At 45.6% G+C, this 72,089-nt stretch overlaps 1 long non-coding RNA gene across 1 annotated transcript; it reads right to left on the bottom strand.

The window, feature by feature from the left end:
* Positions 1-43,975: 43,975 nt before the first annotated feature.
* LOC123082991 (uncharacterized) lies at positions 43,976-45,819 on the bottom strand. The gene is made up of 3 exons (XR_006439179.1): positions 45,353-45,819; positions 45,022-45,179; positions 43,976-44,755 (listed from the first exon to the last, which is right to left on the bottom strand). It is a non-coding gene; the product is annotated as an uncharacterized lncRNA (long non-coding RNA).
* Positions 45,820-72,089: the final 26,270 nt, after the last annotated feature.

Below are 72,089 nucleotides of genomic sequence, written 5' to 3'. Positions count from 1 at the left end.
GAAATAGTTATTGGGCTGCCCAAAATAGACTAAATTCCAGCAATCCCCCACCAGATCCCAGAGGCACACAGAAATTTGCCTTTGGTTCCAAAACACTGTTTTATATACCAGTACTGCAGTGGAGACTGTTAAGTTGAACTTCCACCTAGAACTCTATGCTACACTAGTAAGCAACTTGAACAGTGGACTGGCCCTTGAACTGCAAGTTTTCTGCGAATCTAGCTTCACATAAAGCCTTGACCGATACGTGGCTACCGTGGGTCTTCCCGCGGGTGGAGCTTATGCGTCATACTCCGTGACCTTTCATGAGTTTACTAGAGAGAACCCTACTCTCATAGATTGTGACGTTTGACAACCAGACTCATATAGGTGTGTTCTTCAAAAGATGTTCTGCAGGATAACATCTCTGCTTAAATAAGCCACTTAGAACACATTAAGATATACATCAACCTGCCATGCAGATTAGGAGAGTATTGCATCTTCATGGAGTGGTATTGTGAATAGTAGGGATACTCTCCTCTCAGTTGACCAACAGCTTGTCTTCCACATCTAATTCACGGGATCTCCGATCACAAAGAATAGGTTACCACTGTGAACAACTCATATTGTGGGTCTCATACCCATCTCCCTTGATGCATTATCTATCACATTACGTGATAGACCCTTAGTAAAAGGATCTGCCAGATTTTTAGACGTTTGGACATAATCCAATGCAATAACTCCGGAGTTTTTCATTTTCCTGACAGACTTTAACCTTCTCTGAACGTGTCTTGATGACTTCATGTTATCCTTTGAGCTGCTCACTTTCGTGATCACAGTTTGATTGTCGCAGTTCAGAAGGACACCCGGTACAGGTTTCTCAACAACCGGCAAGTCATTCAAGAGTCGGCGAAGCCAATCTGCTTCGACCGTAGCTGTATCTAGTGCTGTGAGTTCTGCTTCCATAGTTGACCTCGTTAAGATGGTCTGCTTGCAAGACTTCCAAGAAACAGCGCCACCTCCATGAGTGATACATAACCGCTTGTGGCCTTTATCTCACCAGCATCTGAGATCCAGTTTGAGTCACTATACCCTTCAAGCACCTTTGGATGCCCAGTGTAGTGAATTCCATAATTCGCAGTGCCTTTCAAATAACACAAAACTCTCTCTAGAGCTTTCCAATGCACATCTCCTGGTTTTGAAACAAACCGACTCAGTTTGCTAACAGCAAAAGAGATGTCAGGTCTTGTAGCACTTGCTAAGTACATAAGCGAGCCAATAATCTGAGAATACTTCAATTGATCTCTAGCAATTCTTCGATTCTTTCGAAGCAGCACGCTAGCATCATATGGTGTTGGAGAGGCTTGCAGTCACTATAGCCAAAGCGACTCAAGATCTTTTCCACCTAGTGAGATTGAAGCAATGTAATCCCACCATCATCATCTCTCAACAACTTGATGTTCAAAATGCCATCAGCCACTCCTAAATCCTTCATCTCAAAACAGTGAGATAGGAAATCCTTGACCTCCTTAATAACATTCAGCCAGTAGTCACGCAGAGCACTCGCCAAAAACCTGATCACCCTTCTCCCGTACAGGACTCAAAGAGTGCGGTTTCGGAGGCCTACTGTCCCGACCTGCGGTGCATGCCGCAAGCCAGGATGGAGAAGATCGTAGCAGCAGCGCAGTGCTCAGGAACCGATGGCGAGAGGAAGAAGTAGTTCTGGTGCGTCTTGCTGAGAGGAGCGACCTCCCTTTTATAGGCGCAAGAGAAGGAGGCGAGATGGTAGCGCCGAGAGCTGAAGGGACCGAGGGAGATGAAACGAACAGACAGCAGCCGAAGGGTGCAGCGTTCGCATTTAATCTCCACTGCAGCAAAAACTTTCCATCTCCCGAGTGACCTTTCGTATACCCGTAGTGCATGGCAAAAATTTAGACATCGGCTCGGCTCATTCCCGCAACCCGCGGCGCGTCGTGACGAGGCGTGGCGTGGCGAGGCGGGCGGCGGAGGAGGAGCGCGCGTGGATGTCCCTCTTGTTCTCATGCTCATACAAGTGGGGAAAGAACCCCCCTTATAAGGAGGTCCAACTCCCACTAAACTAGCAATGTGGGACTAAACTTTTAGTAGTATCCCTTGCCTTGCACAAATTGGCTAAGTGGGCCTCTAGGATTTATTAGGAATTTCTGAAATAGTTATTGGGCTGCCCAAAATAGACTAAATTCCAGCAATCCCCCACCAGATCCCAGAGGCACACAGAAATTTGCCTTTGGTTCCAAAACACTGTTTTATATACCAGTACTGCAGTGGAGACTGTTAAGTTGAACTTCCACCTAGAACTCTATGCTACACTAGTAAGCAACTTGAACAGTGGACTGGGCCTTGAACTGCAAGTTTTCTGCGAATCTAGCTTCACATAAAGCCTTGACCGATACGTGGCTACCGTGGGTCTTCCCGCGGGTGGAGCTTATGCGTCATACTCCATGACCTTTCATGAGTTTACTAGAGAGAACCCTACTCTCATAGATTGTGACGTTTGACAACCAGACTCATATAGGTGTGTTCTTCAAAAGATGTTCTGCAGGATAACATCTCTGCTTAAATAAGCCACTTAGAACACATTAAGATATACATCAACCTGCCATGCAGATTAGGAGAGTATTGCATCTTCATGGAGTGGTATTGTGAATAGTAGGGATACTCTCCTCTCAGTTGACCAACAGCTTGTCTTCCACATCTAATTCACGGGATCTCCGATCACAAAGAATAGGTTACCACTGTGAACAACTCATATTGTGGGTATCATACCCATCTCCCTTGATGCATTATCTATCACATTACGTGATAGACCCTTAGTAAAAGGATCTGCCAGATTTTTAGACGTTTGGACATAATCCAATGCAATAACTCCGGAGTTTTTCATTTTCCTGACAGACTTTAACCTTCTCTGAACGTGTCTTGATGACTTCATGTTATCCTTTGAGCTGCTCACTTTCGTGATCACAGTTTGATTGTCACAGTTCAGAAGGACACCCGGTACAGGTTTCTCAACAACCGGCAAGTCATTCAAGAGTCGGCGAAGCCAATCTGCTTCGATCGTAGCTGTATCTAGTGCTGTGAGTTCTGCTTCCATAGTTGACCTCGTTAAGATGGTCTGCTTGCAAGACTTCCAAGAAACAGCGCCACCTCCATGAGTGAATACATAACCGCTTGTGGCCTTTATCTCACCAGCATCTGAGATCCAGTTTGAGTCACTATACCCTTCAAGCACCTTTGGATGCCCAGTGTAGTGAATTCCATAATTCGCAGTGCCTTTCAAATAACGCAAAACTCTCTCTAGAGCTTTCCAATGCACATCTCCTGGTTTTGAAACAAACCGACTCAGTTTGCTAACAGCAAAAGAGATGTCAGGTCTTGTAGCACTTGCTAAGTATATAAGCGAGCCAATAATCTGAGAATACTTCAATTGATCTCTAGCAATTCTTCGATTCTTTCGAAGCAGCACGCTAGCATCATATGGTGTTGGAGAGGGCTTGCAGTCACTATAGCCAAAGCGACTCAAGATCTTTTCCACATAGTGAGATTGAAGCAATGTAATCCCACCATCATCATCTCTCAACAACTTGATGTTCAAAATGCCATCAGCCACTCCTAAATCCTTCATCTCAAAACAGTGAGATAGGAAATCCTTGACCTCCTTAATAACATTCAGCCAGTAGTCACGCAGAGCACTCGCCAAAAACCTGATCACCCTTCTCCCGTACAGGACTCAAAGAGTGCGGTTTCGGAGGCCTACTGTCCCGACCTGCGGTGCATGCCGCAAGCCAGGATGGAGAAGATCGTAGCAGCAGCGCAGTGCTCAGGAACCGATGGCGAGAGGAAGAAGTAGTTCTGGTGCGTCTTGCTGAGAGGAGCGACCTCCCTTTTATAGGCGCAAGAGAAGGAGGCGAGAGGGTAGCGCCGAGAGCTGAAGGGACCGAGGGAGATGAAACGAACAGACAGCAGCCGAAGGGTGCAGCGTTCGCATTTAATCTCCACTGCAGCAAAAACTTTCCATCTCCCGAGTGACCTTTCGTATACCCGTAGTGCGTGGCAAAAATTTAGACATCGGCTCGGCTCATTCCCGCAACCCGCGGCGCGTCGTGACGAGGCGTGGCGTGGCGAGGCGGGCGGCGGAGGAGGAGCGCGCGTGGATGTCCCTCTTGTTCTCATGCTCATACAAGTGGGGAAAGAACCCCCCTTATAAGGAGGTCCAACTCCCACTAAACTAGCAATGTGGGACTAAACTTTTAGTAGTATCCCTTGCCTTGCACAAATTGGCTAAGTGGGCCTCTAGGATTTATTAGGAATTTCTGAAATAGTTATTGGGCTGCCCAAAATAGACTAAATTCCAGCAATCCCCCACCAGATCCCAGAGGCACACAGAAATTTGCCTTTGGTTCCAAAACACTGTTTTATATACCGGTACTGCAGTGGAGACTGTTAAGTTGAACTTCCACCTAGAACTCTATGCTACACTAGTAAGCAACTTGAACAGTGGACTGGGCCTTGAACTGCAAGTTTTCTGCGAATCTAGCTTCACATAAAGCCTTGACCGATACGTGGCTACCGTGGGTCTTCCCCGCGGGTGGAGCTTATGCGTCATACTCCGTGACCTTTCATGAGTTTACTAGAGAGAACCCTACTCTCATAGATTGCGACGTTTGACAATCAGACTCATATAGGTGTGTTCTTCAAAAGATGTTCTGCAGGATAACATCTCTGCTTAAATAAGCCACTTAGAACACATTAAGATATACATCAACCTGCCATGCAGATTAGGAGAGTATTGCATCTTCATGGAGTGGTATTGTGAATAGTAGGGATACTCTCCTCTCAGTTGACCAACAGCTTGTCTTCCACATCTAATTCACGGGATCTCCGATCACAAAGAATAGGTTACCACTGTGAACAACTCATATTGTGGGTCTCATACCCATCTCCCTTGATGCATTATCTATCACATTACGTGATAGACCCTTAGTAAAAGGATCTGCCAGATTTTTAGACGTTTGGACATAATCCAATGCAATAACTCCGGAGTTTTTCATTTTCCTGACAGACTTTAACCTTCTCTGAACGTGTCTTGATGACTTCATGTTATCCTTTGAGCTGCTCACTTTCGTGATCACAGTTTGATTGTCGCAGTTCAGAAGGACACCCGGTACAGGTTTCTCAACAACCGGCAAGTCATTCAAGAGTCGGCGAAGCCAATCTGCTTCGACCGTAGCTGTATCTAGTGCTGTGAGTTCTGCTTCCATAGTTGACCTCGTTAAGATGGTCTGCTTGCAAGACTTCCAAGAAACAGCGCCACCTCCATGAGTGATACATAACCGCTTGTGGCCTTTATCTCACCAGCATCTGAGATCCAGTTTGAGTCACTATACCCTTCAAGCACCTTTGGATGCCCAGTGTAGTGAATTCCATAATTCGCAGTGCCTTTCAAATAACACAAAACTCTCTCTAGAGCTTTCCAATGCACATCTCCTGGTTTTGAAACAAACCGACTCAGTTTGCTAACAGCAAAAGAGATGTCAGGTCTTGTAGCACTTGCTAAGTATATAAGCGAGCCAATAATCTGAGAATACTTCAATTGATCTCTAGCAATTCTTCAATTCTTTCGAAGCAGCACGCTAGCATCATATGGTGTTGGAGAGGGCTTGCAGTCACTATAGCCAAAGCGACTCAAGATCTTTTCCACATAGTGAGATTGAAGCAATGTAATCCCACCATCATCATCTCTCAACAACTTGATGTTCAAAATGCCATCAGCCACTCCTAAATCCTTCATCTCAAAACAGTGAGATAGGAAATCCTTGACCTCCTTAATAACATTCAGCCAGTAGTCGCGCAGAGCACTCGCCAAAAACCCGATCACCCTTCTCCCGTACAGGACTCAAAGAGTGCGGTTTCGGAGGCCTACTGTCCCGACCTGCGGTGCATGCCGCAAGCCAGGATGGAGAAGATCGTAGCAGCAGCGCAGTGCTCAGGAACCGATGGCGAGAGGAAGAAGTAGTTCTGGTGCGTCTTGCTGAGAGGAGCGACCTCCCTTTTATAGGCGCAAGAGAAGGAGGCGAGAGGGTAGCGCCGAGAGCTGAAGGGACCGAGGGAGATGAAACGAACAGACAGCAGCCGAAGGGTGCAGCGTTCGCATTTAATCTCCACTGCAGCAAAAACTTTCCATCTCCCGAGTGACCTTTCGTATACCCGTAGTGCGTGGCAAAAATTTAGACATCGGCTCGGCTCATTCCCGCAACCCGCGGCGCGTCGTGACGAGGCGTGGCGTGGCGAGGCGGGCGGCGGAGGAGGAGCGCGCGTGGATGTCCCTCTTGTTCTCATGCTCATACAAGTGGGGAAAGAACCCCCCTTATAAGGAGGTCCAACTCCCACTAAACTAGCAATGTGGGACTAAACTTTTAGTAGTATCCCTTGCCTTGCACAAATTGGCTAAGTGGGCCTCTAGGATTTATTAGGAATTTCTGAAATAGTTATTGGGCTGCCCAAAATAGACTAAATTCCAGCAATCCCCCACCAGATCCCAGAGGCACACAGAAATTTGCCTTTGGTTCCAAAACACTGTTTTATATACCAGTACTGCAGTGGAGACTGTTAAGTTGAACTTCAAGCTAGAACTCTATGCTACACTAGTAAGCAACTTGAACAGTGGACTGGCCCTTGAACTGCAAGTTTTCTGCGAATCTAGCTTCACATAAAGCCTTGACCGATACGTGGCTACCGTGGGTCTTCCCGCGGGTGGAGCTTATGCGTCATACTCCGTGACCTTTCATGAGTTTACTAGAGAGAACCCTACTCTCATAGATTGTGACGTTTGACAACCAGACTCATATAGGTGTGTTCTTCAAAAGATGTTCTGCAGGATAACATCTCTGCTTAAATAAGCCACTTAGAACACATTAAGATATACATCAACCTGCCATGCAGATTAGGAGAGTATTGCATCTTCATGGAGTGGTATTGTGAATAGTAGAGATACTCTCCTCTCAGTTGACCAACAGCTTGTCTTCCACATCTAATTCACGGGATCTCCGATCACAAAGAATAGGTTACCACTGTGAACAACTCATATTGTGGGTCTCATACCCATCTCCCTTGATGCATTATCTATCACATTACGTGATAGACCCTTAGTAAAAGGATCTGCCAGATTTTTAGACGTTTGGACATAATCCAATGCAATAACTCCGGAGTTTTTCATTTTCCTGACAGACTTTAACCTTCTCTGAACGTGTCTTGATGACTTCATGTTATCCTTTGAGCTGCTCACTTTCGTGATCACAGTTTGATTGTCGCAGTTCAGAAGGACACCCGGTACAGGTTTCTCAACAACCGGCAAGTCATTCAAGAGTCGGCGAAGCCAATCTGCTTCGACCGTAGCTGTATCTAGTGCTGTGAGTTCTGCTTCCATAGTTGACCTCGTTAAGATGGTCTGCTTGCAAGACTTCCAAGAAACAGCGCCACCTCCATGAGTGATACATAACCGCTTGTGGCCTTTATCTCACCAGCATCTGAGATCCAGTTTGAGTCACTATACCCTTCAAGCACCTTTGGATGCCCAGTGTAGTGAATTCCATAATTCGCAGTGCCTTTCAAATAACACAAAACTCTCTCTAGAGCTTTCCAATGCACATCTCCTGGTTTTGAAACAAACCGACTCAGTTTGCTAACAGCAAAAGAGATGTCAGGTCTTGTAGCACTTGCTAAGTACATAAGCGAGCCAATAATCTGAGAATACTTCAATTGATCTCTAGCAATTCTTCGATTCTTTCGAAGCAGCACGCTAGCATCATATGGTGTTGGAGAGGCTTGCAGTCACTATAGCCAAAGCGACTCAAGATCTTTTCCACCTAGTGAGATTGAAGCAATGTAATCCCACCATCATCATCTCTCAACAACTTGATGTTCAAAATGCCATCAGCCACTCCTAAATCCTTCATCTCAAAACAGTGAGATAGGAAATCCTTGACCTCCTTAATAACATTCAGCCAGTAGTCACGCAGAGCACTCGCCAAAAACCTGATCACCCTTCTCCCGTACAGGACTCAAAGAGTGCGGTTTCGGAGGCCTACTGTCCCGACCTGCGGTGCATGCCGCAAGCCAGGATGGAGAAGATCGTAGCAGCAGCGCAGTGCTCAGGAACCGATGGCGAGAGGAAGAAGTAGTTCTGGTGCGTCTTGCTGAGAGGAGCGACCTCCCTTTTATAGGCGCAAGAGAAGGAGGCGAGAGGGTAGCGCCGAGAGCTGAAGGGACCGAGGGAGATGAAACGAACAGACAGCAGCCGAAGGGTGCAGCGTTCGCATTTAATCTCCACTGCAGCAAAAACTTTCCATCTCCCGAGTGACCTTTCGTATACCCGTAGTGCGTGGCAAAAATTTAGACATCGGCTCGGCTCATTCCCGCAACCCGCGGCGCGTCGTGACGAGGCGTGGCGTGGCGAGGCGGGCGGCGGAGGAGGAGCGCGCGTGGATGTCCCTCTTGTTCTCATGCTCATACAAGTGGGGAAAGAACCCCCCTTATAAGGAGGTCCAACTCCCACTAAACTAGCAATGTGGGACTAAACTTTTAGTAGTATCCCTTGCCTTGCACAAATTGGCTAAGTGGGCCTCTAGGATTTATTAGGAATTTCTGAAATAGTTATTGGGCTGCCCAAAATAGACTAAATTCCAGCAATCCCCCACCAGATCCCAGAGGCACACAGAAATTTGCCTTTGGTTCCAAAACACTGTTTTATATACCAGTACTGCAGTGGAGACTGTTAAGTTGAACTTCCACCTAGAACTCTATGCTACACTAGTAAGCAACTTGAACAGTGGACTGGGCCTTGAACTGCAAGTTTTCTGCGAATCTAGCTTCACATAAAGCCTTGACCGATACGTGGCTACCGTGGGTCTTCCCGCGGGTGGAGCTTATGCGTCATACTCCATGACCTTTCATGAGTTTACTAGAGAGAACCCTACTCTCATAGATTGTGACGTTTGACAACCAGACTCATATAGGTGTGTTCTTCAAAAGATGTTCTGCAGGATAACATCTCTGCTTAAATAAGCCACTTAGAACACATTAAGATATACATCAACCTGCCATGCAGATTAGGAGAGTATTGCATCTTCATGGAGTGGTATTGTGAATAGTAGGGATACTCTCCTCTCAGTTGACCAACAGCTTGTCTTCCACATCTAATTCACGGGATCTCCGATCACAAAGAATAGGTTACCACTGTGAACAACTCATATTGTGGGTATCATACCCATCTCCCTTGATGCATTATCTATCACATTACGTGATAGACCCTTAGTAAAAGGATCTGCCAGATTTTTAGACGTTTGGACATAATCCAATGCAATAACTCCGGAGTTTTTCATTTTCCTGACAGACTTTAACCTTCTCTGAACGTGTCTTGATGACTTCATGTTATCCTTTGAGCTGCTCACTTTCGTGATCACAGTTTGATTGTCACAGTTCAGAAGGACACCCGGTACAGGTTTCTCAACAACCGGCAAGTCATTCAAGAGTCGGCGAAGCCAATCTGCTTCGATCGTAGCTGTATCTAGTGCTGTGAGTTCTGCTTCCATAGTTGACCTCGTTAAGATGGTCTGCTTGCAAGACTTCCAAGAAACAGCGCCACCTCCATGAGTGAATACATAACCGCTTGTGGCCTTTATCTCACCAGCATCTGAGATCCAGTTTGAGTCACTATACCCTTCAAGCACCTTTGGATGCCCAGTGTAGTGAATTCCATAATTCGCAGTGCCTTTCAAATAACGCAAAACTCTCTCTAGAGCTTTCCAATGCACATCTCCTGGTTTTGAAACAAACCGACTCAGTTTGCTAACAGCAAAAGAGATGTCAGGTCTTGTAGCACTTGCTAAGTATATAAGCGAGCCAATAATCTGAGAATACTTCAATTGATCTCTAGCAATTCTTCGATTCTTTCGAAGCAGCACGCTAGCATCATATGGTGTTGGAGAGGGCTTGCAGTCACTATAGCCAAAGCGACTCAAGATCTTTTCCACATAGTGAGATTGAAGCAATGTAATCCCACCATCATCATCTCTCAACAACTTGATGTTCAAAATGCCATCAGCCACTCCTAAATCCTTCATCTCAAAACAGTGAGATAGGAAATCCTTGACCTCCTTAATAACATTCAGCCAGTAGTCACGCAGAGCACTCGCCAAAAACCTGATCACCCTTCTCCCGTACAGGACTCAAAGAGTGCGGTTTCGGAGGCCTACTGTCCCGACCTGCGGTGCATGCCGCAAGCCAGGATGGAGAAGATCGTAGCAGCAGCGCAGTGCTCAGGAACCGATGGCGAGAGGAAGAAGTAGTTCTGGTGCGTCTTGCTGAGAGGAGCGACCTCCCTTTTATAGGCGCAAGAGAAGGAGGCGAGAGGGTAGCGCCGAGAGCTGAAGGGACCGAGGGAGATGAAACGAACAGACAGCAGCCGAAGGGTGCAGCGTTCGCATTTAATCTCCACTGCAGCAAAAACTTTCCATCTCCCGAGTGACCTTTCGTATACCCGTAGTGCGTGGCAAAAATTTAGACATCGGCTCGGCTCATTCCCGCAACCCGCGGCGCGTCGTGACGAGGCGTGGCGTGGCGAGGCGGGCGGCGGAGGAGGAGCGCGCGTGGATGTCCCTCTTGTTCTCATGCTCATACAAGTGGGGAAAGAACCCCCCTTATAAGGAGGTCCAACTCCCACTAAACTAGCAATGTGGGACTAAACTTTTAGTAGTATCCCTTGCCTTGCACAAATTGGCTAAGTGGGCCTCTAGGATTTATTAGGAATTTCTGAAATAGTTATTGGGCTGCCCAAAATAGACTAAATTCCAGCAATCCCCCACCAGATCCCAGAGGCACACAGAAATTTGCCTTTGGTTCCAAAACACTGTTTTATATACCAGTACTGCAGTGGAGACTGTTAAGTTGAACTTCCACCTAGAACTCTATGCTACACTAGTAAGCAACTTGAACAGTGGACTGGGCCTTGAACTGCAAGTTTTCTGCGAATCTAGCTTCACATAAAGCCTTGACCGATACGTGGCTACCGTGGGTCTTCCCGCGGGTGGAGCTTATGCGTCATACTCCGTGACCTTTCATGAGTTTACTAGAGAGAACCCTACTCTCATAGATTGTGACGTTTGACAACCAGACTCATATAGGTGTGTTCTTCAAAAGATGTTCTGCAGGATAACATCTCTGCTTAAATAAGCCACTTAGAACACATTAAGATATACTTCAACCTGCCATGCAGATTAGGAGAGTATTGCATCTTCATGGAGTGGTATTGTGAATAGTAGGGATACTCTCCTCTCAGTTGACCAACAGCTTGTCTTCCACATCTAATTCACGGGATCTCCGATCACAAAGAATAGGTTACCACTGTGAACAACTCATATTGTGGGTCTCATACCCATCTCCCTTGATGCATTATCTATCACATTACGTGATAGACCCTTAGTAAAAGGATCTGCCAGATTTTTAGACGTTTGGACATAATCCAATGCAATAACTCCGGAGTTTTTCATTTTCCTGACAGACTTTAACCTTCTCTGAACGTGTCTTGATGACTTCATGTTATCCTTTGAGCTGCTCACTTTCGTGATCACAGTTTGATTGTCGCAGTTCAGAAGGACACCCGGTACAGGTTTCTCAACAACCGGCAAGTCATTCAAGAGTCGGCGAAGCCAATCTGCTTCGACCGTAGCTGTATCTAGTGCTGTGAGTTCTGCTTCCATAGTTGACCTCGTTAAGATGGTCTGCTTGCAAGACTTCCAAGAAACAGCGCCACCTCCATGAGTGAATGCATAACCGCTTGTGGCCTTTATCTCACCAGTATCTGAGATCCAGTTTGAGTCACTATACCCTTCAAGCACCTTTGGATGCCCAGTGTAGTGAATTCCATAATTCGCAGTGCCTTTCAAATAACGCAAAACTCTCTCTAGAGCTTTCCAATGCACATCTCCTGGTTTTGAAACAAACTGACTCAGTTTGCTAACAGCAAAAGAGATGTCAGGTCTTGTAGCACTTGCTAAGTATATAAGCGAGCCAATAATCTGAGAATACTTCAATTGATCTCTAGCAATTCTTCGATTCTTTCGAAGCAGCACGCTAGCATCATATGGTGTTGGAGAGGGCTTGCAGTCACTATAGCCAAAGCGACTCAAGATCTTTTCCACATAGTGAGATTGAAGCAATGTAATCCCACCATCATCATCTCTCAACAACTTGATGTTCAAAATGCCATCAGCCACTCCTAAATCCTTCATCTCAAAACAGTGAGATAGGAAATCCTTGACCTCCTTAATAACATTCAGCCAGTAGTCGCGCAGAGCACTCCCCAAAAACCTTATCACCCTTCTCCCGTACAGGACTCAAAGAGTGCGGTTTCGGAGGCCTACTGTCCCGACCTGCGGTGCACGCCGCAAGCCGGGATGGAGAAGATCGTAGCAGCAGCGCAGTGCTCAGGAACCGGTGGCGAGAGGAAGAAGTAGTTCTGGTGCGTCTTGCTGAGAGGAGCGACCTCCCTTTTATAGGCGCAAGAGAAGGAGGCGAGAGGGTAGCGCCGAGAGCTGAAGGGACCGAGGGAGATGAAACGAACAGACAGCAGCCGAAGGGTGCAGCGTTCGCATTTAATCTCCACTGCAGCAAAAACTTTCCATCTCCCGAGTGACCTTTCGTATACCCGTAGTGCGTGGCAAAAATTTAGACATCGGCTCGGCTCATTCCCGCAACCCGCGGCGCGTCGTGACGAGGCGTGGCGTGGCGAGGCGGGCGGCGGAGGAGGAGCGCGCGTGGATGTCCCTCTTGTTCTCATGCTCATACAAGTGGGGAAAGAACCCCCCTTATAAGGAGGTCCAACTCCCACTAAACTAGCAATGTGGGACTAAACTTTTAGTAGTATCCCTTGCCTTGCACAAATTGGCTAAGTGGGCCTCTAGGATTTATTAGGAATTTCTGAAATAGTTATTGGGCTGCCCAAAATAGACTAAATTCCAGCAATCCCCCACCAGATCCCAGAGGCACACAGAAATTTGCCTTTGGTTCCAAAACACTGTTTTATATACCGGTACTGCAGTGGAGACTGTTAAGTTGAACTTCCACCTAGAACTCTATGCTACACTAGTAAGCAACTTGAACAGTGGACTAGGCCTTGAACTGCAAGTTTTCTGCGAATCTAGCTTCACATAAAGCCTTGTCCGATACGTGGCTACCGTGGGTCTTCCCGCGGGTGGAGCTTATGCGTCATATTCCGTGACCTTTCATGAGTTTACTACAGAGAACCCTACTCTCATAGATTGCGACGTATGACAATCAGACTCATATAGGTGTGTTCTTCAAAAGATGTTCTGCAGGATAACATCTCTGCTTAAATAAGCCACTTAGAACACATTAAGATATACATCAACCTGCCATGCAGATTAGGAGAGTATTGCATCTTCATGGAGTGGTATTGTGATTAGTAGGGATACTCTCCTCTCAGTTGACCAACAGCTTGTCTTCGACATCTAATTCACGGGATCTCCGATCACAAAGAATAGGTTACCACTGTGAACAACTCATATTGTGGGTCTCATACCCATCTCCCTTGATGCACTATCTATCACATTACGTGATAGACCCTTAGTAAAAGGATCTGCCAGATTTTTAGACGTTTGGACATAATCCAATGCAATAACTCCAGAGTTTTTCATTTTCCTGACAGACTTTAACCTTCTCTGAACGTGTCTTGATGACTTCATGTTATCCTTTGAGCTGCTCACTTTCGTGATCACAGTTTGATTGTCGCAGTTCATAAGGACACCCGGTACAGGTTTCTCAACAACCGGCAAGTCATTCAAGAGTCGGCGAAGCCAATCTGCTTCGACCGTACCTGTATCTAGTGCTGTGAGTTCTGCTTCCATAGTTGACCTCGTTAAGATGGTCTGCTTGCAAGACTTCCAAGAAACATCGCCACCTCCATGAGTGAATACATAACCGCTTGTGGCCTTTATCTCATCAGCATCTGAGATCCAGTTTGAGTCACTATACCCTTCAAGCACCTTTGGATGCCCAGTGTAGTGAATTCCATAATTCGCAGTGCCTTTCAAATAACGCAAAACTCTCTCTAGAGCTTTCCAATGCACATCTCCTGGTTTTGAAACAAATCGACTCAGTTTGCTAACAGCAAAAGAGATGTCAGGTCTTGTAGCACTTGCTAAGTACATAAGCGAGCCAATAATCTGAGAATACTTCAATTGATCTCTAGCAATTCTTCGATTCTTTCGAAGCAGCACGCTAGCATCATATGGTGTTGGAGAGGGCTTGCAGTCACTATAGCCAAAGCGACTCAAGATCTTTTCCACATAGTGACATTGAAGCAATGTAATCCCACCATCATCATCTCTCAACAACTTGATGTTCAGAATGACATCAACCACTCCTAAATCCTTCATCTCAAAACAATGAGATAGGAAATACTTGACCTCCATAATAACATTCGCCAGTACTCGCACAGAGCACTCCCCAAAAACCTTATCACCCTTCTCCCGTACAGGACTCGAAGAGTGCGGTTTTGGAGGCCTACTGTCCCGACCTGCGGTGCACGCCGTAAGCCGGGATCGAGAAGATCGTAGCAGCAGCGCAGTGCTCAGAAACCGGTGGCGAGAGGAAGAAGTAGTTCTGGTGCGTCTTGCTGAGAGGAGCGACCTCCCTTTTATAGGCGCAAGAGAAGGAGGCGAGAGGGTAGCGTCGAGAGCTGAAGGGACCGAGGGAGATGAAACGAACAGACAGCAGCCGAAGGGTGCAGCGTTCGCATTTAATCTCCACTGCAGCAAAAACTTTCCATCTCCCGAGTGACCTTTCGTATACCCGTAGTGCGTGGCAAAAATTTAGACATCGGCTCGGCTCATTCCCGCAACCCACGACGCGTCGTGACGAGGCGTGGCGTGGCGTGGCGAGGCGGGCGGCGGAGGAGGAGCGCGCGTGGATGTCCCTCTTGTTCTCATGCTCATACAAGTGGGGAAAGAAACCCCCTTATAAGGAGGTCCAACTCCCACTAAACTAGCAATGTGGGACTAAACTTTTAGTAGTATCCCTTGCCTTGCACAAATTGGCTAAGTGGGCCTCTAGGATTTATTAGGAATTTCTGAAATAGTTATTGGGCTGCCCAAAATAGACTAAATTCCAGCAATCCCCCACCAGATCCCAGAGGCACACAGAAATTTGCCTTTGGTTCCAAAACACTGTTTTATATACCGGTACTGCAGTGGAGACTGTTAAGTTGAACTTCCACCTAGAACTCTATGCTACACTAGTAAGCAACTTGAACAGTGGACTGGGCCTTGAACTGCAAGTTTTCTGCGAATCTAGCTTCACATAAAGCCTTGACCGATACGTGGCTACCGTGGGTCTTCCCGCGGGTGGAGCTTATGCGTCATACTACGTGACCTTTCATGAGTTTACTAGAGAGAACCCTACTCTCATAGATTGCGACGTTTGACAATCAGACTCATATAGGTGTGTTCTTCAAAAGATGTTCTGCAGGATAACATCTCTGCTTAAATAAGCCACTTAGAACACATTAAGATATACATCAACCTGCCATGCAGATTAGGAGAGTATTGCATCTTCATGGAGTGGTATTGTGATTAGTAGGGATACTCTCCTCTCAGTTGACCAACAGCTTGTCTTCCACATCTAATTCACGGGATCTCCGATCACAAAGAATAGGTTACCACTGTGAACAACTCATATTGTGGGTCTCATACCCATCTCCCTTGATGCACTATCTATCACATTACGTGATAGACCCTTAGTAAAAGGATCTGCCAGATTTTTAGACGTTTGGACATAATCCAATGCAATAAATCCAGAGTTTTTCATTTTCCTGACAGACTTTAACCTTCTCTGAACGTGTCTTGATGACTTCATGTTATCCTTTGAGCTGCTCACTTTCGTGATCACAGTTTGATTGTCGCAGTTCATAAGGACACCCGGTACAGGTTTCTCAACAACCGGTAAGTCATTCAAGAGTCGGCGAAGCCAATCTGCTTCGACCGTACCTGTATCTAGTGCTGTGAGTTCTGCTTCCATAGTTGACCTCATTAAGATGGTCTGCTTGCAAGACTTCCAATAAACAGCGCCACCTCCATGAGTGAATACATAACCGCTTGTGGCCTTTATCTCATCAGCATCTGAGATCCAGTTTGAGTCACTATACCCTTCAAGCACCTTTGGATGCCCAGTGTAGTGAATTCCATAATTCGCAGTGCCTTTCAAATAACGCAAAACTCTCTCTAGAGCTTTCCAATGCACATCTCCTGGTTTTGAAACAAACCGACTCAGTTTGCTAACAGCAAAAGAGATGTCAGGTCTTGTAGCACTTGCTAAGTACATAAGCGAGCCAATAATCTGAGAATACTTCAATTGATCTCTAGCAATTCTTCGATTCTTTCGAAGCAGCACGCTAGCATGATATGGTGTTGGAGAGGGCTTGCAGTCACTATAGCCAAAGCGACTCAAGATCTTTTCCACATAGTGAGATTGAAGCAATGTAATCCGACCATCATCATCTCTCAACAACTTGATGTTCAGAATGACATCAACCACTCCTAAATCCTTCATCTCAAAATAGTGAGATAGGAAATACTTGACCTCCATAATAAGATTCAGCCAGTAGTCGCGCAGAGCACTCCCCAAAAACCTTATCACCCTTCTCCCGTACAGGACTCAAAGAGTGCGGTTTCGGAGGCCTACTGTCCCGACCTCCGGTGCACGCCGCAAGCCGGGATGGAGAAGATCGTAGCAGCAGCGCAGTGCTCAGGAACCGGTGGCGAGAGGAAGAAGTAGTTCTGGTGCGTCTTGCTGAGAGGAGCGACCTCCCTTTTATAGGCGCAAGAGAAGGAGGCGAGAGGGTAGCGTCGAGAGCTGAAGGGACCGAGGGAGATGAAACGAACAGACAGCAGCCGAAGGGTGCAGCGTTCGCATTTAATCTCCACTACAGCAAAAACTTTCCATCTCCCGAGTGACCTTTCGTATACCCGTAGTGCGTGGCAAAAATTTAGACATCGGCTCGGCTCATTCCCGCAACCCACGGCGCGTCATGACGAGGCGTGGCGTGGCGTGGCGAGGTGGGCGGCGGAGGAGGAGCGCGCGTGGATGTCCCTCTTGTTCTCATGCTCATACAAGTGGGGAAAGAACCCCCCTTATAAGGAGGTCCAACTCCCACTAAACTAGCAATGTGGGACTAAACTTTTAGTAGTATCCCTTGCCTTGCACAAATGGGCTAAGTGGGCCTCTAGGATTTATTAGGAATTTCTGAAATAGTTATTGGGCTGCCCAAAATAGACTAAATTCCAGCAATCCCCCACCAGATCCCAGAGGCACATAGAAATTTGCCTTTGGTTCCAAAACACTGTTTTATATACCGGTACTGCAGTGGAGACTGTTAAGTTGAACTTCCACCTAGAACTCTATGCTACACTAGTAAGCAACTTGAACAGTGGACTGGGCCTTGAACTGCAAGTTTTCTGCGAATCTAGCTTCACATAAAGCCTTGACCGATACGTGGCTACCGTGGGTCTTCCCGCGGGTGGAGCTTATGCGTCATACTCCGTGACCTTTCATGAGTTTACTAGAGAGAACCCTACTCTCATAGATTGCGACGTTTGACAATCAGACTCATATAGGTGTGTTCTTCAAAAGATGTTCTGCAGGATAACATCTCTGCTTAAATAAGCCACTTAGAACACATTAAGATATACATCAACCTGCCATGCAGATTAGGAGAGTATTGCATCTTCATGGATTGGTATTGTGAATAGTAGGGATACTCTCCTCTCAGTTGACCAACAGCTTGTCTTCCACATCTAATTCACGGGATCTTCGATCACAAAGAATAGGTTACCACTGTGAACAACTCATATTGTGGGTCTCATACCCATCTCCCTTGATGCATTATCTATCACATTACGTGATAGACCGTTAGTAAAAGGATCTGCCAGATTTTTAGACGTTTGGACATAATCCAATGCAATAACTCCGGAGTTTTTCATTTTCCTGACAGACTTTAACCTTCTCTGAACGTGTCTTGATGACTTCATGTTATCCTTTGAGCTGCTCACTTTCGTGATCACAGTTTGATTGTCGCAGTTCATAAGGACACCCGGTACAGGTTTCTCAACAACCGGCAAGTCATTCAAGAGTCGGCAAAGCCAATCTGCTTCGACCGTAGCTGTATCTAGTGTTGTGAGTTCTGCTTCCATAGTTGACCTCGTTAAGATGGTCTGCTTGCAAGACTTCCAAGAAACAGCGCCACCTCCATGAGTGCATACATATATAACCGCTTGTGGCCTTTATCTCATCAGCATCTGAGATCCAGTTTGAGTCACTATACCCTTCAAGCACCTTTGGATGCCCAGTGTAGTGAATTCCATAATTCGCAGTGCCTTTCAAATAACGCAAAATTCTCTCTAGAGCTTTCCAGTGCACATCTCCTGGTTTTGAAACAAACCGACTCAGTTTGCTAACAGCAAAAGAGATGTCAGGTCTTGTAGCACTTGCTAAGTACATAAGCGAGCCAATAATCTGAGAATACTTCAATTGATCTCTAGCAATTCTTCGATTCTTTCGAAGCAGCACGCTAGCATCATATGGTGTTGGAGAGGGCTTGCAGTCACTATAGCCAAAGCGACTCAAGATCTTTTCCACATAGTGAGATTGAAGCAATGTAATCCCACCATCATCATCTCTCAACAACTTGATGTTCAGAATGACATCAGCCACTCCTAAATCCTTCATCTCAAAACAGTGAGATAGGAAATCCTTGACCTCCTTAATAACATTCAGCCAGTAGTCGCGCAGAGCACTCGCCAAAAACCTGATCACCCTTCTCCCGTACAGGACTCAAAGAGTGCGGTTTCGGAGGCCTACTGTCCCGACCTGCGGTGCATGCCGCAAGCCAGGATGGAGAAGATCGTAGCAGCAGCGCAGTGCTCAGGAACCGATGGCGAGAGGAAGAAGTAGTTCTGGTGCGTCTTGCTGAGAGGAGCGACCTCCCTTTTATAGGCGCAAGAGAAGGAGGCGAGAGGGTAGCACCGAGAGCTAAAGGGACCGAGGGAGATGAAACGAACAGACGGCAGCCGAAGGGTGCAGCGTTCGCATTTAATCTCCACTGCAGCAAAAACTTTCCATCTGCCGAGTGACCTTTCGTATACCCGTAGTGCGTGGCAAAAATTTAGACATCGGCTCGGCTCATTCTCGCAACCCGCGGCGCGTCGTGATGAGGCGTGGTGTGGCGAGGCGGGCGGCGGAGGAGGAGCGCGCGTGGATGTCCCTCTTGTTCTCATGCTCATACAGGTGGGGAAAGAACCCCCCTTATAAGGAGGTCCAACTCCCACTAAACTAGCAATGTGGGACTAAACTTTTAGTAGTATCCCTTGCCTTGCACAAATGGGCTAAGTGGGCCTCTAGGATTTATTAGGAATTTCTGAAATAGTTATTGGGCTGCCCAAAATAGACTAAATTCCAGCAACCCCCCACCAGATCCCAGAGGCACACAAAAATTTGCCTTTGGTTCCAAAACACTGTTTTATATACCGGTACTGCAATGGAGACTGTTAAGTTGAACTTCCACCTAGAACTCTATGCTACACTAGTAAGCAACTTGAACGGTGGACTAGGCCTTGAACTGCAAGTTTTCTGCGAATCTAGCTTCACATAAAGCCTTGACCGATACGTGGCTACCGTGGGTCTTCCCGCGGGTGGAGCTTATGCGTCATACTCCGTGACCTTTCATGAGTTTACTAGAGAGAACCCTACTCTCATAGATTGCGACGTTTGACAATCAGAATCATATAGGTGTGTTCTTCAAAAGATGTTCTGCAGGATAACATCTCTGCTTAAATAAGCCACTTAGAACACATTAAGATCAACCTGCCATGCAGATTAGGAGAGTATTGCATCTTCATGGAGTGGTATTGTGAATAGTAGGGATACTCTCCTCTCAGTTGACCAACAGCTTGTCTTCCACATCTAATTCACGGGATCTCCGATCACAAAGAATAGGTTACCACTGTGAACAACTCATATTGTGGGTCTCATACCCATCTCCCTTGATGCACTATCTATCACATTACGTGATAGACCCTTAGTAAAATTATCTGCCAGATTTTTAGGCGTTTGGACATAATCCAATGCAATAACTTTAACCTTCTCTGAATGTGTCTTGATGACTTCATGTTATCCTTTGAGCTGCTCACTTTCGTGATCACAATTTGATTGTCGCAGTTCATAAGGACACCCGGTACAGGTTTCTCAACTACCGGCAAATCATTCAAGAGTCGGCGAAGCCAATCTGCTTCGACCGTAGCTATATCTAGTGCTGTGAGTTCTGCTTCCATAGTTGACCTCGTTAAGATGGTCTGCTTGCAAGACTTCCAAGAAACAGCGCCACCTCAATGAGTGAATACATAACCGCTTGTGGCCTTTATCTCATCAGCATCTGAGATCCAATTTGAGTCACTATACCCTTCAAGCACCTTTGGATGCCAAGTGTAGTGAATTCCATAATTCACAGTGCCTTTCAAATAACGCAAAACTCTCTCTAGAGCTTTCCAATGCACATCTCCTGGTTTTGAAACAAACCGACTCAGTTTGCTAACAGCAAAAGAGATGTCAGGTCTTGTAGCACTTGCTAAGTACATAAGCGAGCCAATAATCTGAGAATACTTCAATTGATCTCTAGCAATTCTTCGATTCTTTCGAAGCAGCACGCTAGCATCATATGGTGTTGGAGAGGGCTTGCAGTCACTATAGCCAAAGCGACTCAAGATCTTTTCCACATAGTGAGATTGAAGCAATGTAATCCTACCATAATCATCTCTCAACAACTTGATGTTCAGAATGACATCAGCCACTCCTAAATTCTTCATCTCAAAACAGTGAGATAGGAAATCCTTGACCTCCTTAATAACATTCAGCCAGTAGTTGCGCAGAGCACTCCCCAAAAACCTTATCACCCTTCTCCCGTACAGGACTCAAAGAGTGCGGTTTCGGAGGCCTACTATCCCGACCTGCGGTGCACGCCGCAAGCCGGGATGGAGAAGATCGTAGCAGCAGCGCAGTGCTCAGGAACCGGTGGCGAGAGGAAGAAGTAGTTCTGGTGCGTCTTGCTGAGAGGAGCGACCTCCCTCTTATAGGTGCAAGAGAAGGAGGCGAGAGGGTAGCGCCGAGAGCTGAAGGGACCGAGGGAGATGAAACGAACAGAGAGCAGCCGAAGGGTGCAGCGTTCGCATTTAATCTCCACTACAACAAAAACTTTCCATCTCCCGAGTGACCTTTCGTATACCCGTAGTGCGTGGCAAAAATTTAGACATCGGCTCGGCTCATTCCCGCAACCCGCGGCGCGTCGTGACGTGGCGAGGCGGGCGGCGGACGAGGAGCGCGCGTGGATGTCCCTCTTGTTCTCATGCTCATACAAGTGGGGAAAGAACCCCCCTTATAAGGAGGTCTTACTCCCACTAAACTAGCAATGTGGGACTAAACTTTTAGTAGTATCCCTTGCCTTGCACAAATGGGCTAAGTGGGCCTCTAGGATTTATTAGGAATTTCTGAAATAGTTATTGGGCTGCCCAAAATAGACTAAATTCCAGCAACCCCCCACCAGATCCCAGAGGCACACAGAAATTTGCCCTTGGTTCCAAAACACTGTTTTATATACCGGTACTGCAGTGGAGACTGTTAAGTTGAACTTCCACCTAGAACTCCATGCTACACTAGTAAGCAACTTGAACACTGGACTGGGCCTTGAACTGCAAGTTTTCTACGAATCTAGCTTCACATAAAGCCTTGACCGATACGTGGCTACCGTGGGTCTTCCCGCGGGTGGAGCTTATGCATCATACTCCGTGACCTTTCATGAGTTTACTAGAGAGAACCCTACTCTCATAGATTGCGACGTTTGACAATCAGACTCATATAGGTGTGTTCTTCAAAAGATGTTCTGCAGGATAACATCTCTCCTTACATAAGCCACTTAGAACACATTAAGATATACCTCAACCTGCCATGCAGATTAGGAGAGTATTGCATCTTCATGGAGTGGTATTGTGAATAGTAGGGATACTCTCCTCTCAGTTGACCAACAGCTTGTCTTCCACATCTAATTCACAGGATCTCCGATCACAAAGAATAGGTTACCACTATGAACAACTCATATTGTGGGTCTCATACCCATCTCCCTTGATGCATTATCTATCACATTACGTGATAGACCCTTAGTAAAAAGATCTGCCAGATTTTTGGACGTTTGCACATAATCCAATGCAATAACTCTGGAGTTTTTCATTTTTCTGACAGACTTTAACCTTCTCTGAACGTGTCTTGATGACTTCATGTTATCCTTTGAGCTTCTCACTTTCGTGATCACAGTTTGATTGTCGCAGTTCATAAGGACACCTGGTACAGGTTTCTCAACAACCGGCAAGTCATTCAAGAGTCGGCGAAGCCAATTTGCTTCGACCGTAGCTGTATCTAGTGCTGTGAGTTTTGCTTCCATAGTTGACCTCGTTAAGATGGTCTGCTTGCAAGACTTCCAAGAAACAGCGCCACCTCCATGAGTGAATACATAACCGCTTATGGCCTTTATCTCATCAGCATCTGAGATCCAGTTTGAGTCACTATACCCTTCAAGCACCTTTGGATGCCCAGTGTAGTGAATTCCATAATTCGCAGTGCCTTTCAAATAACGCAAAACTCTCTCTAGAGCTTTCCAATGCACATCTCCTGGTTTTGAAACAAACTGACTCAGTTTGCTAACAGCAAAAAAGATGTCAGGTCTTGTAGCACTTGCTAAGTACATAAGCGAGCCAATAATCTGAGAATACTTTAATTGATCTCTAGCAATTCTTCGATTCTTTCGAAGCAGCACGCTAGCATCATATGGTGTTGGAGAGGGCTTGCAGTCACTATAGCCAAAGCGACTCAAGATCTTTTCCACGTAGTGAGATTGAAGCAATGTAATCCCACCATCATCAACTCTCAACAACTTGATGTTCAGAATGACATCAGCCACTCCTAAATCCTTCATCTCAAAACAGTGAGATAGGAAATCCTTGACCTCCTTAATAACATTCAGCCAGTAGTCGCGCAGAGCACTCCCCAAAAATATTATCACCCTTCTCCCGTACAGGACTCAAAGAGTGCGGTTTCAGAGGCCTACTGTCCCGACCTGCGGTGCAAGCCGCAAGACGGGATGGAGAAGATCGTAGAAGCAGCGCAGTGCTCAGGAACCGGTGGCGAGAGGAAGAAGTAGTTTTGGTGCGTCTTGCTAAGAGGAGCGACCTCCCTTTAATAGGCGCAAGAGAAGGAGGCTAGAGGGTAGCGCCGAGAGCTGAACAAGGGAGATGAAACGAACAGACAGCGGCCGAAGGGTGCAGCGTTCGCAATTAATCTCCACTACAGCAAAAACTTTCCATCTCCCGAGTGACCTTTCGTATACCCGTAGTGCGTGGCAAAAATTTAGACATCGGCTCGGCTCATTCCTGCAACCCGCGTCACGTCGTGACGAGGCGTGGCGTGGCGAGGCGGGTGGCGGAGGAGGAGCGCGCGTGGATGTCCCTCTTGTTCTCATGCTCATACAAGTGGGGAAAGAACCCCCTTATAAGGAGGTCCAACTCCCACTAAACTAGCAATGTGGGACTAAACTTTTAGTAGTATCCCTTGCCTTGCACAAATGGGCTAAGTGGGCCTCTAGGATTTATTAGGAATTTCTGAAATAGTTATTGGGCTGCCCAAAATAGACTAAATTCCAGCAATCCCCCACCAGATCCCAGAGGCACACAGATATTTACCTTTGGTTCCAAAACACTGTTTTATATACCGGTACTGCAGTGGAGACTGTTAAGTTGAACTTCCACCTAGAACTCTATGCTACACTAGTAACCAACTTGAACACTGGACTGGGCCTTGAACTGCAAGTTTTTTGCGAATCTAGCTTCACATAAAGCCTTGACCGATACGTGGCTACCGTGGGTCTTCCCGCGGGTGGAGCTTATGCGTCATACTCCGTGACCTTTCATGAGTTTACTAGAGAGAACCCTACTCTCATAGATTGCAACGTTTGACAATCAGACTCATATAGGTGTGTTCTTCAAAAGATGTTCTGTAGGATAACATCTCTGCTTAAATAAGCCACTTAGAACACATTAAGATATACATCAACCTGCCATGCAGATTAGGAGAGTATTGCATCTTCATGGAGTGGTATTGTGAATAGTAGGGATACTCTCCTCTCAGTTGACCAACAGCTTGTCTTCCACATCTAATTCACGGGATCTCCGATCACAAAGAATAGGTTAGCACTGTGAACAACTCATATTGTGGGTCTCATACCCATCTCCCTTGATGCATTATCTATCACATTACGTGATAGACCGTTAGTAAAAGGATCTGCCAGATTTTTAGACGTTTGGACATAATCCAATGCAATAACTCCGGAGTTTTTCATTTTCCTGACAGACTTTAACCTTCTCTGAACGTGTCTTGATGACTTCATGTTATCCTTTGAGCTGCTCACTTTCGTGATCACAGTTTGATTGTCGCAGTTCATAAGGACACCCGGTACAGGTTTCTCAACAACCGGCAAGTCATTCAAGAGTCGGCGAAGCCAATCTGCTTCGACCGTAGCTGTATCTGTGCTGGGAGTTCTGCTTCCATAGTTGACCTCGGTAAGATGGTCTGCTTGCAAGACTTCCAAGAAACAGCGCCACCTCCATGAGTGAATACATAACCGCTTGTGGCCTTTATCTCATCAGCATCTGAGATCCAGTTTGAGTCACTATACCCTTCAAGCACCTTTGGATGCCCAGTGTAGTGAATTCCATAATTCGCGGCCTTTCAAATAATGCAAAACTCTCTCTAGAGCTTTCCAATGCACATCTCCTGGTTTTGAAACAAACCGACTTAGTTTGCTAACAGCAAAAAAGATGTCAGGTCTTGTAGCACTTGCTAAGTACATAAGCGAGCCAATAATCTGAGAATACTTCAGTTGATCTCTAGCAATTCTTCGATTCTTTCGAAGCAGCACACTAGCATCATATGGTGTTGGAGAGGGCTTGCAGTCACTATAGCCAAAGCGACTCAAGATCTTTTCCACGTAGTGAGATTGAAGCAATGTAATCCCACCATCATCAACTCTCAACAACTTGATGTTCAGAATGACATCAGCCACTCCTAAATCCTTCATCTCAAAACAGTGAGATAGGAAATCCTTGACCTCCTTAATAACATTCAGCCAGTAGTCGCGCAGAGCACTCCCCAAAAACCTTATCACCCTTCTCCCGTACAGGACTCAAAGAGTGCGGTTTCGGAGGCCTACTGTCCCGACCTGCGGTGCACGCCGCAAGCCGGGATGGAGAAGATCGTAGCAGCAGCGCAGTGCTCAGGAACCGGTGGCGAGAGGAAGAAGTAGTTCTGGTGCATCTTGCTGAGAGGAGCGACCTCCCTTTAATAGGCGCAAGAGAAGGAGGCGAGAGGGTAGCGCCGAGAGCTGAAGGGACCGAGGGAGATGAAACGAACAGACAGCGGCCGAAGGGTGCAGCATTCGCATTTAATCTCCACTACAACAAAAAGTTTCCATCTCCCGAGTGACCTTTCGTATACCCGTAGTGCGTGGCAAAAATTTAGACATCGGCTCGGCTCATTCCCGCAACCCGCGTCGCGTCGTGACGAGGCGTGGCGTGGCGAGGCGGGTGGCGGAGGAGGAGCGCGCGTGGATGTCCCTCTTGTTCTCACGCTCATACAAGTGGGGGAAGAACCCCCCTTATAAGGAGGTCCAACTCCCACTAAACTAACAATGTGGGACTAAACTTTTAGTAGTATCCCTTGCCTTGCACAAATGGGCTAAGTGGGCCTCTAGGATTTATTAGGAATTTCTGACATAGTTATTGGGCTGCCCAAAATAGACTAAATTCCAGCAATCCCCCACCAGATCCCAGAGGCACACAGAAATTTTCCTTTGGTTCCAAAACACTGTTTTATATACCGGTACTGCAGTGGAGACTGTTAAGTTGAACATCCAACTAGAACTCTATGCTACACTAGTAACCAACTTGAACACTGGACTGGGCCTTGAACTGCAAGTTTTCTGCGAATCTAGCTTCACATAAAGCCTTGACCGATACGTGGCTACCGTGGGTCTTCCCGCGGGTGGAGCTTATGCGTCATACTCCGTGACCTTTCATGAGTTTACTAGAGAGAACCCTACTCTCATAGATTGCGACGTTTGACAATCAGACTCATATAGGTGTGTTCTTCAAAAGATGTTCTGTAGGATAACATCTCTGCTTAAATAAGCCACTTAGAACACATTAAGATATACATCAACCTGCCATGCAGATTAGGAGAGTATTGCATCTTCATGGAGTGGTATTATGAATAGTAGGGATACTCTCCTCTCAGTTGACCAACAGCTTGTCTTCCACATCTAATTCACGAGATCTCCGATCACAAAGAATAGGTGAGCACTGTGAACAACTCATATTGTGGGTCTCATACCCATCTGCCTTGATGCATTATCTATCACATTATGTGATAGACCGTTAGTAAAAGGATTTGCCAGATTTTTAGACGTTTGGACATAATCCAATGCAATAACTCCAGAGTTTTTCATTTTCCTGACAGACTTTAACCTTCTCTGAACGTGTCATGATGACTTCATGTTATCCTTTGAGCTGCTCACTTTCGTGATCACAGTTTGATTGTCGCAGTTCATAAGGACACCCGGTACAGGTTTCTCAACAACCGGCAAGTCATTCAAGAGTCGGCGAAGCCAATCTGCTTCGACCGTAGCTGTATCTGTGCTGGGAGTTCGGCTTCCATAGTTGACCTCGGTAAGATGGTCTGCTTGCAAGACTTCCAAGAAACAGTGCCACCTCCATGAGTGAATAAATAACCGCTTGTGGCCTTTATCTCATCAGCATCTGAGATCTAGTTTGAGTCACTATACCCTTCAAGCACCTTTGGATGCCCAGTGTAGTGAATTCCATAATTCGCAGTGCCTTTCAAATAACGCAAAACTCTCTCTAGAGCTTTCCAATGCACATCTCCTGGTTTTGAAACAAACCGACTTAGTTTGCTAACAGCAAAAAAGATGTCAGGTCTTGTAGCACTTGCTAAGTACATAAGCGAGCCAATAATCTGAGAATACTTCAATTGATCTCTAGCAATTCTTCGATTCTTTCGAAGCAGCACGCTAGCATCATATGGTGTTGGAGAGGGCTTGCAGTCACTATAGCCAAAGCGACTCAAGATCTTTTCCACGTAGTGAGATTGAAGCAATGTAATCCCACCATCATTATCTCTCAAAAACTTGTTGTTCAGAATGACATCAGCCACTCCTAAATCCTTCATCTCAAAACAGTGAGATAGGAAATCCTTGACCTCCTTAATAACATTCAGCTAGTAGTCGCGCAGAGCACTCCCCAAAAACCTTATCACCCTTCTCCCGTACAGGACTCAAAGAGTGCGGTTTCGGAGACCTACTGTCCCGACCTGCGGTGCACGCCGCAAGCCGGGATGGAGAAGATCGTAGCAGCAGCGCAGTGCTCAGGAACCGGTGGCGAGAGGAAGAAGTAGTTCTGGTGCGTCTTGCTGAGAGGAGCGACCTCCCTTTTATAGGTGCAAGAGAAGGAGGCGAGAGGGTAGCGCCGAGAGCTGAAGGGACCAAGGGAGATGAAACAAACAGACATCAGCCGAAGGGTGCAGCGTTCGCATTTAATCTCCACTACAGCAAAAACGTTCCATCTCCCGAGTGACCTTTCGTATACCCGTAGTGCGTGGCAAAAATTTAGACATCAGCTCGGCTCATTCCCGCAACCCGCGGCGCGTCGTGACGAGGCGTGGCGTGGCGAGGCGGGTGGCGGAGGAGGAGCGCGCGTGGATGTCCCTCTTGTTCTCATGCTCATACAAGTGGGGAAAGAACCCCCCTTATAAGGAGGTCCAACTCCCACTAAACTAACAATGTGGGACTAAACTTTTAGTAGTATCCCTTGCCTTGCACAAATGGGCTAAGTGGGCCTCTAGGATTTATTAGGAATTTCTGACATAGTTATTGGGCTGCCCAAAATAGACTAAATTCCAGCAATCCCCCACCAGATCCCAGAGGCACACAGAAATTTGCCTTTGGTTCCAAAACACTGTTTTATATACCGGTACTGCAGTGGAGACTGTTAAGTTGAACATCCACCTAGAACTCTATGCTACACTAGTAAGCAACTTGAACAGTGGACTGGGCCTTGAACTGCAAGTTTGCTGCGAATCTAGCTTCACATAAAGCCTTGACCGATACGTGGCTACCGTGGGTCTTCCCGCGGGTGGAGCTTATGCGTCATACTCCGTGACCTTTCATGAGTTTACTAGAGAGAACCCTACTCTCATAGATTGCGACGTTTGACAATCAGACTCATATAGGTGTGTTCTTCAAAAGATGTTCTGTAGGATAACATCTCTGCTTAAATAAGCCACTTAGAACACATTAAGATATACATCAACCTGCCATGCAGATTAGGAGAGTATTGCATCTTCATGGAGTGGTATTGTGAATAGTAGGGATACTCTCCTCTCAGTTGACCAACAGCTTGTCTTCCACATCTAATTCACGGGATCTCCGATCACAAAGAATAGGTTAGCACTGTGAACAACTCATACTGTGGGTCTCATACCCATCTCCCTTGATGCATTATCTATCACATTACGTGATAGACCGTTAGTAAAAGGATCTGCCAGATTTTTAGACGTTTGGACATAATCCAATGCAATAACTCCGGAGTTTTTCATTTTCCTGACAGACTTTAACCTTCTCTGAACGAGTCTTGATGACTTCATGTTATCCTTTGAGCTGCTCACTTTCGTGATCACAGTTTGATTGTCGCAGTTCATAAGGACACCCGGTACAGGTTTCTCAACAACCGGCAAGTCATTCAAGAGTCGGCGAAGCCAATCTGCTTCGACCGTAGCTGTATCTAATGCTGTGAGTTCTGCTTCCATAGTTGACCTCGCTAAGATGGTCTGCTTGCAAGACTTCCAAGAAACAGCGCCACCTCCATGAGTGAATACATAACCGCTTGTGGCCTTTATCTCATCAGCATCTGAGATCCAGTTTGAGTCACTATACCCTTCAAGCACCTTTGGATGCCCAGTGTAGTGAATTCCATAATTCGCAGTGCCTTTCAAATAACGCAAAACTCTCTCTAGAGCTTTCCAATGCACATCTCCTGGTTTTGAAACAAACCGACTCAGTTTGCTAATAGCAAAAAAGATGTCAGGTCTTGTAGCACTTGCTAAGTACATAAGCGGGCCAATAATCTGAGAATACTTCAATTGATCTCTAGCAATTCTTTGATTCTTTCGAAGCAGCACGCTAGCATCATATGGTGTTGGAGAGGGCTTGCATTCACTATAGCCAAAGCGACTCAAGATCTTTTCCACGTAGTGAGATTGAAGCAATGTAATCCCACCATCATCAACTCTCAACAACTTGATGTTCAGAATGACATCAGCCACTCCTAAATCCTTCATCTCAAAACAGTGAGATAGGAAATCGTTGACCTCCTTAATAACATTCAGCCAGTAGTCGTGCAGAGCACTCCCCAAAAACCTTATCACCCTTCTCCCGTACAGGACTCAAAGATTGCGGTTTCGGAGGCCTACTGTCCCAACCTGCGGTGCACGCCGCAAGCCGGGATGGAGAAGATCGTATCAGCAGCGCAGTGCTCAGGAACCGGTGGCTAGAGGAAGAAGTAGTTCTGGTGCGTCTTGCTGAGAGGAGCGACCTCCCTTTAATAGGCGCAAGAGAAGGAGGCGAGAGGGTAGCGCCGAGAGCTGAAGGGACCGAGAGAGATGAAACAAATAGACAGCGGCCGAAGGGTGCAGCGTTCGCATTTAATCTCCACTCCAGCAAAAACTTTCCATCTCTCGAGTGACCTTTCGTATACCCGTAGTGCGTGGCAAAAATTTAGACATCGGCTCGGCTCATTCCCGCAACCCGCGTCGCGTCATGACGAGGCGTGGCGTGGCGAGGCGGGCGGCGGAGGAGGAGCGCGCGTGGATGTCGCTCTTGTTCTCATGCTCATACAAGTGGGGAAAGAACCCCCCTTATAAGGAGGTCCAACTCCCACTAAACTAGCAATGTGGGACTAAACTTTTAGTAGTATCCCTTGCCTTGCACAAATGGGCTAAGTGGGCCTCTAGGATTTATTAGGAATTTCTGAAATAGTTCTTGGGCTGCCCAAAATAGACTAAATTCCAGCAATCCCCCACCAGATCCCAGAGGCACACAGAAATTTGCCTTTGGTTCCAAAACACTGTTTTATATACCGGTACTGCAGTGGAGACTGTTAAGTTGAACTTCCACCTAGAACTCTATGCTACACTAGTAAGCAACTTGAAAAGTGGACTGGGCCTTGAACTGCAAGTTTTCTGCGAATCTAGCTTCACATAAAGCCTTGACCGATACGTGGCTACCGTGGGTCTTCCCGCGGGTGGAGCTTATGCGTCATACTCCGTGACCTTTCATGAGTTTACTAGAGAGAACCCTACTCTCATAGATTGCGACGTTTGACAATCAGACTCATATAGGTGTGTTCTTCAAAAGATGTTCTGTAGGATAACATCTCTGCTTAAATAAGCCACTTAGAACACATTAAGATATACATCAACCTGCCATGCAGATTAGGAGAGTATTGCATCTTCATGGAGTGGTATTATGAATAGTAGGGATACTCTCCTCTCAGTTGACCAACAGCTTGTCTTCCACATCTAATTCACGGGATCTCCGATCACAAAGAATAGGTTAGCACTGTGAACAACTCATACTGTGGGTCTCATACCCATCTCCCTTGATGCATTATCTATCACATTACGTGATAGACCATTAGTAAAAGGATCTGCCAGATTTTTAGACGTTTGGACATAATCCAATGCAATAACTCCGGAGTTTTTCATTTTCCTGACAGACTTTAACCTTCTCTGAACGTGTCTTGATGACTTCATGTTATCCTTTGAGCTGCTCACTTTCGTGATCACAGTTTGATTGTCGCAGTTCATAAGGACACCCGGTACAGGTTTCTCAACAACCGGCAAGTCATTCAAGAGTCGGCGAAGCCAATCTGCTTCGACCGTAGCTGTATCTAGTGCTGTGAGTTCTGCTTCCATAGTTGACCTCGTTAAGATGGTCTGCTTGCAAGACTTCCAGGAAACAGCGCCACCTCCATGAGTGAATACATAACCGCTTGTGGCCTTTATCTCATCAGCATCTGAGATCCAGTTTGAGTCACTATACCCTTCAAGCACCTTTGGATGCCCAGTGTAGTGAATTCCATAAATCGCAGTGCCTTTCAAATAACGCAAAACTCTCTCTAGAGCTTTCCAATGCACATCTCCTGGTTTTGAAACAAACCGACTCAGTTTGCTAACAGCAAAAAAGATGTCAGGTCTTGTAGCACTTGCTAAGTACATAAGCGAGCCAATAATCTAAGAATACTTCAATTGATCTCTAGCAATTCTTTGATTCTTTCGAAGCAGCACGCTAGCATCATATGGTGTTGGAGAGGGCTTGCAGTCACTATAGCCAAAGCGACTCAAGATCTTTTCCACGTAGTGAGATTGAAGCAATGTAATCCCACCATCATCAACTCTCAACAACTTGATGTTCAGAATGACATCAGCCACTCCTAAATCCTTCATCTCAAAACAGTGAGATAGGAAATCGTTGAACTCCTTAATAACATTCAGCCAGTAGTCGCGCAGAGCACTCCCCAAAAACCTTATCACCCTTCTCCCGTACATGACTCAAAGAGTGCGGTTTCGGAGGCCTACTGTCCCAACCTGCGGTGCACGCCGCAAGCCGGGATGGAGAAGATCGTATCAGCAGCGCAGTGCTCAGGAACCGGTGGCTAGAGGAAGAAGTAGTTCTGGTGCGTCTTGCTGAGAGGAGCGACCTCCCTTTTATAGGCGCAAGAGAAGGAGGCGAGATGGTAGCGCCGAGAGCTGAAGGGACCGAGGGAGATGAAACGAACAGACAGCAGCCGAAGGGTGCAGCGTTCGCATTTAATCTCCACTGCAGCAAAAACTTTCCATCTCCCGAGTGACCTTTCGTATACCCGTAGTGCATGGCAAAAATTTAGACATCGGCTCGGCTCATTCCCGCAACCCGCGTCGCGTCATGACGAGGCGTGGCGTGGCGAGGCGGGCGGCGGAGGAGGAGCGCGCGTGGATGTCCCTCTTGTTCTCATGCTCATACAAGTGGGGAAAGAACCCCCCTTATAAGGAGGTCCAACTCCCACTAAACTAGCAATGTGGGACTAAACTTTTAGTAGTATCCCTTGCCTTGCACAAATGGGCTAAGTGGGCCTCTAGGATTTATTAGGAATTTCTGAAATAGTTCTTGGGCTGCCCAAAATAGACTAAATTCCAGCAATCCCCCACCAGATCCCAGAGGCACACAGAAATTTGCCTTTGGTTCCAAAACACTGTTTTATATACCGGTACTGCAGTGGAGACTGTTAAGTTGAACTTCCACCTAGAACGTTATGCTACACTAGTAAGCAACTTGAACAGTGGACTGGGCCTTGAACTGCAAGTTTTCTGCGAATCTAGCTTCACATAAAGCCTTGACCGATACGTGGCTACCGTGGGTCTTCCCGCGGGTGGAGCTTATGCGTCATACTCCGTGACCTTTCATGAGTTTACTAGAGAGAACCCTAATCTCATAGATTGCGACGTTTGACAATCAGACTCATATAGGTGTGTTCTTCAAAAGATGTTCTGTAGGATAACATCTCTGCTTAAATAAGCCACTTAGAACGCATTAAGATATACATCAACCTGCCATGCAGATTAGGAGAGTATTGCATCTTCATGGAGTGGTATTGTGAATAGTAGGGATACTCTCCTCTCAGTTGACCAACAGCTTGTCTTCCACATCTAATTCACGGGATCTCCGATCACAAAGAATAGGTTAGCACTGTGAACAACTCATACTGTGGGTCTCATACCCATCTCCCTTGATGCATTATCTATCACATTACGTGATAGACCGTTAGTAAAAGGATCTGCCAGATTTTTAGACGTTTGGACATAATCCAATGCAATAACTCCGGAGTTTTTCATTTTCCTGACAGACTTTAACCTTCTCTGAACGTGTCTTGATGACTTCATGTTATCCTTTGAGCTGCTCACTTTCGTGATCACAGTTTGATTGTTGCAGTTCATAAGGACACCCGGTACAGGTTTCTCAACAACCGGCAAGTCATTCAAGAGTCGGCGAAGCCAATCTGCTTCGACCGTAGCTGTATCTAGTGCTGTGAGTTCTGCTTCCATAGTTGACCTCGTTAAGATGGTCTGCTTGCAAGACTTCCAAGAAACAGCGCCACCTCCATGAGTGAATACATAACCGCTTGTGGCCTTTATCTCATCAACATCTGAGATCCAGTTTGAGTCACTATACCCTTCAAGCACCTTTGGATGCCCAGTGTAGTGAATTCCATAATTCGCAGTGCCTTTCAAATAACGCAAAACTCTCTCTAGAGCTTTCCAATGCACATCTCCTGGTTTTGAAACAAACCGACTCAGTTTGCTAACAGCAAAAGAGATGTCAGGTCTTGTAGCACTTGCTAAGTACATAAGCGAGCCAATAATCTGAGAATACTTCAATTGATCTCGAGCAATTCTTCAATTCTTTTGAAGCAGCACGCTAGCATCATATGATGTTGGAGAGGGCTTGCAGTCACTATAGCCAAAGCGACTCAAGATCTTTTCCACGTAGTGAGATTGAAGCAATGTAATCCCACCATCATCATCTCTCAACAACTTGATGTTCAGAATGACATCAGCCACTCCTAAATCCTTCATCTCAAAACAGTGAGATAGGAAACCTTGACCTCCTTAATAACATTCAGCCAGTAGTCGCGCAGAGCACTCCCCAAAAACCTTATCACCCTTCTCCCGTACGGGATTCAAAGAGTGCGGTTTCGGAGGCCTACTGTCCCGACCTGCGGTGCACGCCGCAAGCCGGGATGGAGAAGATCGTAGCAGCAGCGCAGTGCTCAGGAACCGGTGGCGAGAGGAAGAAGTAGTTCTGGTGCGTCTTGCTGAGAGGAGCGACCTCCCTTTTATAGGCGCAAGAGAAGGAGGCGAGAGGGTAGCGCCGAGAGCTGAAGGGACCGAGGGAGATGAAACGAACAGACAACAGCCAAAGGGTGCAGCGTTCGCATTTAATCTCCACTACAGCAAAAACTTTCCATCTCCCGAGTGACCTTTCGTATACCCGTAGTGCGTGGCAAAAATTTAGACATCGGCTCGGCTCATTCCCGCAACCCGCGTCGCGTCGTCACGAGGCGTGGCGTGGCGTGGCGAGGCGGGCGGCGGAGGAGGAGCGCGCGTGGATGTCCCTCTTGTTCTCATGCTCATACAAGTGGGGAAAGAACCCCCCTTATAAGGAGGTCCAACTCCCACTAAACTAGCAATGTGGGACTAAACTTTTAGTAGTATCCCTTGCCTTGCACAAATGGGCTAAGTGGGCCTCTAGGATTTATTAGGAATTTCTGAAATAGTTCTTGGGCTGCCCAAAATAGACTAAATTCCAGCAATCCCCCACCAGATCCCAGAGGCACACAGAAATTTGCCTTTGGTTCCAAAACACTGTTTTATATACCGGTACTGCAGTGGAGACTGTTAAGTTGAACTTCCACCTAGAACTCTATGCTACACTAGTAAGCAACTTGAACAGTGGAGTGGGCCTTGAACTGCAAGTTTTCTGCGAATCTAGCTTCACATAAAGCCTTGACCGATACGTGGCTACCGTGGGTCTTCCCGCGGGTGGAGCTTATGCGTCATACTCCGTGACCTTTCATGAGTTTACTAGAGAGAACCCTACTCTCATAGATTGCGACGTTTGACAATCAGACTCATATAGGTGTGTTCTTCAAAAGATGTTCTGCAGGATAACATCTCTGCTTAAATAAGCCACTTAGAACACATTAAGATATACATCAACCTGCCATGCAGATTAGGAGAGTATTGCATCTTCATGGAGTGGTATTGTGAATAGTAGGGATACTCTCCTCTCAGTTGACCAACAGCTTGTCTTCCACATCTAATTCACGGGATCTCCGATCACAAAGAATAGGTTACCACTGTGAACAACTCATATTGTGGGTCTCATACCCATCTCCCTTGATGCAGTATCTATCACATTACGTGATAGACCGTTAGTAAAAGGATCTGCCAGATTTTTAGACGTTTGGACATAATCCAATGCAATAACTCCGGAGTTTTTCATTTTCCTGACAGACTTTAACCTTCTCTGAACGTGTCTTGATGACTTCATGTTATCCTTTGAGCTGCTCACTTTCGTGATCATAGTTTGATTGTCGCAGTTCATAAGGACACCCGGTACAGGTTTCTCAACAACCGACAAGTCATTCAAGAGTCGGCGAAGCCAATCTGCTTCGACCGTAGCTGTATCTAGTGCCGTAAGTTCTGCTTCCATAGTTGACCTCGTTAAGATGGTCTGCTTGCAAGACTTCCAAGAAACAGCGCCACCTTCATGAGTGAATACATAACCGCTTGTGGCCTTTATCTCATCAGCATCTGAGATCCAGTTTGAGTCACTATACCCTTCAAGCACCTTTGGATGCCCAGTGTAGTGAATTCCATAATTCGCAGTGCCTTTCAAATAACGCAAAACTCTCTCTAGAGCTTTCCAATGCACATCTCCTGGTTTTGAAACAAACCGACTCAGTTTGCTAACAGCAAAAGAGATGTCAGGTCTTGTAGCACTTGCTAAGTACATAAGCGAGCCAATAATCTGAGAATACTTCAATTGATCTCTAGCAATTCTTCGATTCTTTCGAAGCAGCACGCTAGCATCATATCGTGTTGGAGAGGGCTTGCAGTCACTATAGCCAAAGCGACTCAAGATCTTTCCACATAGTGAGATTGAAGCAATGTAATCCCACCATCATCATCTCTCAACAACTCCTCCGACACGGCAAGCACGCCCAAAACACCAAGCTCATGATACTAATTGTTGAAACCGCAGTCCTCTAGCAACATCTCCTCTCACTCGAACGAAGGTGAAAGAAAAAGAACAGTGCACAATGTTTTTCGGCCGGCGCACGAACGCCGTCACGGACGCACGAACGCCCCAATCATTTTCTTGTTTCCGGTGGCTACATGGCTCTTACCGACGCTCGGTGGCACATACCACACCACGCTGATCAATACACAGGGCTGGAGTCTTTATACGCGGGCGCTCACCCTACGCACGGCCAAGCCATCCACCCTGATCCACTTCCTACGCCAACGCCCACATCCAGGACGTGGCCAACTACTTCACTAACGGAGGCTGCATGCAACCTCCATCAGCTACGTGCGCGTACCAACTAATATGACCGATTCACTCAGCCATATCTCAACTAACTAACAAACTTTCATCTCAAGATTACTACTAACATTCGCAAGGGCTTCCGCCAGGTGCCCCCTGGCCACGTCATCCATCGACTCCTCCGACAAGAGCTTCCGCTTGAGCAGACACTCCTGCATCTCCGGAGCGCCGCCTTGCTGACGAGCGTGGCCTCGGCCGTCTCGGCGTCGCCTTCCTCCTTGGTGGCGACGAGCTGCCGATCGAGGTAAACTACACCACACGTGTATAATATAGTACGCCGTTGGCTGTGTGTAAGCAGGAAGCTCATGCATGCAGGCGCGAATGGAGGGCGTGCAAAATAAATCGTTGATTTGCTTACCCTGGATGTTCCCGAGATTCATCTCTTTCTTCTCCGACATCGCGCGCGCGATTTCGGTGATGGTTCCCCGCCGTGGCCTACTGGGTACTGCGCGCGAGAATGCGCGGTGCGTACTTCTGCTAGCTTCGCTGGAGGAGGAGGAGGAGGAGGAGGAGGAGAGGTGAGTAGTACATTTTAATGGCGGAAGAAGTGGTTTAATAGACAGACGCCATGGGTTCGCCACCGCAACGCCCGGCGGGCAGCCGTAATACGCATCATCAAGTTCTGACACTTCGACAGAGGTACCGACCTTCGTGCGTGCTGCAGTGGTAGCCAGCCAGCCAGCCAGGCATAGCTTGCCTGGGTTGACTGTGATTCTCTTCACACACATGCATGCATGAAGCATAATACCCATCATCAAGTCCCGATTGAACTACATTTTCCTTTGACCATCCTATCTATGTGCTTGAGAAGATTTACCCATCAGTTTGACCCGGGTAAAAGATGCTTCACCCTTGAGCAGTCTAGCAGAAGAACATAGCAAAATCTCTTGTCATAGTTTCATCCATCCATCTATCTTGCAAAAAAAAGGTTTTATCCATCTAAGAAACTTTGGGGTGAGAAACAAAAGTGGCCTCCAAAAGAACTAAAAAACAATCTGAACTTCAATGCAGACTTTTTATTATAATGACAGCTAAATTACATAAATTATTGGCGATTTTCAAGACGAATCCTGAATAACTGAATGGATGTGTACTGAATTGATAGCTTCAGTTCATAGAAAAAAGTGCCCATGTTTGTGCAATAAAGATACACAGACTAAATGACTCTCCAAATAGTAATATATTCGTGCTCTATATCAAGCTTGACATATAATTTGTTAGTAAAAAAAATGTTTTCGAGAGGACATACAGCAATTTCATAAATTGCTAGCATATGTCACATCAAGAGAGTGTTGTTCTCGACATGAACTCTGAGTTCTAGCAAGATAGCACTCCTTCATTATTTTATTGCTTCATGTTTCAGATCAAAGCAAGATCTTCGGAGGTATTCCTTCAGGCTCCTATAATGGCGAAGCAAATATAAATTAACCAATAATGTTAACCAGGGCCAATAATAACAGAACTTGGACAAAACGGGCCACCTCAGATAAGCTCAAGCCTACTCCAAGGACTGTCTCTAGTGTACGTAGGCAACTATATTTGGGGCACGCTGATCTCATACCTGCGGTGGTTCACATTGAACATTGATCTCTAGTGTAGATAATTTTAAAGTATGATGGTTGCTACTCTTTTCGTAAAGAAATATAAGAGCGTTCAGATCACTACTTGATCTAAATACTAGTAGAAAACATGGCATACATTTGGGCCTGTTTAGCCCATTAGTCCCGGTTCTGTCACGAACCGGTACCCATGGGCCCATTGGTCCCGGTTCATGAGGCCAGGGGCCTGCCGGGCCTCGTGGGGGCATTGGTCCCGGTTCTTCTGGGACCTTTGGTCCCGGTTGGTGGCACGAACCGGGACTAATGGTCCTCGCTTCTAGCCCACCTCCAGTGTGGCACGAACCGGTACGAAAGGGTGACCTTTAGTCCCGGTTCGTGCCACGAACCGGGACCATTGAGTTGCCTATATATACCTGTCGCACGCGAGCAGAGCACTACGAGTGCTCTGTTTTTCCTGGCCGGTGAGGGGGGAGCTTCGTGGTGCTCTAGCTCACCTCCTATGCACACTAGGTGTTCGATGGAATGCCCGAGCCACACTACTTAAGCTTTCTTCTCTCGAAGCTCGACCTCCAAGCTCCATTTTCCTTAATATTTGTCTAGGTTTAGCGGTCCGTCACGTCCCGTCCCCGTCTTCACCGCCGTCGATCGCCCGCGCCGATCTCGTCGCCTGCACCACCGTGGTCAGCCTCTTGTTCTTATCTTCTTTCTGAAAGGAAAAAATAATTCTTACTTGTATGTTTATATAAATAGTTGTATAATTTTTTTACTTTTATTATTGCTTCTTATTATTTAGTGCGATGGTTTTGGTATCCGCCCCCGTCTGCCCTCGTCCTGTCTATGGTTCGGATGTGGTATATATATTATCTTTATAACTATTTGGTTCATTTATTGTTTATGATAATTATGCCGACCAACGTGACATAGATTTTATTTATCTAGAAGGTATGTGAACCAGAATTCCAACCGACCCTATTGTCGAGAGGTTAAATTTAGTTGAAGAAGAAAACAATTTCTTGAAGGAAAAACTAAAAAAAATTGAGGAGGAGAAGATGATATTGGAGTTGCATGTTGCGGATGTCATCGATGATCACAAGAACAAGATGGATGCAACGCGCTTGAAGATTAGAAAGATTAGAAAATATGCCATTCATACCGAGACTTGGTATCATTATACCGTTGGATCAATTGTTACCTTGGTTGCGATTATGATTGCATTTATTTTTGCATTGAAATGTTTTACATAGTTTCAATGTATGGTTTAATTAATTAGATGCTCTGGAGAGCTATATGTTGTTAGATGAGAACTATGTATGTATGTACTTTGGTTTTAATGTGAGATGATGAACTTCTATTAATTTGGTCACTTAATTATCTATTCATAATGTTCTGTAATGATTTTTGACACACTTAATTATATATAATGCATGAATAAGAAGTTCATTATGATGCCAGTTCTCATCCAAGGCCCTAAGCAACCCGGCAACGACATTGATGTGTACCTAAGGCTATTAGTTGAAAACTTTTACAGCTGTGGACTGGAAAAGGTGTACATGTGTGGCATGAGCACAAACACGAGGAATTTGACCTGCATGCGCTGCTGTTTGTCACTATCAATGATTGGCCTGCTCTCAATAACCTTTCAGGACAGACAAACAAGGAATACCATGCATGCATGCACTGTTTAGATGACACCCAAAGTATATATCTGGACAAATGCAGGAAGAATGTTTACCTGGGGCATTGTCGATTCCTTCCGACCAACCATCAATGTCGAAAGAAAGGCAAGCACTTCAAAGGCAAGGCAGATCACCAGAAGGAGCCCGCCATGCGTACCGGTGATCACGTACTTGCTATGGTCAATGATTTAAAAGTAATCTTCGGAAAGGGTCCCGGCGGACTATCTGTTCCGAGTGATGTTGCGGGACATGCACCCATGTGGAAGAAGAAATCTATGTTTTTGGACCTACCCTACTGGAAATACCTAGAGGTCCGCTCTTCGATCGACGTGATGCACGTGACGAAGAACCTTTGCGTGAACCTGCTAGGCTTCTTGGGCGTGTATGGGAAGATAAAAGATACAGCGGAGGCACGGGAGGACCTGCAACGTTTGCACGAGAAAGACGGTTTGCCTCCAAAGCAGTATGAAGGTCCTGCCAGCTACGCTATTACCAAAGAAGAGAAGGAAATCTTCATTCAATGCATGCTCAGTATGAAGGTCCCGTCTGGCTTCTCGTCGAATATAAAGGGAATAATAAATATGCCAGAGAAAAAGTTCCAGAACCTAAAGTCTCATGACTGCCACGTGATTATGATGCAACTGCTTCCCGTTGCATTGAGGGGGCTTGTACCGGAAAACGTTCGATTAGCCATTGTGAAGCTATGTTCATTCCTCAATGCAATCTCTTCGAAGGTGATCGATCCAAAAATCCTACCAAGGTTAAGGAGTGATGTGGCGCAATGTCTTGTCAGTTTCGAGCTAGTGTTCCCACCATCTTTCTTCAATATCATGGCACACGTCCTAGTTCATCTAGTCGACGAGATTGTCATTCTGGTCCCAGTATTTCTACACAATATGTTCCCCTTTGAGAGGTTCATGGGAGGCCTAAAGAAATATGTCCATAACCGCGCTAGGCCAGAAGGAAGCATCTCCATGGGCCATCAAACAGAGGATGTCATTGGGTTTTGTGTTGACTTCATTCCTGACCTTAAGAAGATAGGTCTCCCTCAATCGCGGTATGAGGGGAGACTGGGTGGAAAAGGCACGCTAGGAGGGGACTCAATAGTATGTAGGGACGGGCATTCTTGGTCTCAAGCACACTACACGGTTCTACAAAATTCTACCTTGGTGACCCCGTATGTCGATGAACATAAGAGCATTCTGCGCTCCAAACATCCGAACCAGTGTGAGGACTGGATTACATGTGAACACATCAGGAGTGTCAGCAGTTGGTTCCAAACACGTCTAGGTGTGACAACATTGTTTCCGATGACCTGTACTCGTTGGCGAGGGAACCATCTTCGACTGTAATGACCTACAAAGGGTACAAGATAAATGGGAATACATTTTACACAATCGGCCAAGATCAAAAGAGCATCAACCAAAACAGTGGTGTCCACTTTGATGCATCAACCAATAGGGGAAAGGACATATATTATGGTTACATAGTGGACATATGGGAACTTGACTATGGAAATGATATTAAGGTCCCTTTGTTTAAGTGCAAATGGGTCAATCTGTCAGGAGGCGGGGTACAGGTAGACCCACAGTACGGAATGACATCAGTGGATCTGAACAATCTGGGGTACACAGAAGAGCCATTCGTCCTAGCCAATGATGTGGCTCAGGTTTTGTATGTGAAGGACATGTCTATCAAACCGAGAAAAAGAAAATATAAGGAAGCAGATACATCATACGATGAGCCAAAGCTCTACGTAGTTCTTTCAGGAAAAAGAGACTTCTTTGGATTGGAGGGCAAGACAGACATGTCTGAAGATTATGAAAAGTTTCATGAAATTCCTCCTTCAAAGTCAAGGCTGACCCAAGCATCCTATTAAACGATGAAGATTATCCATGGTTACGGCACAATAAGCAAAGAACACAAGCTAAGAAAAAGTGGAGACTTTCTATCAATAACTATTATGATGATGCCTTTGATGTAGAATATCACTGCAGTTACATTTGAACAAATGAAATCCATTTGTAACAGATGAGTTTTTGTCCGAAACCGTGATACTTCCAAAGAGATTGTCTGTTTTCTATCCAGTTTTTGTCGTAACCCTATCAACTTTTTAACACATGCTATATGAGTGAAATGATGATACCATGCCAACTTTCAACCTTTTCAGAGTTCATTTGTAGTGCTTTTCAATTTAAGGGTCATTTAGCTCAAATAATGAACTAATACCAAAAAGAATGAACTAATAGCAAAAACAATGAACTAAAAATAATCAATTAAAATATTCTGTTATGATCAACTAAAACAAAACTATAATATCCTTCAATAGAAAAAAGAATCAACTAAAAAGCTTTTATAAAACTCCAATAGCAAAAGGAATCAACTCAAAAACTTTTGTAAACCTCTAGTATTGAAACTAAAATTATATAAAATTTATGCAAACAAAATTATCAAAGTATTTTCTGTTCAAAACATTAAAAGCAAAAAGAATTTTCATAAAGAATTTTTTTGTTAGAAACTTTAATAGCACAAAGAATTATCATAAATAATTTTTGTGTTAGAAACTAAAATAACAAAATATGTTTTTGAATATAATGATAAAACACAGTAATATTAAATAGCAGGAAAAAGAATCACTCAAAAATCTATGTTTATAGTAAAGTTATTCAAAAACTAGTGATTCACACAAATTACAAAAAAAATCAAATTTAAACTATTCAAATTGGAAAAGAAATGGCACTAACAGAAAGTTTATATTTTTTATTACCTAAAAGCAAAAAAAAACTAAAAAATAAAGCAATAAACAAAAGAAAATAAACAATGCAAAAAACAGAAAATAACTGGGGGAAAAATGCCAGCTACTGGGCCACCAGGGCCTAAATACGACTAGAAACCCTACCGTGGGCCAGGATTCAGGCCCACAGAAGGCGAAGTAGTCCCATCAGGCATAGCAGTGACAATTAGGCCCATAAGCCTGCAATAGAGATGAGCTTTAGAGGGGTGCGGCAATGGGGCTTATAAACCACTGCCCGCCCCTCTCAACTAGCGTGGTGGGACTAAAGTTTTGGCCACGGGCACCACGAGGCCTTTGGTCCTGGTTGGTGCTACCAACCGGTACCAAAGGGGGCATTGGTACCGGTTCATGGCACCAACCGGTACCAATGCACACCTTTGGTACCGGTTGGTGCCACCAACCGGTACCAAAGGCCTCTGCTTCTCGCCCTTCGGGCTGCTGAAAAGAGACCTTTCGTCACGGTTGGTGGCATCAACCGGAACTAAAGGTGGGCTTTGGTACCGGTTTTTTCCACGAACCGGGGCGAATCCTCCGTGTATCTCCACTACTATTAAACAATCAAACAAGAATTTTCTTACGTGCACCCCGCAATTAAACACACAACACCACACAGATCAATCAGCACCAGACGATTAGGCCCATATATCTCAATCTAACGGTCATCATTAATCTAATACGCCAATGGTGTGGACCTAGCAATTTCCAATGACTGACCATACTCCACCAACGAGGAATATTCCAACTACCAATTTCGCATCCCCTACGATTACGCAATTCTGATCGCTAATGAAGGAAACTCAACGAAATTGGCTCCCCTCGCCCTTAACCTCGAAGTTGTCTGCCTTGAGTCGCCACAGCTCTAGACGCCGCCCACCAACACCGTCTCCTGCCTGCACGGCGACCTCGCGGCACTGCACCACTCCGTCGCCTCCCTGCATGATCGCCATCGCCGATTGTTGCCACTCGCAGCGTGGAATCCATCAGCGACATAGTGGGCGCCCAGGAGCCTGCCCTTGCAGCGTGGCATCCGCGAGATTGCCAGTGCCCAGGAGCCTGCCCCGGCACCCGCGCGGCCGCGCCCGCCCTGCACGTCCCCTGAACTAGCTGACCACACGTAGCTGAAATTCTTCCCTGCACTTCTTCAGGTTTGACTTCTTCCTTTGACATGTTGCAGCATTACTCAGGATTATAATTTTGAGAATAGAGTTCTAAAAAATAAAAGGTTGCACAGCAGAATGCTATAAGTTTTACATCTCTAATTAATGGTTTTCCATGTGGAAAATGGTTAGTGTTTTGGCTACTGTAATTTTGTAACTAACTGAATCATTCACCCTATCTCCTTGGCCTGGTGTCAACAAAGTTGGCTTTCAGAATTTAGAAAGGTTACTTGAGTGGTCGCAGAACACCTAAAATATTGGATTTAGCTTAGAGAATTTACAAAGTTGCCAATGGTATTACTGTAAGCGCACATCACAGAACGGGCAAATTAATCATAATTAGTTTCAGCTCTGGCCTATGGCGAGTACGCATGCACATACATAGACACTCATATGCATGCACCCTGTGAAGAGCCTCTGGAAGCCATATGCCAAATTATAGAGTGCTGCTCTGAAACACCATGTAGCTATACAAGCACACACAAGGCTGTGGTGGTGCTTTCTATTAAATCACGTATGACCCACCAAACCATGTAATATGCTACTTGAGATGTCTAAAATTCTTTGATTTAGGGACATGCACGGAATGAACTACAAACTGCACTAATATACCAACAGATACATGATGCGTGCTCAAGGACATACCAAGGCCCCAGGCAGATACATAAAATCTGAACATACATGAGGAGAAAGAAGAGAAGTTCATTACCCCAGCTGAAGATACATGAGTAAGAAGCAAGATAACGGTACATATCCAGAATTAAATATTACTTTTATATTACATGATCTATGAAATACCATAAGAACACTAAATCACAAAGCCCTATTGAGAAATTAATTCTCTAGCTACAAAGCAACAGTTCTATGAAATCAAAGCATTACCCTTGCCAAGATCATCATCAGCGCCACCATGGACGTCAACAGCAGGGCCAACAACTGAATGTGGTAAACAAATATGCCTATCACATCAAGGAAATGTTCCCATAGACAACTCCATGGATTTCTTAGAACAATAAAAATACTGGGCAATGCAACTCAGAATCAAAACATACTCTTCGATTCAGACTTTTTGCTCCCATCCCCTTTAGGCACCTCCTTATCCCTCTCGAAATCTGAACCATTAAGGGCCTTATCATCAACACAACCACCAACTAAGCAGACAATTTCTCATATTAAATTCTTGAAAGCGGACACTCATTCATGGTAACCACCATGATGAGCTTAATAGTATTACAAAAAGAATTGCCAGTTTTTATATTCAAATGTCATATCTGAATGTAGTATGCTTAAACATTTGCATATGCTACCTGATTAGTTTTTTCTTTATATTCAAATGTCATATCTGAATGTAGTATGCTTAAACATTTGCATATGCTACCTGATTAGTTAGTGTAGGAATGAGAGGCTTGCACTTGTTGTTCCATTTTATCTCTTGAGAACTACATGACACTAGATTTCTCTTCAATAGTAACTTCTCCAACTTCCTTTCTTTCATGGTAACTCTTGGATCCACTCACAACCAGAAGGTGCAGCAATCTAGAGCAGGATAATACTCAGTTAAATCAGCTTTTCTAACAAAGCCCGATAACAGAACGAATTATACACAGTATTGGGAACATTCATGGTGATTTCTGAATGAGGCGATGCACCTGGGGACGAACCGAATTGACGGAGTGGAGCAGGCGGCGGGGTTGGAGAGAGAGACTTACCTGGACCTAGAAGACCGCGCGAGAGAGAGTGGAGAGGCTCATGGCGGCGACGGCATCAGGAGGAGCGAGAAACCCGGCGTCGCACGCGAGCATGCCGAGCTCGAGCGGCTCCTCGAGCACTTCGGCAACCGGATTCGGAGAGGGAGCGGGGTAGAGAAGGTGCGTGCGAGTGCCACGCCTCCGCGTATGCCTCCGCCGGCGCCTAGCGCGGGCGTGAGCATGCCGAGCTCGAGGGCGTCCTCGGCCACTTCCGCGACCGATTCGACATGAAGGGGAGGAAGAGCAGCGGCTGCGAAGGGGAGCCTCGACCTGACAGGGAGCACCCATGGTGTTGACGGAGGGGAGCGGCGGCTGGACCAGGGAGCGCCGGTGTTCTTGACGAAGGGCGCCCAGCTGTGGGGTGAGGGATTTGGCCACCATGGGAGAACGGGGAACGGGAAGAGATGTGTGAGGGACTGAGGGGGCGGTGGGGAGGATAACTAACGTTTTTCTAATAATCATTTAGTACTCCTATACTACTAGCTAACGTATTAGGCAGTGACCGGAGAGATATTGTGAGTCTATTTAAAAAAAGAGAGATTGTGAGTGACTGCGACTTTGTTCAAATCAATTTTTTTATCTTATAAAAAGATCCATTCTTTTTATCCGATTTGCCTGCGTGCGTGCGATCTTGTTTTATCATCCGGCCTTGTTACAATAATTTTTATTTCATGATTTTAAAAGTTCATTATATGAATCTCTATAAAAGTTGTTTTTATTAAAAATAATCTATATAAAAGTTGATACAATAATTTATTGAATATATTTAAGTTCCATAATCATAAAGGTCATCTTGTGGTCTATGGATGTTAAATTTTATGGAGCACTTCAGTGGAGATATTTTTTCTAAAACTCCTGCATCAGTATATTTTTTGTATCATTATACTTATTCTATGTTGTATCACTGTTTTGAAACTAACCATGGTTAGTACTTTCTAGGTTCATATGATAGATTTTAGAACAAAACTAGATGTCACTTTTGTGGACTAGGAATTGAGTGATGATAATTTAAGAAAATGAGATTTAGAAAATGATGGAAACAATACAAATCTCACGGATTGTATGTTACACGCGCGATCATATCGTTGGGTATAAGACACATTTAAATAGCTTGATGAAAATAACTCGCTAAAAGAGAAATTACATTCAAAATAGATGTTTCTATAGATTATGATACGTGCGTTGCACGTGCATACTTACTAGTATAAGCAGGACTTGGAAAATTTTCGTTCCAGTTCCTCATTCTCCCGCCGCCGACGCCGCCCTCTGCCCCGTCGCCGCCGTTGCCGTTGCCCGCGCACGCCGTCGCCGCCCCGCGCCACCGCTCGACCTCGCCGCCTTGACGCCGTCCTCGTCGCCGACCTCGAGCCCGCCGTCCTCGTCGCCGACGCGTGCTCGGCCATGCCCTCGCCGCCGCCGACGCCCTCGCCTGCGCCGCGTGTCGTCCTCGTCGCCGACCTCTGCCCCGACGCGGCCTCGCCCGTCCCGACGCACCCCTGCCCGCCGCCGATGCCCTCGGCCCCGCCGTGCGCCCCCTGCCCCAACGCCTCCGTCTGTGAGCACCGCTCCGCCCCTGCCCCCCCCTGCCGCCGCCTCGTTGCGGTTTTTTTATATATGATTTTTCATATATGTATGTATTTTCATATGTATGTAAGTATTTTTAGATGTTTTTAGATGTTCATGTATGTATGTATGTATTTTTTTAGATATATGTAGTTTTTAGATGTATTTTTTGTATGCATGTATGTACTTTTTATATATATGGAGAAGAGGAAGAAGGAAGAAAAAGAAGGAGAGGAAAAAGGAAAATAAGAAGAGGAAGAAGGAGAAGAAGAAGAGAAGAAGAAGAAGAGAGGAAGAAGAGGAGAGAAAAAAAAGAAGAGGAAGAAGAATGAAAAAAGAGAGGAGAAGAATAAGTCTATTTTTCTTCTTCTCCTCTATTCCTTCTTCTTCACCTCTTTTTTTTCTTCTTTTTTCTTCTTCTATTTTTTCTTCTTCTTCTCCTCTATTTCTTCTTCTTCTTCTTCTTCTTCTTCTTCTTCTTCTTCTTCTTCTTCTTCTTCTTCTTCTTCTTCTTCTTCTTCTTCTTCTTCTTTTTATCGGGAATGAGGGTGTCGAGGATCGCTGAGGGGTCAACGATTGGAAACTAGGCTAGAGGGTCGCGAGGGTCACAGAGGGTCGAGGGTCCTCGAGGACGGTCGAGGGTCAAGGGTTTGAGGGTCGATTGTTCTATGGTTCACGGGTTCTAGGGTTCTAGGGTCGAGGATCACCGAGGGGCCGAGAGGTTGCCTAGTGTCAAAGTATTAAAGAAATCCATGGCTTCATCATTAGCCGGAAGTAACCGGGGCATGATGGTACAAAGTTCTCCAAAGTTATTCTGAAACGGAGTTCCGGATAGGATAATCCGCCATTTGGTACAAATTTTAGCACAGGCCTCCCAAATAGCGATATTTGGAAGGCTCTTGCTGTACTTTGTACCAAAAAGCGAATTATCCTATCTAGGATTTCGTTCCAAAATGACTTTGGAGAGCTTCGTACCATCATGCGCCTGTTACTTTCGCCTAATGATGAATACATGATTTTGTTTGAATCCTTTGACACTACACAAACGTCGGACAATCATCAGAGAGAGGCGGTCGATATACCCCCTCTTCGATAACTTCGACAAGAGGGGGGGTCGATATATATATATATACTCCTCCGCGATAACAGTTTTTTTCTATGTATATGTCATCGTTGTCAATATAACCCCTCCCCGATAACTTCGATATATCCATCTATCATGTTTGTATATCAATTGCCATGTTGTAATATTTGCAGAAACTATGGATCGTCAAAGAGACTTCGATCAAGAAGAGATATTGGCACTACAAAAAAAAATACACTTCTGTGATGATATGTGTTTCTCACAGTAGGTCACGTTTTTTGTCATGCATGTACATCCATGACGATTTTATGACAGAATCAAGATAGTCATACCTGTGCTATCATAGAAGTGTTCCATGACATTACCAAAATTATCATCATGGAAGTTTCCACTTCCATGACGATAAATCGCGCGTCACAGAAGTGCTTTCGTCAAGGGTGACCGACACGTGGCATCCACCGTAACGGAACGCCGTTAAGCTATCGGGTCGGGTTTTGGATCCGATAACCCGTTAACAGCCCCGACCAATGGGGATTTTCCACATGTAAAATCATCATTGGCTGGAGGAGACACGTGTCAGCTCTGCGTTGGCACAGGTGCCACTCATCCAATGGGCGAGACGCGCCTATGATATGTTGACACGTGGACCGGCCCATCAAGTTTAAATGGGTCGGCCCAACTAAAGGCCCACAAGATTTTGCAGACCATAATGAGCAGGCCCAGCTAAAGGCCCACGAGATTTTGTGGACCATAATGGGCTGGCCCAGCTAAAGGCCCACAAGATTTTGCGGGCCATAATGGGTCGGCCCAGGTAAAGGCCCACAAGATTTTTGTGTGCCATAATGGGCCGGCCCAGGTAAAGGCCCACAAGATTCTTGCGGATCATAATGGGCCAGCCCAGCTAAAGGCCCACGAGATTTTGCCGACATTAATGGGCCGGCCCAGCTATAGGCCCACAAGATTTTGAGGACCCTAGTAGGTCGGCCCATTAACTAGCTGCCATGTTTTGGGCCAATTGCCGGCCCATATTTGATCCGGTCCATTAATGGCCTGCCACGTTCCGGGTCTAATAATGGCCCATATGAGATCCGGCCCATTAAAAGCCTAGCACGTTCTGGGCCAAATTACGGCCCAGATCAGGTCCGGCCCTTTAAGAGGCTTTGGGCTAAATTATGGCCCATATCAGATTCAGCCCGTCAACTGGACGCTATGCTTTTGGGCCCACTTGCTAAAGGCCCATCTAATAATTTGGCCTGATATTAGTTTCGTCCTGTTAAGGGCCCGTTTAACATTTCGGCGCTATATTAATTTCGGCCTGTTAAAAGCCCGTCATATAGTTGGGCCTAACTACGGCCCGGTTTGCATCCGGCCTGCTCGCAGCCGATATCTGATTGGGCCAAACAAGGACCGAGAAAATTTTGGCCTGTTAAAAGCCCGTGATTTGATTCGCACAATCATGGGTCGGGGTCCATTTCGGGCTGCCGCCGCCCCGTGAGCTGTTCGGCACGTTTCAGGCCCAACCTACTTCTCAGCCTCCTAAAAGCCCATTGAGTTTTCTTGCGAAAAGAGGGCCGGGGGTTACTCGGCCTATTAAAGCCCCGAATCTACTAGTGCCCGGGTTTACTTTTGGCCTTTTAACGGACCAAGATGACGGGGCCCATGATGCGGATCATACATCGTGATTGCATGACGGCCCGAGTATGTACCGTAATTTTACGGTTTGGCCGGTTTACTGCGAAGACAGGATATATATATATAGTAGAATAACTGCAGCACCGTGAATAAGAAAAAACCTAGACTATATAATAAATAAATTACGGCATATTACATCCACTGGGCATCAAAGTACGCCACTATGATAATAAAGCACCAGCAGACAACAGATTACATACACTGGGCATCAAAGATCGCCACCAGTACAAATAAACACGCCGACAAAATAATATACAAAACCGATAGCACTTCAATAGAGTTCAATAAAGGTTAGCTTTGCTGGGCAGCTGCAGCGCAAGCAGCTGAGCAAGCTGATGAGACTGCGCTTGTTCAACACTTATATCTTCCTCACTCTGAAAGATAAACAAGCAGACAGATGACAGGTTTTTCATATAAAAGTATCAGTGCTGACAATTCATCAAATTTCTTACTGACGAATAAAGTGACACGGTTTAAAATTGCATTAACACAATATGGTATTGTTCAGGTCAAGACATGGCAGGAAATGACATTGTGAAGGAGTTGGCAGCTTCACGACACCACTCGATTACAGATCCAGAACTCATAAGTATCAATGGTTAGTGTGCTGTCAATTTATCCCATTTCAGATTGAAAAATAAAGAGAAGGTTTAAATAATAGTAGAATGATATGACATTGTTCATAGTTAAGACATTGCAGAATATGACATTGTGTTGTAGTGGGTAGGTTCTCCACACCAATGGATTACGGATGAAGAACAGAAGCATACATGAAGTGCAAAATAAGACCACTTGCTCTGTATAGTTTAATTTACATGGTATGAAGAAGGAACTTGGTTGTACAACTGAAAACTTAAATTGAGAAGGACAAACTTTTGTTTATGAACTACATAATAAACTTTAAACATGCAATTTGATGCAAACACCAAAAGTAAACAGCTGTTGCAGTCATGCCTAACCAAATATACACAAGAAAGTTTGAAGGCTTGAGAAGGACAAACTTACATTATTGGTGAAGACATGCTCTATAAAGCCCTTGTCCATGCTGATGGGGTGACAATTCAAGAAGTTTACCACATAATCTTCTTCATAAGCATTACCTTTATTCTACATTTTGTTAAGAGTAAATATAGATGTGATAATATACGAAAAAATGAAGAATATTTAAGATAAGATGAAAAGTGATGCTACATGACCAAATAGCTATAAATATAAGTGCAGCGATACAGGCAAAAGGTACAGCCAAGAGCAATCCATAGCTAAACTTCTTCGGTACCAACCTTATGGTAAGAGTAAATATATATCTGATATGTAGAAAATGGAGGGCAAAGGAAAATAAGCTGCAGAATGATGGTACGTGAACGACTACCTGTCAATATAAATACACTGATAAAGGACATCGCGTACTTACAAGAACAATGCAGAGCTAAAAAAATTCATTGGCATTGGATATATTCTACACTAATGTAACCATTCATACAGATCAGATAATTTGAAGCGAACAATTGATAAGCAAGCTATCATGCATACTGCTGTCACATAATGAACCAGGTATGTATGCAAGTATAGTGATACAGGACAACAGGTACTAACAAGGGCAAAGCAGCGGGCAGCATATTTGCGATACCCTGTCGTTCTTTTCAAACCGGAATTCTTCTTCGAGCAGATTTCCTGCAAAAAAGATCCGTAAGGCACATGCGGAAAAGTAGAAGTTCAAATTGTCATGTGATTTCATAGACAGTACCTCATCCTGGGAACGAGGCCAGTGCATAACAAGGTTTTTTCCATTCAATGTCTTCTAAATTTAGCACAGGAGACTTCACTGGAAATTCGTTTATAGACTTGCCATCAAAGTGTGATTTCCTCGGGTAACACCGATACTGCTGCAATGCTTCCTTGGAAAGCACAAGCAAGCTTTGCTCGTCATGACTATCCAGATTGATCCTCGCCTAGTTACAACAATGTAATGTAAATCATTGATGTGTTCAATCAGCAGAAAACAGGAAAATAATAACCATGAATAATAGCACTTACACGTAAGTTGGACAGGAAGATGTGAAAATGGTGTTTGTCTTCACTATAATCTTCCCATGATGGGAATATATGCACGTAGTCCCTAACAACATTGAAAGCATTGTATTTTAAACTGGGAATAAATGAAATGGGGTTCCAATCTGCAGGAATTGGCCATCTCTGTAGTTGTGATAGGTATTTGGCCGGTGGACTTGCTCTACTTTTTGCTGGAGTGGGATTTTTCTGTGGTACGACTGGTGCTATGGCAAATGAAATCGGTATACCTTTTGCTGGAGTGCAGGTCCTGTGTCGTGGGGCTAGTGGTGTGGCCAGTGAAGTATGGGTACAGTCTGCTGGAGTCGGTCCTACGTTTTGTGTCACTGGTTGTACAACCAATATAAGTGGGGTGCTGTCTGATTTCTCTGGCACCACCATGTTTTTCAAGGACTTTGCTGGTGCTCCTTCAGGTTCGGCAATCACCCTCTTCCTTTTTGATGTCTGATGCACAAGAACAGCCTTTGAGTGGAAAAACATGGTATGATGACAGATGGAATATGTATTGATAATGGATGGGCATGGCATCTCGACATATATGATGAGTAAACTAAGCAGATGGCGGTGCAACAAAGTAGAAGAAATGCAAGATAACATATGCAAGATACGCGCAATCAATAAAACCTTGCCAAATTAGAACAAGCACCTTGATGGGTGAACAGGACAGGCCATCTGCCTTTGACTCCTCGAGGTTAGAATAGTCATTAGGATCATATTCCGAACAAGAATCAATAGGTGGGGAGCGTATGAGTTTCATTGCATCCAGAATGGCACTCAATGCCTTGGTGCCAATTTTGTAAGTCATTGCAGTGTTTAGCTTCAAGAGTGGATTGCTACTAGTGCGACACAAAGCAGCTACACAGATCATAGTGTAGATATAACGTGGAAAACCGTAAGCATCAGAGTAAAATCAGCAAAGTGGAATTTGCTGGAATATATGTGCTAGTACTGCCGGTACGACTAGAAAGGCGTCGGATACCAGTTCTCTTCAACTGAAGGTGCGGTGCTGTTAATATCAGTATAACTCTCAAAGGTGACACAACTCCCCACATTTCCTTGCTATTCTTATATGATTCAAGTGGGCAGGTCACTACAAATCCTATTCCTATGTTTACAAAATCCTACGAATCAAAGATGCACAAAGTGTCCATCACAACCGACCGTATAGACCTCTATACTGCAAATGTCCCTGCTCATCTTTAGTACAAGGAACATATTGTACTACTATCATACTCCCTTCATTCCAAAATATAAGTCTTGGTAGAGATTTCCACTATGGATCACATACAGATGTATCCAAATACATTTTAGAGTGTAGATTCACTCATTTTGCTCCATATGTAGTCCATGGTGGAATCTATACAAAGACTTGTATTTAGGAACAGAAAGAGTAAATTTTAAAGAAGAACAGAAGAGGAACATGGTAAAGAAGAGCAAGCAGATTTTGGATAATAAAATGTTGGTTGCGCAGTGCCCACACATGATGAACCAGAGCGCATTAAGAATGCAACTCCCAGCTGTCTCTCGACCATTTCAGGTGGTTGGATGAAGATCCTACGTCTCCTAACCCTTATTCTTCCTCATCTCTGATTCTTCCCATACAGAACACTGGACGGGCCGCCGGCCAGACCACCGGCCCCCACCGCCTGTGTTCCTCCGCCAACCCACCCCCACCCCACCCCGACCCGCGCCGACTTTTCTTTGTTCAGGGAGGCCCCACAACCACCTGAGCCCCTTCATTCGCACCGGCCAACTCCGGCGAGCTCTGAAAAATCCACTGACCCAATTTTGAGATTTAGTCTACTGTGATTTAACTAGTGTGGAATATAAAAGGGGAAAACCATAAGCATTGGGAGTATAGTGTTGAGCGTGCCATGGCGGATCTGGAGGTGCAAACCGGACAAAGGCAACTTCGCAACCAAGACAAGAAATCAGAGTAAAGCAATGGCGATCTATTTTCTTTCTGCGATAAATAAGTTGAGCAAATACGAAAGAGTACCGCCTCTGGTGCGGCGTCGTGTATGCATCTGCTGAGAATTTGACGGTGCTGCTGTAGCGATGGCTGTCAGCAGCGTGGAAGTAGATCTAGGAGGGTAGACGGTGGTGGTGGGGCGTGGTGGACGAGATGGTCATAGGAGCGGCACCGGCAAGGTGGACGACGGCGGGGATGAAGCGAGAGGACGGGATGCAAGGATCCCGGTCCGAAGCTGTGGATGAGAGAGGTTGATCTCTTGTAATGGATGGCGGCATCGGGGTATCAGCTCCGGCATGGTGGAGGAGGACGGCGGTGGATGGGGTGGCGGACATCGGCGGACGGAGGAGGCTGGGGTGGAGAGGGTGTTTTGTCGCCCACTGAGTACGAATGGGGAAAATGGAGGTAGAGAGGAAGGGGGAACCATGTATTCAGGGTGCACTTGTCTCGAATGCGAGGAAATTTACAAACTTAGCCCCCGTTTCAAATTTCCTACATCACAACAATATTAGTCGGTTGGGGATAGGACGGTAATCTCGCATACACTGAATATTTGCCAACGAGAGTTTGTTTTTGGCGCCCACTGTGTATGAATATGAATCAGGGAGGGAGTCAATTTCGGCCGAGGACACACTGTGTTTTGGCGCCCACCGTGTATGAATCTAGGTGAGAGGCGGTTACGTCACGTTTGGGTGAAATTACAAACCTACCCCTATCGAAACCTATAGAAATCCAGCATATAGGCTTTGCGTGGCAGGGATAGGCAGTAGTAATTTCCATCTCGCAGATTTTGGTTTCGGGCGGTTACTGCGACTTTCCCTGCTTCGTTCAAATTTTACAGAGTGCACGTTTACCGTGCCAACTCAATTTGAATCCCGTTTGTATTCTATTTTTTTCGGGCGGGATCCATTTTCAATTGGAATTAACTTCTATATACATCATTTTTTATATATACTTTCAAAATCACAACAAAGAATTCTGCTCCTTTATATGTATAATTTGATTTACAAATACAATGATCTCAAAATCTTAAGGTTGAATTCAAAAAAAATTAACCAAATTATGTTCTACTAAAATGTATGGATCAGTAATATCTACATATTAAATAACATAGATGTGTGTGAATTCATATGAGTATGCATGTTTGATAGATCAATTTTGGTTCGAGTATGGATTACATGTATCATCATCTCAAATTCAAATATTTGAATCCCTTTGATGTTCACTCCTTTCACGCCCATCTCTCTTGCATGCATGCTCCTTCATGTAGCTATCACTCTCTTTTCTCCAGCTCACCCGCATGCTCACTTCATGTTTCTCCTATCCTCGCAAACATGGTCTCTCGACGTCTCCCTTGAGAAGTGTCACACTCGCCCTATCATTATACATTACACGGTTTTCATTATCTCTCACGTCTCTACTGTTCTCTGGTATCACTCGGTACCTAAGCTTTCTTTTTCACCGCCACACAGACAGTCTCCACTCGTCTTTCACTTTGTATTTCTCTCTATGGGATTCTCTCACACACCCTATATGTCTCTAGATATGACTCCTACCACTAAAATTACTCTCTCTCTCTCTCTCTCTCTCCTGTAGACACAACATTTGTTGCGGTCTCCTTTTCGTCTCCATCCCAGACTGACATTATTCATTTGTTTACCGATCAGACAACACCCCCCCTCTCTCTCTCTCACAGACACACACACACAACTTCTGCTTCCACTCCCCTTCCCGACTACCGTCTCTCTCTCTCTCTCTCTTTCTCTCTCTCACACACACAAAACTCTCGCTTTCGCACCCCGACTCGTATTTCTCTCACAAACATTTATCGACTAGTTTCTAGATAGGTTTATACACCCGCACACTCGTGCTTCCACTCCCCTTCCCGACTACCGTCTCTTTCTCACACACACAAATCTCTCGCTTTCGCACCCCGACTCGTATTTCTCTCACACAAATTTATCGACTAGCCTCTAGATAGGTTTATACACCCGCACACTCGTGCTTCCACTCCCCTTCCCGACTACCGTCTCTCTCTCACACACACAAAACTCTCGCTTTCGCACCCCGACTCGTATTTCTCTCACAAACATTTATCGACTAGCCTCTAGACAGGTTTATACACCCGCACACTCGTGCTTCCACTATCGAATACATGTCTCTCTACCGCTCCTTGTATCTATGTAGATTTTTCTTCCCTTCTTGAGACACGCCATCTCGATCGTGCACACACACACACTATTGCCTCATTTTAAGCTGATACTTATCGCACACACACTCCATGTGTCTTTGTCACACATGCACTCCGTCCTCCTCCACTCTCCCACTCTCTCACACACACATGGGCTTTTTGCAACAACTAGCAAGATGCCCATGCGTTGCACGGAACATCAAGATGCATTTGTATGAGTCATTTATCTTGTGGGGGAAAAGGATGAACGAGGGAAGGCCTTATTTGCAAATGTGGAGAGGGGTGTGGGTATCTTTTCACGAAATTGCCATAGTTTCGTTCCTATCCGTCAGATATAGATCGGACGGCCTATATAACAGGATGGCACACACACGATCATCACCAACAATGCTTTTCATAAGAGTAGGGATAAAAAACAGAGTTGGTGATGATGGTGGGCCTGCCATCCTGCAATGTAGGTCGTCCGATTTATATCTGACAGATAGGAAGGAAAATATGGCAATTTACCCGCACTACTCACCACATTTCCAGATAAGGCCTTCCCTCGTTCATCCTTTTCTCCAACAAGATCTTGATGTTCCATGCAACGCACGGGCATCTTGCTAGTAAGAGTAGAAATTAGACATATACCACTTCTCGAATCTTGAAACCAACAAAATTCCTCCCTTATCTCATCAAAACCGCAAAAGGAATATATTTTGAGTGAAACATAACATATTTTTAGTGATATACGTATTTCAAAACTAGACTTTTTTTCTATCAAATCGGTGAATATGTATTAATCTACTTTGATCGTGTGGCAACGGATTGGCACATTGCTAGTAGTTATTATAATTTTTTAGACACCAGACAAATGGTGGAGTACATATATGAAGAGAAGAGGCGCACGCACGCAGTCAGCCTCTCGCTGTCTCGCACACATGAGTGTTACGTAAAGGCGACGTTAAAAAATAAACCCTAAAACCCTAGGTGCACGATTGCCGCATTCGCGGGTACCGGGTACGCGGTGGAGCACCTTTGTAGGAATAGTCAGCTCGCGTGATAATTTGATCCGTAGGAGTTGATGGTCGGGACCACAGGTGAACGACTTGGAGGCGGTGGCTCGCCAGTTGCCACAGATCGAGTAGCCATGTTTAAAATATCATTTTTAGCGGGGTTAAGAGTTCCGATTTTCAATGGTGCGTTATAAGTACTAAGTAGTTTTTAGAACGATTGGTATGGAGCGAAAATGGAATTCATAGTACTATGTACCTCCTTGGCGTATGGTTGTATGGGTTTATGTTGCGAGATGTTGAACCCGGTAGTTCTAGGGTAAATACTATGGTTTGGATTTAGATGCTGGTTTTCACTAATGAAAATCGGAAGGGGAAACCCTTCTTTGATTCAACAAAACTACTACCTCCATTCTGGTTTACTAGTCCCCATCGTATTTTGGGTCAAAGTTTGTCCACGAAGTTTACTTGTAAAATGTGAATGAAAATGAGATTTTGCTATACCCAAACAAAAAAGGACTGGAGGGAGTGATTGCTCTGACACGGACGCGACCTCTCATAGCGCAGGCATTGAACCGGCGCGCCGGCCAAGAGGGCCCCACTTGCTGCAGGCCCGGCTGAGCACGCCTCCTCGCCGCGTGCAACCAGCTTAAGACTGCCCCACCTGCCTTCATTGAATCCGTGCGTGTGCCGGCAACACGTCCTTCCGCGAGCTGGCAGGCATTTTAGAACACAAAAAATGACTAAAATATAATTTATTTACACATGGTCATGACTTGTTGTGCTCGCACTCGTAGCAGGAACTAGTAGAAGTTTTTCTTTATTCATAACTCTCCTCACATTTTTTGGCTTTAAAGTGAATCATGGTTGTGGATATTATGTATGGATGTGCAGATATCTGTGAACATGAGTTTGATGTGGAAGTTGAACTTGGAATGTCGGGCTTGCGCGTGAACTATACCATGTCCAATGCTTCGTCTGTTATTGTTTGGAAAGTAATTACTATTTACATGACCTGAAAAAATATATTTTGTGCCAAATCAGTACATGCACGGACATCACAACATGCATGTTGACTGGTTAAACAGTTGAACCTAGCTATTATGAAGGAAATTTTATATTGACAACAGTTTTAGATAGCAGGAGACGCCTAGCCTGCTTTGCCTCTGCTAGCTTATTTCTGGCTTCTTCCATCTGTTCTTTGGCTTGGGTGAAGAGAGCATCTGATTGCTCTTTTCGCTTCTTCAGGAACTCAACTACATTCTCAAGGGTTGCTGCATGCTTTCTTTCAGCCTTTAATAGAGCCACGAGGACACGAACAGCTGACGACTCCACCTGGCTTGTGTGTAATCCAGCATCATATGGGAATTTGCACCTTGTGTCTAATCCAGCATCATTAGGGAACTGACACCTTGTGTGTAATGCAGCCTCATTTTGGAAACATGATCTCGAGGTTGACCATACTTCCCTCCTCGCAGGAACTGCATCCTGACATGAAGTTACTTCTTTGTTAGATCAATACTCAGAGCAACCCAGATCCATTTAGTAGAAGCCAGATAAACAGAACTCGGAGAAGTGAATTCAAAAGGAAAAAAAATAAAAACAGACTACAAGGTGAGAACACCCACTTCCTACATCAAGCAAAATTGAAATCATTAGAACGATTAAGACTCTTCTTATTACACAACGAAGAACACCAGACTTAAGATAAACAGAAACTACAACATATACACATTGAAGAATACGAGGCTAAACCAAAGTAATTGAAAGGGTGTTACTTACCAAATCTCGTTTTACAGGTTCGGTGCAGCTCCTCTTTAACTTGCCACGCTCCTTGAAGATGTGCCCAATATCCCGTGTTTGGTCTTCATTGCTACTCTGCATGTTCGCACTCGTGGTTTAAAAATCTCAACATGACAAGAAAAATATACTACTAGTAATACTCGCACATCTTGTTGTGACACTCCAAAATTTCTTTTTAAAAGTTTTCAACAAAAACCTTGCCTGGTTTGAAGAAGGTCATTTAAATCCTTCCTAAAACCTCTCTCTCTCTCTCAAAATTTTTCCCCTTGGCAAGGGCTTTGATTTATTTTTTTGTGTCTTCTACAACCCTTGTATTTCGTTATTAAAAACCTTTCTTCTGAGTTTCCCTTCTCAAAAATATTTCTTGGATTTTTTTTCTTTTAAAAAGAAACCCTAAGGGTTTTGGAGCTACTCTTTTGTTTTGAACCATCCTTGGTTTTACCATGCCTCATGTGGTAAATTCTCCCAAAACCCCTCCCTCCACTTTGGGGCAATCCAAACATCCTGTCCCAACAAGTTCAATCCATTTTTGGATTTTAATCCATTTATTTTCCTCCCCAAAACAATTCTGTCATTTATTCTAAGCCTAGATGCTTTACAAAGGAAGTGCCTGATTTACTTTGAGTTTTGATCTCAAACCAACTCCTCTGGATAGTCCTTAGCACCAACAACCTGGAACCATCAAGATCCACTCTTCCTCTTTTCAAAATTTTCAAGTTTCAACCTCTGCAAGTTTGGACCAGATTCATCATTTTTGGTGAAATCCATATTTTTCTTTCTCCAAAAATTTCACAAAAATTCAGGCAGCCCCCAGGTGCTTTGAGAGACCACCACACCAAAGATCAGCCCCAAATAAATTTTTCTCTTGCTCGAATCATTTCATCAAACACTTGGCCGGCACTGTTCCTGTACTCTTTCAGAAAAATTCAGAGTTCAGAGTTATCTTCAGTGTCGTTTTTTGTTAGTGGCTTGTCATTGATCACCAGTGCACTCTGGCGCGTTGCGCATGGCCCCTTCTCCCTGGCCAGAGCACCGCACGCCCTCTTGGACGGACGCAGGTGTCGGTGGCAGCGAGCATCGCCGACGCCGGCGGCTTCTGCGATGGCAGAGTCACCCGTGGCGGCCAACAGAGCCAGCACCGGCTCGCTATGCCGTTCTGCGCCGCCCAACACTCCCTAGCCCTCCGCGTGGCTTCATGCATGCCAGCACACACCGCAGCACCGTCGCCGTGGCCCGGCAAGCACAGGGCGCGCCCTCTGCCGCCGACGGGCCCGCGCCGCCCCGTTCTGCCGAAACCACCCAGCACGCCCAATCCAGCCAAGGTTAGATGCTAAACGGAGCCCGTGGACCTCCACGTCGGTGATCAACCTCCTAACCTTCCCGACCAAGCACGGCACCGCCGTAACCATTGCCGAAGATCCCCGTTCTCGGCCACCGCCTCGGATCACCTATAAAATGGAGTCCCGAGCTCGTTCTCGAGCACACACCACCACTGCACCCCACCAGTACCCCGCCAAGCCACTAGGAGGACCTCGAGGAGGTCTCCTCCCCCAACTCCGGCCGCCCCGATCCGCCTCGGCCACCAGCTCGATCCACTCCGGTGAGGCCTCCCTCGCCGCCCTAACCTCGTCAGTAGTCTCCACGGGAACCCAGTGATCTAACCCCGGCTTCAATTTGACCTTCGCAGCCCTCCCCGACGAGATCCAACTCCACCCGAGCCGCCGTCCGCCGGAGCAAGGACCGCCGTCGACGTGGTGCTCGCCGACGATCACCAACACCACCCACCGACGCGGAAGGACACCCTGAGCATGTAGGTACTCTCCGATCCTCCCAACTCGCCGTGGATCGCCGCCGGCGACCACCGCAGCTCTCGGGCGCCGACGAGCTCTGTTCCTCCCCCTTTGAAATTTCAAACCTGACGGGTGGGACCCCCTTGTCAGTGATTTCTCTTTTTTCCGAACCGTTTTCTGTTTTTATAAGTTGGCCCCTGGAAACTTTCTGATTCATTACAGATGAGTCCCTGGATTAAAAGCCTTTATAACTTTTAAACATAAACTGATTTTTGATTGATTCTTTCTCTGTCATCTTTATTTTTCTGTCTAGTTTTTTTTCATATTTATTAGAAAAATATTTGGAACACTTTTCTGTGCACTCATGGTATTTATGATAATTAAGTACGTATTTTCTTATACCGTAGATACCGGAGGAGGTGACGGAACCGCGAACCTCGCCAAGCTAGACTCCGACTACTCCGAACTAGGCAAGCATGTTTGAACTTTTGATATGATGAGTGTTCGTGGCATGTTTGCATTAAGTAATTACATGGCATGTTTATGAACATTTCGATGAGTGTTATAACACATGCAAAGTTGATGCAAGTGAGTTCGAAGATCCATATGTTATTGGATATAAGTTTGCATGGCCATGTGATGGCATGAGAATGGGTAACATGGCAGTGTTGTAGCATGCCAGTCTTATGCCAGACTATTTGACTTCAGTGTCAATGTGAATCAAGTCACGTTCCCATTCGTTTCCCTTCCTGTACTACCACATGTTTTCCGCAAGGAATATGGCTTAGTAAGTTGCAAACCGTTTTCCTGGTACACACCAAATAGAGAGGCCGTGATGAGGGTTCCATGGCCCTGGATTAAATCCCGTCATCCGGTCAGGGGGCATGGGTGTTTCCGATTGGGACCAAGAGGGGGGCACCCCTTAGAGCGCGCGTATATAAATTTGATCCCATGCTATTCGAGGTTGTGACCTCCCCGTCTCAAAGTTTTTCTTGGACGTTGTCTAGGGTGATTCCTGGCATCGTGAGGTGGGATGGGTGTGTACTGGTTAGATGTGTTTCTACTGAAATACCGTAAACGGAACTAGTCCTTCGTGACTACGGAAATCCGTTGGCTGTGGGCAATTGATACAAACTCTGCAGAGTAAAAAATCCTTTGAATCATCTTGTACATGTCCAAGTACTTTGTTCATCTTATCTTGTCAAATGTCAGTCTCAGTGACAAAACTCCGGTGAACCACATGAGTGTTAAGTCCGGTTATAAGTTTATTCCTGTGGATGAACTAACCCGTTTATTACTATGTGTTGAATATTTCCGATGAGTATTATATCTTCGTGAATTTACTAGATATAAATAATGAAATATAAGCCCTTTCTGATATGTCGCTCAGACGTCCGACTGTGGCAGACTTGTTATTTACTTTTGATATAAGCCCTTTCTGCGATGTCGCTCAGACGTCCGACTGTGGCACACTTGTTATTTACTTTTGATATAAGCCCTTTCTGCGATGTCGCTCAGACGTCCGACTGTGGCACACTTGTTATTTACTTTTGATATAAGCCCTTTCTGCGATGTCGCTCAGACGTCCGACTGTGGCACACTTGTTATTTACTTTTGATATAAGCCCTTTCTGCGACGTCGCTCAGACGTCCGACTGTGGCACACTTGTTATTTACTTTTGATATAAACCCTTTCTGCGATGTCGCTCAGACGTCCGACTGTGGCACACTTGTTATTTACTTTTGATATACGCCCTTTCTGCGATGTCGCTCAGACGTCCGACTGTGGCACGCTTGTCATTTACTTTCAAATATAAGCCCTTTATGTGGTGTCGCTTAGACGCCCGACTGCGGCATGATTATTTATTTGTTTACCTTTCGAGGCGTCGCTCCAAACACCCGATCGGTCTTCAGTTGTTTGTTGAATTTTGGGAGGACTACCGCCCGACTTCCTTTTTGCATACCTTGTTGTGCAATACTTATTATTTGAATGTGCATTCTTATTTTGCTCATGACGCATTCGTGCATGCATTTATTATATCTTATGTTCGAACTGTCTTGCGAGTACTTTCAAAGTACTCACCTGGCTTGTTGATTTGGCCAGATATTGATGAAGGTGATCTCATGGATGAAGAGTTCGATAGCGAGTCCGACGCCTAGAGGAGTCCCAGTCAGTCTCGTGCGATCCTTGATTTGGTCACTGTATTATATCTGCTTCCGCTACCCCAAATAAATACATCGAGCCTCACCTCGACACTCGATGAGCTGCCAGTTTAGGAGTCATGTTATCCACCACCACTGTTATCTCGAGTCAGTAGCATGTCACCACACCCTTGTGTCATAACCGCCCTTATGTACAATATTGGCGTGTTTGTAATAAATTGTTGAGCAACCTCAGCTCAACCCTGTAATATATTTGATGCTACTGGCCTTCTGTATTCAAGTATTTGTCTACCAGTAAGGATAACTCTTCCTATACTGGAATCAAAAGATCGATTTCTCAATAAGTATTTTATTGAAAAACCGGTCGTGACAAACTTGGTATCAGAGCCAGGATGATTGTAGGAAGCCACTAGGTGCAATTGCTAATCGGTTATTAGCATAGTAGAGTTTTTTTTCATATTTTTACAAATGTAGTCATTTTCTGACAGTCAGCATAAATTTATGATCTGACCATTCAGAATTTTTGCCTACTTTTGTAGATGGCTGGCAACGACTGTGAGTCACAGGTGTTCGCCAACGTGCCTGAGGGGTTTGTCAAGCTCCTCTCCTTCATCGTCCAGGTCGCGATGGGGCCATCAGTGCGCCCAGTCTTCACACTCTACCCACACAAGATCAACGACAGTCTGACCATGCACCAGGCCGCGGTGCAATTCAAGGGAGGGCGTGTTGAGTTACGCCGCTTCCAGTTCTTGGGGAGAGCCATGCCTACGGAGAGGCATGCTATGCAGATGGCTGCCCGTGAGGTGATAGCTCGTCTCAGGGATGTTCTTCCTTCAATGAAGACTCGTCGCTACCGCTACCTTCCATGCCACGTGCCATACACCTGTCACTACTCATTCGCTTGTCCCAAAGGAGAGCGAGACGAGGCTTTTGAGATGCTTGTAGAGTACCTCCGAGCTCTGGAGGCAGCCTTTGACAACCTGGTGGGCGACCTTGTAGCTGCCCACATGGACTCAGTCCATGGCTGTGCAGCCAACAGGAGGGAGCTCCTGCACACCGCACCACCGCTGACTTTCATCTCGTCCTCGGCATCTCATTCACCTACCATTCTCGCCACTGCTCGTCGCCTGCCTACCACCGAGGAGTTAAACCAAGTCATTGTGCCCACTCCAGTTCGTTCTGCACCACCTATTGCGCCCACTCCTATTCGTGTTACTCCGCCTATGGCGCCCGCTCCATCAGCTCAGCGCAACGCTTCACATCTGGAACCTATTAGCGAGGAGAAAATTGAGTCCCCAGCCTCACTGCGCCTCACCCTCGGCAGGCCAAGGGAGATCCTCACCATCTCCGACTGAGTACGCTTAGCCGCCATGCGATGTACCGACTTGTACTATATGTTTATATGTACATAGGTTGTGAGAAGTAGCTTGTTTGCGCATCATGTAGGGACTGGGAGAAGTGCACTAGCCTAAATAACATGTCAGGAATATGTACGCATATCCTGAGTGATGTATTGTATAATTACTGCTTGCGTGTAAGATATGTAATAGTCCTTCTCCATGCGCAAATCGTTTATTTTCTTGAAAAAAAATCCTGGAGCTTTTAAAAATTCCCGTATTTGTGAATTTATTGACTGTTGCGACTCTTTTTCTTTTCTTATGAGTTTTACAGAATGTATCCCCAGAGTGAAAGATGTCTTGTCCTTGGACGCGCTCCATGCCAGATCCGCCAGAGGAAAATTATGGCACACCACCAAACAACAATTTCACACATGGGCAGTCAAGTCAATAGGGAAGTGAAACAGCATTTACCCAAGTATGCCGCCTTTATGAACAGAGTCAGCAACAACATCAGGAAATGATGAACCAAGTCATCAATATGGGAAATCACCATGGACAGTATCAGCGACAATCCAAGTTGTCTGAGCTATAGAAGACGCGTCCCCCAACATTTTCTCATACAAACAAACCTCTTGGGGCCGGCAACTGGCTTCGGGACATGGAAAGAAAATTAATTATTGCACAGTGTTCAGACCGTGAGAAAGTACTATATGCACCGCACTATCTCACTGGAGCAGATGCATCATGGTGGGAAAATTTCCTACACATGCACCCCAACAAAAATGAAATAACCTGGGAGGAATTCAAAGAAGGTTTTCGTGGGGCACACATTCCTAAAAGTGTTATGAAGATCAAGAAGAGAGAATTCGATGACCTCAAACAAAGGACCATGACGGTGTCAGAATACAACAGCCAGTTTACTCTGCTGTCTCGCTACGCTAACGAAGAGCGTATGACTGAAAGCAAGAAGATGGAAAAATTCTTGGAAGGCCTGGCACCCGCGCTTAGATGCCAGCTGGTTGTGCACACTTTCCCAGATTACAAAACACTGATGGATAAGGCTATTACCTTGGAAAATGAGCGACGCAGCTTAGAGGATTTCTGCAAACGCAAAAGGGACCAGACTACTCAGGCTCGAAACCACCGAAGCAAGACGGAATTTAAGAAAAATGGGACACACAAACCCATGACGAATAATTCACACACAATCAAGAATTTCCATGCAAGGGACAAGGAGTTCACATATCGCCCAGGTGTTACTTGCTACGCTTGTGGAGAAGAAGGGCACTATGTCAAGCAGTGCCCCAAGCCAAGGAACTCAACCCCAAAGCCGAACAACGGTGGCAATAATTCAGCGCCCAAGTGAAACAATTTCAACCCCAATAACAACCACCGGAAGGGTCATCTAAACCACGTGACCAAAGAAGAAGCACAAAATGCCCCGGATATCGTACTCGGTACGTTCCCTATCAACACAATACCTGCCACGGTTTTGTTTGATTCTGGAGCTTCTCACTCATTCATTTCGAAGAGATTTGCTTTGCAAAATAATTTTTCAATGCTTCCCTTGGAAAAATCCATGATCATCAAGTCCCCTGGGATTAAGTAAGTGACCCAGAGTTACTGCCAAGGTGTGGTTATTGAATTTGAAGGATTGAAGTTTCACGCCAACCTTATTGTATTGGAAAATAAAGGACTGGATGTCATCCTAGGGATGGATTGGTTAACCACCAACAAAGGTTTTATTGACTACTTCAACCGGACCGTAATTCTCACTCACCATCATGGGAAGACAATAAAGGTTTCATCCAAAGAAAGACAAATATCTTGGCAACCGAGGTTGAACAAGGTGGACGTTTCTGAGTTAAGCAAGGTTCTAGTAGTGTGTGAATTTCTAGACGTATTTCCCGAAGAACTACTAGGCATGCCACGAGACCGAGAGATAGAGTTCAGCATTGAGCTATAGCACCCAGAAAGCTCCCATTTACAAGAAACCATACAGAATGGTACCATCCGAGTTGGTAGAATTGAAGAAGCAAATAAAAGAATTGTTGGACAAAGGATACATATGAGCCAGTTCCTCACCTTGGGGTTCACCAATATTATTTGCCAAGAAAACGGATGGGACACTGAGAATGTGTATAGACTATCGAGCGCTTAACATGGTCACAATCAAGAACAAATACCCATTGCCACGGATAAATGATTTATTTGATCAGCTCGCTCAGGCCAAAGTCTTCTCAAAAATTGACTTAAGGTCGGGATACCATCAATTAAAAGTGCAAACAGAAGATATCCCCAAGACAGCCTTCACCTCCAGATATGGACTGTATGAGTTCACAGTAATGCCGTTTGGACTAACAAACGCCCCCGCATGTTTTGTTCACCTCATGAACAAAGTATTTATGAAGTTTATGGACAAGTTTGTTGTGGTATTCATCGATGATATTCTGATATACTCCAAGACACCAGAAGAGCATGCTGAACATCTCAGAATTGTACTAGGAGAACTCGGGAAACATCAACTGTACGCCAAGTTCAGCAAATGTGAATTTTGGCTAAGACATGTGGGTTTTCTGGGCCACATACTGACCCAAGAAGGTATTGCCGTAGACCCGGAAAAGGTCAAGGCCATACTTGGCTGGAAACCACCAGCCGGCGTAACGGACGTACGAAGTTTCTTGGGAATGAAAGGATACTACCGAAGATTTATTGAGGGATTCTCCACCATAGCAAAGCCAATGACGCAGTTACTCAAGAAAGACAAGAAGTTTGAATGGACGGAAGCTTGCGAGAAAAGCTTCCAAGAACTAAAAAGGAAATTAACAACGGCACCAGTATTAATTGTGCCAGACATACACAAGAATTTTTGAGGTGTATTGTGACGCATCCCGGAAGGGCCTCGGATGTGTATTGATGCAAGAAGGCAAGGTAGTCGCGTATGTCTCCAGACAACTTCGCAAGCATGAAGAAAATTATCCTACTCATGACCTGGAGTTGGCAGCAGTCATCCATGCACTCAAAGAATGGAGACACTTTCTACTTGGAAATCGTTGTGAAATATACATAGACCATAAGAGCCTCAAGTATATTTTCACACAGCCGGAACTCAATTTACGGCAACGACGCTGGTTGGAATTAGTGAAGGATTATGATGTTGGAATCCACTATCATCCAGGAAAAGAAAATGTAGTGGCAGATGCCCTTAGTCGGAACCCCAGCTCGAGCAAGGACAGTATACCAAATTCGAGACCAGAATTTCAGCAGGAATTTGCCAAACTCAACTTAATAATGGTCACTGAAGGCAGTGTGTCGAATTTGGAAATACAGCCTACTCTGATTGAAAAGATTAAGGAGGCTCAGCGTGGACACCCCAGCATTGAAGGCACAAAAAGAAAAGCGAGTTTAGGCAGGGCCTCAGAATTCGTCATAGACGAGCAAGGAATATTGTGGTACGGAGATAGGCTTTGCGTACCAAATGTCGAGGACCTCAAACAGCAAATTCTAGCTGAAGGCCACACCGCTCCGTATTCAATCCATCCTGGAGGAACAAAAATGTACAAGGACCTTCAGGAAAAAATTTGGTGGCACGGTATGAAAAGGGACATAGCCACATTCATTGCATGTTGTGATTCTTGTCAACGCATCAAGGGCGAGCACCAGAAGCCAGCCGGACTATTACTGCCAAACAAGATACCCGAGTGGAAATGGGACGAGATTGGAATGGATTTTATTGTTGGGCTACCTCGGTCACGACACGGAAATGATGCCATATGGGTCATCACCGACAGATTAACTAAGGTGGCACATTTTATCCCGGTGAAGTCGACTCACACCATTGAGAAGCTTGCCCGGCTCTATCTTGCCCGTATCGTCTGCCTGCATGGGGTCCCAAAGACTATAATATCTGACAGAGGCACACAATTCATCTCTAGGTTTTGGGATCACCTACAACAGGCACTAGGAACTCAACTAGCATTCATTACCGCATACCACCCCCAGACCGATGGACAGACAGAACGCATAAACCAAATTCTAGAAGACATGCTGAGAGCATGTGTCCTCACCTATGGGACCAGTTGGGAAGAAAGCTTGCCATACGCAGAGTTCGCATACAACAACAACTACCAGGCCAGCCTACAAATGGCACCATTTGAAGCTCTGTACGGGCGAAGATGTCGTACACCGCTAAATTGGTCAGAAACCGGAGACAGCCATATCTTCGACCCAGATATGCTCAGGGAGGCTGAGGAAAAAGTTAAGATGATTAGGGATCGACTCAAGACCGCTCAAAGTCGACAAAAGAGTTATTACGATCGAAAGCATCGGGGAATCAGTCTTGAACCCGGAGAGTTTGTGTACCTACGAGTATCTCCTATGAGGGACCAGCAACGATTCAAGGTTAAGGGAAAGCTAGCACCAAGATTCATCGGACCATTCTGTATAGTGGCCCGAAGAGGCACGGTAGCCTACCAGCTAGACTTACCCGAAGAATTATCCGATGTCCACGACGTGTTCCACGTCTCGCAATTGAGGAAGTACGTGAGAAACCCAGAGAAGCAAGTATCCCATGAAAACATTGACGTGCAACCAGACCTCACCTACCGGGAATGTCCAATAAAAATATTAGAGGAGTCTAAAAGGAGGACCCGACAGAAAACCATCAAGTTTTTCAGAGTTCAGTGGACCAATCACACCGAGAATGAAGTAACTTGGGAAAGAGAGGATTTTCTTCGGACAAAGCACCCACACTTATTTGAGGATCAGCTGAAATCTTGGGGACGAGATTTTTCCTAAGGGGGTAGGTGTTGTGACACTCCAAAATTTCTTTTTAAAAGTTTTCAACAAAAACCTTGCCTGGTTTGAAGAAGGTCATTTAAATCCTTCCTAAAACCTCTCTCTCTCTCAAAATTTTTCCCCTTGGCAAGGGCTTTGATTTCTTTTTTTGTATCTTCTGCAACCCTGGTATTTGGTTATTAAAAACCTTTCTTCTGAGTTTCCCTTCTCAAAAATATTTCTTGGATTTTTTTCTTTTAAAAAGAAACCCTAAGGGTTTTGGAGCTACTCTTTTGTTTTGAACCATCCTTGGTTTTACCATGCCTCATGTGGTAAATTCTCCCAAAAACCCTCCCTCCACTTTGGGGTAATCCAAACATCCTGTCCCAACAAGTTCAATCCATTTTTGGATTTGAATCCATTTATTTTCCTCCCCAAAACAATTCTGTCATTTATTCTAAGCCTAGATGCTTTACAAAGGAAGTGCCTGATTTACTTTGAGTTTTGATCTCAAACCAACTCCTCTGGAAGGTCCTTAGCACCCACAACCTGGAACCATCAAGATCCACTCTTCCCCTTTTCAAAATTTTCAAGTTTCAACCTCTGCAAGTTTGGACCAGATTCATCATTTTTGGTGAAATTCATATTTTTCTTTCTCCAAAAATTTCACAAAAATTCAGGCAGCCCCCAGGTGCTTTGAGAGACCACCACACCAAAGATCAGCCCCAGATAAATTTTTCTCTTGCTCGAATCATTTCATCAAACACTTGGCCGGCACTGTTCATGTACTCTTTCAGAAAAATTCAGAGTTCAGAGTTATCTTCAGTGTCGTTTTTCGTCAGTGGCTTGTCATCGATCACCAGTGCACTCTGGCGCATTGCGCACAACCCCTTCTCCCTGGCCAGAGCACTGCATGCCATCTTGGATGGACGCAGGTGTCGGTGGCGGTGAGCATCGCCGATGCCGGCAGCTTCTGCGGTGGTAGAGCCACCTGTGGCGGCCAATGGAGCCAGCACCGGCACGCTACGCTGTTCTGCGCCGCCCAACGCTCCCTAGCCCTCCGCGTGGCTTCATGCATGCCAGCACACACCGCAGCACCGTCGCCGTGGCCCGGCAAGCACAGGGCGCGCCCTCTGCCACCGACGGGCCCGCGCCGCCCCGTTCTGCCGAAACCACCCAGCACGCCCAATCCAGCCAAGGTTATATGCTAAACGGAGCCCGTGGACCTCCACGTCGGTGATCAACCTCCTAACCTTCCCGACTAAGCACTGCGCCGCCGTAACCATCGCCAGAGATCCCCGTTCTCGGCCACCGCCTCGGATCACCTATAAAATGGAGTCCCGAGCTCGTTCTCGAGCATGCACCACCACTGCACCCCACCAGTACCCCGCCAAGCCACTAGGAGGACCTCGAGGAGGTCTCCTCCCCCAACTCCAGCCGCCCCGATCCGCCTCGGCCACCAGCTCGATCCACTCCGCTGAGGCCACCCTCGCCGCCCTAACCTCGTTAGTAGTCTCCTCGGGAACCCAGTGATATAACCCCGGCTTCAATTTGACCTCCGCAGCCCTCCCCGACGAGATCCAACTCCACCCGAGCCGCCGTCCGCTGGAGCAAGGACCGCCGTCGACGTGGTGCTCGCCGACGACTACCACCACCACCCACCGATGCGGAAGGACACCCTGAGCACGTAGGTACTCTCCGATCCTCCCAACTCGCCGTGGATCACCGCCGGCGACCACCGCAGCTCTCGGGCACCGACGAGCTCTGTTCCTCCCCCTTTGAAATTTCAAACCTGATGGGTGGGACCCCCTCGTCAGTGATTTCTCTTTTTTCCGAACCGTTTTCTGCTTTTATAAGTTGGCCCCTGGAAACTTTCTGATTCATTACAGATGAGTCCCTGGATTTAAAACCTTTATAACTTTTAAACATAAACTGATTTTTGATTGATTCTTTCTCTGCCATCTTTATTTTTCTGTCTAGTTTTTTGTCATATTTATTTGAAAAATATTTGGAACACTTTTCTGTGCACTCGCGGTATTTACGATAAGTACGTATTTTCTTATACCGTAGATACCGGAGGAGGTGACGGAACCGCGAACCTCGCCAAGCTAGACTCCGACTACTCCGAACCAGGCAAGCATGTTTGAACTTTTGATATGATGAGTGTTCGTGGCATGTTTGCATTAAGTAATTACATGGCATGTTTATGAACATTTCGCTGAGTGTTATAACACATGCAAAGTTGAGGCAAGTGAGTTCGAAGATCCATATGTTATTGGATATAAGTTTGCATGGCCATGTGATGGCATGAGAATGGGTAAGATGGCAGTGTTGTAGCATGCCAGTCTTATGCCAGACTATTTGACTTCAGCGTCAACATGAATCAAGTCACGTTCCCATTCGTTTCCCTTCCTGTACTACCACATGTTTTCCGCAAGGAATATGGCTTAGTAAGTTGCAAACCGTTTTCCTGGTACACACCAAATAGAGAGGCCGTGATGAGGGTTCCATGGCCCTGGATTAAAGCCCGTCATCCGGTCAGGGGGCATGGGTGTTTCCGGTTGGGACCGAGAGGGGGGCACCCCTTAGAGCGCGCGCATATAAATTTGATCCCATGCTATTCGAGGTTGTGACCTCCCCGTCTCAAAGTTTTTCTTGGACATTGTCTAGGCTGATTCCTGGCATCGTGACGTGGGATGGGTGTGTACTGGTTAGATGTGTTTCTACCGAAATACCGTAAACGGAACTAGTCCTTCATGACTACGGAAATCCGTTGGCTGTGGGCAATTGGTACAAACTCTGCAGAGTCAAAAATCCTTTGAATCATCTTGTACATGTCCAAGTACTTTGTTCATCTTATCTTGTCAAATGTCAGTCTCAGTGACAAAACTCCGGTGAACCACATGAGTGTTAAGTCCGGTTATAAGTTTATTCCTGTGGATGAACTAACCCGTTTATTACTATGTGTTGAATATTTCCTATGAGTATTATATCTTCGTGAATTTACCAGATATAAACAATGAAATATAACCCCTTTCTTCGATGTCGCTCAGATGTCCGACTGTGGCACACTTGTTATTTACTTTTGATATAAGCCCTTTCTGCGATGTCGCTCAGACGTCCGACCGTGGCACACTTGTTATTTACTTTTGATATAAGCCCTTTCTGCGATGTCGCTCAGACGTCCGACTGTGGCACACTTGTTATTTACTTTTGATATAAGCCCTTTCTGCGATGTCGCTCAGACGTCCGACTGTGGCACACTT

This window comes from Triticum aestivum, chromosome 4A (assembly GCF_018294505.1).
Source record: "Triticum aestivum cultivar Chinese Spring chromosome 4A, IWGSC CS RefSeq v2.1, whole genome shotgun sequence".
NCBI lineage: Eukaryota > Viridiplantae > Streptophyta > Magnoliopsida > Poales > Poaceae > Triticum > Triticum aestivum.
The sequence above is the reverse complement of the archived record's forward strand: the minus strand, read 5'-3'. Positions and strand labels throughout refer to the sequence as shown.